General features: G+C 46.3%; 3 protein-coding genes and 1 pseudogene across 10 annotated transcripts; all 4 read left to right on the top strand.

Annotated features, from left to right (window-relative positions):
• Positions 1-5,921: 5,921 nt before the first annotated feature.
• SDE2 (SDE2 telomere maintenance homolog) lies at positions 5,922-19,820 on the top strand. The gene is made up of 7 exons (XM_060142057.1): positions 5,922-6,081; positions 11,858-11,975; positions 12,981-13,092; positions 13,429-13,598; positions 14,384-14,501; positions 16,431-16,935; positions 19,485-19,820. Exons 1-7 carry the CDS (start codon positions 5,962-5,964, stop codon positions 19,704-19,706), a joined length of 1,365 nt encoding a protein of 454 aa, XP_059998040.1. The 5' UTR covers positions 5,922-5,961; the 3' UTR covers positions 19,707-19,820.
• Positions 19,821-37,209: 17,389 nt separating this feature from the next.
• Positions 37,210-41,808, top strand: LOC132515371 (deleted in azoospermia-like; annotated as a pseudogene).
• An 8,830-nt stretch (positions 41,809-50,638) lies between these two features.
• Positions 50,639-54,087, top strand: LOC132515701 (left-right determination factor 2-like). 2 transcript variants are annotated; one of them, XM_060142056.1, is made up of 5 exons: positions 50,639-50,888; positions 51,988-52,016; positions 52,119-52,234; positions 52,457-52,699; positions 53,724-54,087. In XM_060142056.1, the coding sequence occupies exons 1-5, from the start codon at positions 50,639-50,641 to the stop codon at positions 54,085-54,087; spliced, it is 1,002 nt and encodes a 333-aa protein (XP_059998039.1). The 2 variants fall into 2 exon arrangements, with proteins under 2 accessions (XP_059998039.1, XP_059998038.1); XM_060142055.1 differs by having other exon boundaries at positions 51,988-52,234.
• Positions 54,088-60,749: 6,662 nt separating this feature from the next.
• PYCR2 (pyrroline-5-carboxylate reductase 2) lies at positions 60,750-69,723 on the top strand. 7 transcript variants are annotated; one of them, XR_009536434.1, is made up of 8 exons: positions 60,750-60,991; positions 61,292-61,362; positions 62,363-62,542; positions 62,637-62,858; positions 63,076-63,168; positions 63,354-63,517; positions 69,376-69,451; positions 69,571-69,713. XR_009536434.1 is itself a non-coding variant. In XM_060128027.1 (7 exons), exons 1-7 carry the CDS (start codon positions 60,925-60,927, stop codon positions 69,572-69,574), a joined length of 801 nt encoding a protein of 266 aa, XP_059984010.1. In that variant the 5' UTR covers positions 60,750-60,924; the 3' UTR covers positions 69,575-69,723. The 7 variants fall into 7 exon arrangements, 6 of the variants coding, with proteins under 6 accessions (XP_059984010.1, XP_059983990.1, XP_059983984.1 ...); XM_060128027.1 differs by lacking the exon at positions 69,376-69,451 and having other exon boundaries at positions 69,571-69,723; XM_060128007.1 differs by lacking the exons at positions 69,376-69,451; positions 69,571-69,713 and adding an exon at positions 65,269-66,017.
• Positions 69,724-69,927: the final 204 nt, after the last annotated feature.

Below are 69,927 nucleotides of genomic sequence, written 5' to 3'. Positions count from 1 at the left end.
TGTGTCACGCTGTTTGACCCATCACAAAATCTTCTCCAAATCTTCCCTGGCATTAGTTTTGTCTTTTATATCACTCTGGCCAGCAACTATTACTTCTCATTCTTGTTCCCACACCAGACTCTTGCAGCCCCCATTTCGCTCTTCATTCTTGCCTCCCCATTTCATAGAATTTACTTCATATTAATTTACTAATTTTCTGTAGCAGACCACCACCCTTCTTAGAATCCTTTTTATTTTTATTTTTTTTAAGTTTTGGTCACGCCACTTGGCTCGCTGGATCTTAATTCCCCGACCAGGGATTGAACCCAGGCCCACGGCAGTGAAAGTGCCGAGCCCTAACCACTGGACCGCCAGGGAATTCCCTTAGAATCCTTTTTAAAACAAAAAGAGTCTAGGGTTCTGTTGTTATAAATCATGCTGAAAATCTCTTCATGTTTATTGACTATTTGGCTTTCTTTTCCTATATCATTTGCTCATTCTTCTATTGGGTTGTCTGTCTTTTTCTTTTTGATTAGGAAGTGGTTCTATATATTCCAGATACTAATCCTTTTTGGTTATGTGCATTGCAAGTATCTTCTCCTAGCATTGTCATTTTGCTGGTGACATCTTTTGTCCTTTAGAAGCATTTCCATTTTCATGTAATTAAATGTATTTTTCTCTGCCTCTATGGTCCCACTAGAATCTAAGTTCTCTGGGATGAAGAATTGTCTATCTTATCCTCTTCTTGTTCTCAGTGCCTAGATCAGTGCCTGGCATCTAGTAGATTCTCAGTAAATATCTGTTAAATGAATGAATAAATTAATTAATGGATAAAAAAAGGAGTCTAGGATTTTATGAGATAAATTCACAGATGTTAGCTGTGTAGAGACTTTTGGGCTTATTTTATTTTTTACTTTTAAAAAATGTGTTCTTAGGTAGATGAGTTAGGCAGACAGCTGAGTTATTAAAATAAATTTAGTTAATTTATTTAACCTAGAATCCTAATTCAGTTGCCCAATGACTCCTGACATTTTAATTAATAAGGTACAACACCTTTCATTCAAAAAATCTCAAAGGATTTCGCCACTTGAAGTTTGACCACACCCTGCGGTACAAAGATAAATTCTAACAACAGCTGTAGTGTAGTTCTTCAGCTATTCAGAAGCAGATACACAGAGCAGTCAGATGAGTTTCCTGAGTTCATACAGTGAAACCTCTGGGGAGTAAGAAATATCTAATTTTTTCTCAGTCTCTCTATTCACCACATAACATTTCCTCTTCAGGTGCAAAGTAAAATTAAATAGTTAAAGTTATTTCTTTACTAAAGATAACTCCTGTTAGTGGACATGATGGTTAATTTTTTTTTTTTTTTTTTTTTTTTTGCGGTATGCGGGCCTCTCACTGTTGTGGCCTCTCCCGTTGTGCAGCACAGGCTTCGGACGCGCAGGCTCAGCGGCCATGGCTCACGGGCCCAGCCGCTCCACGGCATTTGGGATCCTCCCGGACCGGGGCACGAACCCGCGTCCCCCGCATCGGCAGGCGGACTCTCAACCACTGCACCACCAGGGAAGCCCCTTAGTTTTACTTTTTATTTATTTTTTTAACATCTTTTAAAAACTTTTTTATTTATTTTATTTTTTGCTGTGTTGGGTCTTTTTTGCTGCGTGTGGGCTTTTCTCTGGTTGCGGCGAGCAGGGGCTACTCTTCATTGTGGTGTGCAGGCTTCTCATTGCGGTGGCTTCTCTTGTTGCAGAGCATGGGCTCTTAGGCACGTGGGCTTCAGTAGTTGTGGCATGTGGGCTCAGTAGTTGTGGCTCACAGGCTCTAGAGTGCAGGCTTAGTAGTTGTGGCACATGGGCTTAGTTGCTCCTCGGAATGTGGGATCCTCTCAGACCAGGGCTCAAACCTGTGTCCCGTGCATTGGCAGGCGGATTCTTAACCACTGTGCCACCAGGGAAGCCCCATTTTTTAAACATCTTTATTGGAGTATAATTGCTTTACAATGGTGTGTTAGTTTCTGCTGTATAACAAAGTGAATCAGCTATACATAAACATATAGCCCCATATCTCCTCCCTCTTGCGTCTCCCTCCCAGATGGTTAATTTTATATGTCAACTTGACTGGGTCACGAGGTGCCCAAATATTTGGTCTAACGTTATTCTGGGTGTTTCTGGATGAGATTAACATTTGAACCAGTAGACTGAGCAAAGCAGATTGCCCTCCCTAATGTGGGTGGGCTCCGTCCAATCAGTTGAAGGCCTGGATAGAGCAAAAAGCCCAACCCTCCTCCCAGTAAGGGAGAATTCCTTCTACCTGACTGCTTTCAAACTGGAACATCAGCTTTTTCCTGCCTTCAAACTCAAACTGAAACATTGGCTCTTTCTGAGTCTTGAGCCTGCTGACCTTCAGACTAGAACTACGCAATCAGCTTTCCTGGGTCTCCAACTTGCCCACTTGCCCTGCAGATCTTGTGACTTGTCAGCCTTCATAATTGCATGAGGTGTGAGCCGATTCTTTATAATAAGTGTGTGTCTCTCTCTCTCTCTGTATACACACACACACACACACACATCTCCTATTGACTCTGTTTCTCTGGAGAACACTGACTAATGTAGTGGACATACTCTAATGTCAAATAATTAAAGGAAAAAATACTCCCAAAGACTTATCACTTCTCCAGCAGGAAAATCCCCTTTTGAAAGGCTTAGCTATGCAGAATTCATAAAGGATTGTGGATATCTATTGACTAGAGAGAAATTAAATTTCAGTGTTGAAAAAATTCCACTGCTGAGATAGTAAATTTCTGAAAGATAGGTGCTTTGCCAGTTTTGTTTTATAGTTCTAGTACACTGAACAGCATGGCAGAAATTTTTAATGTAATGACATTATTTGATGGTGATGTAAGAATGATGATACCAAATAAGCCTTTGGAAACTACTGTTGGCATGATGATGCAAACAAGGTAATATCTAGGGCAATCAGGAGTGACAGAATGTATTGATGTAAGTCTACCCTAAGTGAAGATGCTTTCTTCTTGCTGATACTACAAAGAGGTGGGCTTCTTCATTCAGCACTGACTGTGGGTCCAGCTTTTTATCTCTGCTCTGTGCTTCTACCCTACTCTCCTCTTCTGCCCTCTCCAGATCCTCTCCAGCATCAGAGCTAAACACAAACCTCTTCTACATCTCAACTCCATCTCACCCTTGACGGGTCCTGTTTTCTTCCATCCAGTAAAGGAAGGAGGGTGGAGCTGTGCCTTCATTGGCAGCCAAACACCTTGGGTGCTTGCTTCAGGCTCCACCTCCTACACCAACCACCACCCAGTGTGGATTACACAGCTCTTACCCAGAAGCTGTTTTTCCATCCTAGGAGCTGACCTCATTGTTCCTGGGTCGGGAGCCATCTACAAGGTGACACTTACCAGTTGGGGAGTCTAGAGCAGTTTTGCGTTTGTGGCACTGGAGGAGTCATCCTGTCCCACTGTCTTTTGTCGTAAAGACGGCATTGACAACCTCCTTTCGTCTTCTTCTGAGCATGAACATGGCTGAAAACGCCGAAGTGCGACTTGCATGTCACACATGGATATAGTCTGTGAATTCAGTAGTTCAGGAGCCTTGCTGTCATTTATGAAAACTGCCAGAGCTGTCCGGCTCTGCTTCCTGTTCTTACAGACCAGCAGGACATTCTGGCTCAGTTGAGCCCCTGTCACAGGCTGCCACACAAACGTTGTCTGGTGCTGTCATTTCCTGGCAGTGAGCAATATTCCCCATTGCCTCGGGATGCTCTCACAGTGTCCTTCTTGTGGCGGTTGAACCAGTTTTCAAAAAGCAACTGTATAGCTAGAGTCAATCTTTTGGAGAAGATGGGCAGAAACAAGGTCAGTGTGGTTTATTGGAAAGAACACCAAATACAGTTCTAAGAGCACAGCTACACTCTTTTGATAGTAGAGGAACTAGGCCCCCACCCCCTCACCACTTAGTGTCACAACCCTACATGTGTCTTCCTGTCCCTTCCCTACCTAACACCGTGAGGTGGGAAACGTGGCAGCAGTTATCTCTGTTTTATCATAACCACTGACCAGTCTGGCCACACAACACCGTCTACTGGACACCACCACACACTCTCAGCCATCCAGCCAGTCAGCTGTGTTTCTAGGTTTTTTTCCACTGATGTGCACTGTTTTCTTGGCCACAGCTCTAACTTTAGGCACATCAATTTCCTCATTATTTAAATGTATTCAGTAATGATAACCCAAGTTGAATCTGCATCCTTAGGAGAGAAAGCGTTCTGTTAGTGCAAGTTATGTCTCTTCAGATGTGTATTGGGAATAATTAGACTTACTACCTTAGTAATTCATCAAATATCCAGCTAATATTGATTTAATGTCTACTTTGTGTGTGTCATAGTGCTAAGTGCTTATTGTGAAGATTTAACAACATTATATACTGCTCAGGAGATTTTTGTCTTTGAAAAGTTAATAATAGCTATTTCATATATTATATGACAAACGCCTTTTCAATACTTGGGATTTTTTTTAACAATAGGAATTTAAATGCAACAAAGGGATAAAGAGTGAACAATTTCATTCAGACTTCAGGTTTTGGAAGGACTAGATATAACGTTAGTTAGTAATAAACAATGTGGACTTCCCTTATTAGAAAGATACATACTTAGTGAGACATTTACTGACTCCAGGGTCACCATGTCACCCTCTTTGCAAAACACTGGTCTCTAGCACCGCACCTTTGTTATTTTGTGTAATTTTTCTTTATTTCCTGGCACCCCCATGGAGGCACTTTCTCATTTTTCCTCCTGTGTAAGTGAAATAAAGGTAACAGAGTCTATAACTTCAGAGGCCTTGAAATTTTATTGTTGTTCATACCGCCACAGTTAAAATGATTTCTGAATTTTTTGTTGCTTTCCCTTCAGCAGAGTTTCATTTGCCAAGTACCTGAGCGTCAGAGAATTCGATTCTGCGGGCGGATATATTTGTGTTTAACAGGCGCAGATATCTCCTAAGAACCCTCCTATCTTCACACTCGTCGCCTTTATATTTTTCAGGATTTTAGAAACACCATAATCTCAGCATATTAAATATGAAGGGACTCCTTCGGATTCCCAGAGCCTTAAAGTTAGGCTATGCAAATGTGTGCGAGTGTGTTTCCATGGTGCGGAATGAAAGTTACGGCAGGGTTTTTCGAAGCAGCATTGCTATAAGCGTCACTCCTGCCACTGCCTTTCACAAGGGCCCACTTGCTGTGAAATATTTTGAAAACAGAGCTGAAGTGAAGCTAACGCAGAGCGCAAACAGGCGGAAGTACGAATAAACTGAGCGTGGCAGGCAGAAACCGAGAGGTTGGCAGTTTCCGCAAAGGAAGAGAATGCTTGGTAAACCGGGAGGAAAAAACCGCCCAGGGGTGTTGTTTAGAAACCTCCTGACCTCCGTTTCCCTTGCCCCTAGGGTTGGGGGAGCTCCCCAGAGCCGAGGAAACAGCCCCCCAAAACCGCTTCCGGGACTGAAGCTTCCCTCCTCACGCCCCCAGCGAGCAGCGCCTTCTCAGGCCACGATTCCCTGCGACCCAAAAATAACTACACAGACGTGAGGAAAAGGGCCAAAGCCTGCGGCACAGGGAGGTGCTTAGTTACCAACTTATCGCTTACAGCCAGAACGCTCGAAACCTAACCCAGTGCTAGCCTTTTATAGAGAGTCCCTGGAGCCCCGCCCTAGCAACTTCTCCTAGCAATGCCTCGCCCGGGTGCTCCGCGGTCTTATCTGCCTCTGCCAGGCTCTTCCTGTTCCCCTCCCCCAGGCAGCAGGCGCCACCGTCCCAAGTCACGTGACTATCCCCAGGGGAGGAACGGGACGAGCAGAAGATGTGAGGGGCGGGGCGCTGGAGGGCGAGCTCAACGTCATCAAGATACGCCGAGCTGGTTGTGGCGCTTAGCGCTTCTGGGAGTCTTGAGATTCGGCGACTGGGTGAAATGGCGGAGCCTGTGGCCGTGGTGTGGCTTCGGGGCCCCAGCTTCGGGTGCAAGGCGGTGTGGTGTACCTCGGCCACGCGCTCAGTACGCGATTTTATCCACCGACACTGCCAAGATCAGGTGAGGTTTGTGGTTCCTGGAAGGAATGGGAAAGCAGGACAGGGGCAGGATTAGGTGCGGTGAGGGTCTGTCGGGGTCACGTCTATTCTTTGGGGTTCTCAGTTTTTGAGGCTGAGGGTTAGGGTTTTAAGGTGCTTCAAACTGATGCTGAGGCCTGCCTTTGCTTTTGTTTTGTGGTGGTTTTGTCTCACAGAAGGGAGAAAAACCCCTCCGCTCACGGGCGTTTAGTCCGGCCCTCAGTCTGGACTAACAGAATACACTTTGGTATTCTCTTCATCCGTAAATGAGGCAGTTGAACCAGATGATTTTTAAGGCTCATTTCCTTACTTTCGCTCTGTGCTTATGTGACGTGGATTTTTTGTCCACTGATAACACAGCCCTCTTAGCTCCAACCTAGAGAAGTATGTCATATCCAAAGCCAGGCCAAAGGATGGTTGGGAAGGAAATGGATTTATCTGGTCACTGGTCGGGGCCAAGCACTTACATAGGTCATGTCGAGGGCATGATTCTTAGGGCCTGTCATGTAGATGTTTTCACTAATCATTGTGATGCTCTGATTTGCCCAGGCATATTTTTGAAAATCTGTCATTGACTTCTAAAGTTACATGTGTGGTTTACTTAATTATCAAGTAAGCAAGCTTTTACCAACTATAAAATATTAAACCTATTCAGTTATTTAAAGAATATGCTGGTCTCAATGAATCTAATTTTAATTTTGACATTTGATCTCCTATTAACACGTTAACACTGCAGTCTAAACCAAATCTTTACTTGGATTGGTTCCATGAAGAAGCAATGTCTGTTTGCAAATAATGTGGTTTTTCAGTTTCCCCATATTTATTCCTAGACTTCAGTCCAGTTTAAAAACTGTCAGAAATGTTTTTACCATCTGAATGGGGAAATATTTTCCAAAATAGTTGGATTTTAGTATCTCTGAAAATAACTTTTATCTGATGACCAGTTTTCAAACTTACTGACAGTTGATCCAAAGTGAGACCAGAAAAAAATAAGATCTTAATTATGAGGAGTCTTGGAAAAAATAATTTAAAATAAGCAAGAAATAGAAACGAATGGATTCATTCATATACTTAAGACACATGGCCATAACAAGTATGAACAAAACTTACAAAAGGGCATTTGATGAGATACTGGAACGAATAAAAATAGCTCAAGTTCATGCTTATGCCTTTTAAAACAGAACTATTCTGACACATGATAAAGTTAGTGTTAGCTCTCCCTGAGAAAGTAAAAATCAGCCTGGCTCTTCATCAGACTGGGATAATACACAAATAAAGCTAGCTGCAAAGTTGATAGGAAACAGTGTTTCTCCCAAGGACATGGTACAGTGATGAAATGTCATAATGACTTCCTTGAAAGTCTGCTTCTTTTTTAGTCTTTGTGAAACCTTACCTCAAAAATCATAGACTATAAGAATAAACTGCTGTTGGAAGTTATATCCGTAAGAAGCATCCCACTCTTACCTTGAGAATCTAAGTCACTTTGACGTAGAGAAGCACTCCTGATTTCCCAGGTGCAGAGCTTCAGATTAGGGGTTTCTGGACACAACATTCCACATTTATCTTAACTTTGTAGTTTCCGAGGAAAGAGGAGCCTGGATCTCCTTCACAGTCTAGACCTGATGTTGACCCTTATACACACAGCCCTGCTTTATTGTGAGCCTCTCAAAACATTGTTTCATTTAAATTTTACCTAAATTCCATCCACCCCAAATCCTATAATAACTATATCTTTTTATTTGTTGGTGAGACACCTCATGATTCCTCTTGTGTGCAGTCCCTCTCTTGTTGTAGTGAGTCAAGAAATTTGAGTTGTTGAACTATATGTTGTCTCTGGTGGCCTTCGGCTGATTGGCCTAAGACACACGTGATACTTTCTGCTTGAAATGCTCTGAAATGGTTAAAAACAGTTAAATTGATTGTAAATTTTCTTTGTTATTTTTTTCTACTAGTGATTATTAACTGACAAGAATCTTAGCAAGTAGAAAATGCCATTTTGTTAATCAGTTGTCTCGTTAAATAAGCAATTCTGTTTGGAAATGAAGTATGATGCATGATGTATAATCTTTCAGCCTTCATGTTAAAGTCTTTTAAAGTTATTTAGGATTTTAGAAATACCATACCCATTGGATATATAAGATATTAAAAGAAACTAAAGTAGCTTTTAATTTATAAACATTAAACATATAGGAGGTATATTATATGTCTCATTTAATTTTTACAACTCTTTAAAGTGGACAGTATTTTATAGGCAAGAATAGTCCTTCATGTTAATCACATCATTGCATATAGCCTGAGCTCCCTTGCTCCTCTCTCCTGGTATCATATTTGCCTGGGAAAACTCCAGTCAGTTTAAATCCAACTCTCCACCTGTTTTACCTGGCATCTGGGCAGTGACTGTGGTAGGGGAACTAATCACGCAAACAAGTCTCACTACAAATTCATAAACACCAAACTTAGTGGTGCTTGGCATTTCTACTGTATTTCTCTAACCCAGAGCATGCTTCCACTGGGTTGCAGGACTGCTGAGAATATTGATCTAAGTAGTCCTTGGGCAGCTGGACAGAACCCAGGATCTCAACACATCTTTAATAGCTTTGCTCATTTTCCCTAGAGTGTCATCCAAATATTATTTGTGTATACCATGGTGTGAAAAGGGTTCAGAGGCACTGCTCAGTTCATCACTCTTTCACTCTCCTAGATTACTTTTTCACATCTCTCTTTAAATCTCCAAGACTTCTTCCATCCCAAGGACCATACTTTGTACTCAAGCAGTAAGGAGAGAATTTCTGCATCGTCACACCAGTGCCTCTAGTAGGTACCTGCTGTATATTCAGCCTTCTTGTCTGTTACTGTGGATGCACTGTCATTATTTTACAAATAATTTGCAATTATCTTCTACTTTGTACAGTAACCCCTCCCCCTCACCTACTGAAAGACTTATTTGGGCATTAGTTCTTTCTCCCCTGTATTTTCCAGTGTTTTCCCTTTTTACAGCATCATTCCTACCAGTGCGCAAACGTGAGCCCACATCCATTCTAGCTATCACCTTATTTTCTCTGATTTTCTTTATAAAAAAATGTTCTTGAACATAAAACTTTTCTCCTTTAGAACCCACTCTAGTTAGCCTTTTTTGTTCCCATCACTCCAACAGAACAGCTCTTTGTCATACTGGTCAGTATCTTCTATGTTGCCATGTCCAGTGATCAGTTTGCAGTTTTCATCTTGCTTTGTCTGTCAGTGCCAGTTTGCACAATTGACCATTCCCCGCCAGAGTACACTTTTCTCACTTGTCCAGATATCACTCTCAGTTCTCGTCCACCTCACTGGCCTCTCCTTTCCAGTCTTTTACAGTTTCCTCCTCATCACCCTGAACTCTAATCTTGGAGGGACCCCTCCCTCATCCCAGTGATTTCATCCATACTCATGGCTTTAACTACCATCAGTATGCCAACAACTTTCAAATGTAAATCCCCAGTGCAGACCTCTTCCCCACACTCCAGACTTGTATAGCCACCAGTCTACTTGGCATCTGCATCTGGCTGTGCAATAAACATCTCAAAGTAAAATATCTGAGATGAGACTAATTTTCTCCCTCAAACTTCCTTTTCCCTCTTAATGAATGACAACTCCATTTTCCCATTTATCAAACCGGATTTTTGCAATCATCTCTAATTCCTCTATTGATCTCACTCCCTTCACCCAGAGCATTAGCAAATCCTGTTGCCTTTACCTTCAGAGTATCCTCAGAATCTCACATTTCTCATCATCTCTGCCACTACTGCCCTGGTACAAATAGCCTTCATTTCTTACCTGGATTATCACAATAGCTTCTCAATGATCTCTCTGCTTCTATAGTCTTACTTTCAGTTTAACAGCTAGAGTGATACTTTAAGGGCATGACTCAGATCTCACTTTGTTCAAAACTCTACAGTAGTTTTATTCAGAGTAACATCCAGAGTCCTTACAATGGTTTTGAAGGCCTTATCACTCCCCTTTTGTGTACTTCATTCTAGCCTCATTGGCTGTGTTGTCATTCCTTGAATAAGTCCATTCCTGTTGCGTTTGCTCTTGTCTCTGTCTGGAATACTGTTCCCCCAGGTAGTCACATGGCTCATTCTCTCACTTTCTTTAATTCTCCGCTCAAATGTCACTTGATCAGAGAGGCTTTCCTTGACTATATATATTAAATAGATTACCACCACACCCATCCACATATCTTATCCCCTTTACCCTGCATATCACCACTTGACATGATATATAATTTGTTCATTATTTGTCTTCCCCCACTAGAATGTTAGCTTCATGAGACAGGATCTGTATTCACTGTAGTATTCATGGTAGTATTCCAACACTTGAAAAGTACCTGGCAAATAGTAGGTACTTAATATTTGCTGAATGAATGAATGGGTCCCATTGAAATAGCTGTGGTTCAGAATGAATGTTCATAGTTTCCACTCCAGGAAGATGATGGCAATGCATTTTTCCTTTCTATTCCTATTTAGATCTCTCTTTTCTTCATGTTGCAGAGTTAATTGTCAGCCTCCTAAGTTCCATATAACTTTGGAGAATACTCCTCTCTTGTCTCATTTTATGGCATTAGAAACTTGTTTAGAAAGACTTACAGTTTTTATATTTTCTTTTCATCATTTAATCTGAGAATTTTTTTTGAAATACATAGAGTGGGTTTGGGGGAGTGTACTTGGGCTTCTGCAGTGATTGGCTGGAACTCAGGGGGATGCTGGCAGAAGAGATGAGGCACCAACTGCCAGCTGGTCCTAAAGCTGTTAAAGCTTATATAGGTAGTATATTAAAAATCAGGGCTTCCCTGGTGGCGCGGTGGTTGAGAGTCCGCCTGCCGATGCAGGGGACGTGGGTTCGTGCCCCGGTCTGGGAAGATCCCACATGCCGCGGAGTGGCTGGGCCCGTGAGCCATGGCCGCTGAGCCTGCGTGTCCAGAGCCTGTGCTCCGCAATGGGAGAGGCCACAACAGTGAGATGCCCGCGTACCACAAAAAAAAAAAACATACTTTTGTCTCCTCCTCTCCTCTCTTCTTATCCCTATCTACACTTTTCAAGACGTCACTTTTAAACTTGGGGCCACTCAGTGTTCAACTTGATACTACCTGTTTTAAAAAGTCAGAGGAAGTGGGACCTTCAGAGTTGCTAGATCTGAGCACTGAATATTCTACCTTGACCCCTATTTCCTATTGGAGAAGGAGAAAGAGCAGGTTTTTTGTTTCTGTTTTTTTTTTTTTTAAACATTTATTTATTTGTTTGGCTGTGCCTGTCTTAGTTGCGGCACGTGGGATCTTCATTGCTGCATGCGGGCTCTTGCAGCATTCGGGATCTTTTTTTAAGTTGCATCATGCAGTATCTTTAGTTGTGGCATGCGAACTCTTAGTTGTGGCGTGTGGGATCTAGTTCCCTAACCAGAGATCGAACTTGGGCCCCCTGCACTGGGAATGTGGAGTCTTAGCCCCTGGGACTTCTCAGGGAAGTTTTAATTTTCACCCAAAAGGCAGAAAGTTCTTCTATATATCATGATTAAGTATTAGGAAGAAATTGTACCTAGAATACATCATACAAAATGAGTTTTTTCTTTTAGTAGTTTCCATTTTTGCAATTCAACAAATATTAATTGAACACATACTGTCTCCTTATAACTGGAGTAATAAAAAGATAAGCTAGGTCCCTTTCTGCAAGAAACTTGTATTGTCTCATAAACAGCATTGAAAGAACCCCCAAACTTGTCTCTAGGATATTCCAGTGGAATGCTACTTTGTGAAATGCAATGGATTACTCGTTAACACCAGTGACACAGTGCAGCATGGAGCTGTTTATAGTTTGGAACCCAGACTTCGTGGTGGAAAAGGAGGTAGGACATGAATGTTGATGGCTTAGTTGTAACACATCTGCGTTCTGTAGCCATATGTATTAAATTAACAAACTCCTTGGTGTCTGTAATGTACCAGCCTCGATTTGCCTTGTGAAATCCTTTGTTTGCTTATCTAATTTTGCATATTTTCTCTTTTATTCTTTTTGAGGTAGATACCGTATGATAAAATTCCCACCTTCTCCAGCTGGATCACTCTTAGGCACCCTAGGCTCTCAAACTCTAGGGAGGATTAGATGAAGAGGGGTGATTGTTATTCTGTCCAGTTTGCAGACGAGTGTCAAAACAATCAAATCTCCTTGTGCTTTTCTCAAGATTTTTGCCTAGTTATTGTAGTTCCAAGGGAGGTCTAAAGTCACTTTATGAAATACAACCATTTACAGATTGAGGTAGATTAAGGTCCTGGTTGTAGTAACTCATCGTAGAAGAGAAAAAAGAAACTAAAAGAGCAAAAACTGAATATGAACAGTTCTTGGTATTTCTCCTGATGCACTAACATGTAATCCTTAGGCTTTCTCAAAATCTGTGGTGATTCGGTTTGGTTTTCAAAGAGCTAACATTTCAGATTATAATCATCCTGCTGTTCGAAATTGTGTCAATAAGAATGAAGCTTGTCATTATCAGCCAGTGACAGCTTAAAATTGCCTCCTTGCAAAATCTCACCATATAATTTTTAAAATTCTTAATCTTGGAATCTTGGGATTTCTGGCACTAGGTAAAGCCCTCTAAAATAGCCCAGTGGTGTGGGTATTGATACAATATTGCAGGAGTATAAGAGGAAGTGTAAAAAGCATGAGATTGAACCAAGTTTATCAGTACTCTTACCTTTGCCACCTGGGTTAGAATCTTGATGTACATTTCCTTTAAAACTGAAAAGAAAGTAGAGATCACCTGTAGTCTTGTGATATAATACTATTTTCACAAATTTGGCTTTTGTCCATCCTTGAACACTTTTTTAACCTGCTTTCTCCAAACATATTTGCTCAGGTTTTGGCTCTATGCTCCGAGCACTTGGTGCTCAGATTGAGAAGACAACCAATCGAGAAGCTTGCCGGGATCTCAGTGGAAGGAGACTGCGAGATGTCAATCACGAAAAAGCGTAAGATGCCCACCTGTTTTTATTTTTTTTTAAGAAACATACTTTTCTAGCATTAGTGATTGTACGCATGCCATGCATATCAGAAATGTAAACTTGAAATACTTATGCTCTAATTTGTTGTTATCAGATTTAACTTTTTCTGTAATTTAATAATTATCTTTGGGTTTTAGTCAAGTCCATAACAGTATGCTAAGTAGTAAGCATGGCACACCTTTCTGAGGGAATATCACAGTATGAACAAGAGTGCATTAATTTGTCTGGGTGGGGTGTTTTATGTATAAAAACACATGTGTATAATATGGCCATTCAGTTACATCTCTTCTCTCCCATCCCCAGAATGGCTGAATGGGTAAAACAACAAGCCGAGCGAGAAGCTGAAAAGGAGCAAAAGCGCCTGGAACGACTGCAGCGGAAGCTTGCAGAACCCAGGCACTGCTTCACCAGCCCCGACTACCAGCAGCAGTGCCATGAGATGGCCGAGCGTCTGGAGGATTCCGTCCTCCGAGGTGAGAATGAGGATTCCTTAGTGCCATCAGCAGGCATCCCTGAAGCCAGCTATTCCACACAGAGGGCAGTTCTTAAGCCTTTTTGGGTTACAGACTTCTGAGAAACTGATGAAGCTGTGGAATTTCTCCCCTCAGTAATGAATACAGTATATCTTATACAACCCAGGGAAAAAACCCATACACTCTCACAACATTTGACATACTTGACCCCTGAACTCTGTGGGCTCATGGGCCCCAGGTAAGAATACTTTTTGTGCTTCATGGGAATAAGCTAAGTCTTCAGGAGGTGCCTAGACCCCAACATTTTGCTTCCAGTTTTAGGTCCCTTTTTTAAAACACGGTTTTTAATGAGAATGATTTTCATTAACTTTTATGTTTTTAGCATCCAAAGCATTATGCTAGGGCTATTGTGCATTCAATTGAATAAGGAGTCTTTTCCATCAAAAGGGTTATGGCATGACAGGGGAAAGACAGTTGTATGCAAATAACAAGGACTAGGGGATGAATCGTTAGGTTTGAGGAGAGATAGGTATGAATCTGTCAGCCTCAAAATTACAAATTGGACATGGTGCTTTAAAAATCCGGTTCAAGAGCCAGAATGCTTATCTTAAATCTGTATAAATTTGAGATTAGTCTCCTTTTAACTGAATTAAATTTTGGTATGTTAAGAAATTTAAATCTAGAGCTTTAGATTGCAGCTGTTTTTGCAATTCAGATTATTTATAAATTCTTTAATTGAACTTAGTCCTGATAGTAGAAACTGAGTTGTTAAAATGTCTGGTTAGGTATGCAGGCTGCCTCCAGCAAGACGGTATCGGCAGAAGTCGTCGGTGAGAGTCGGAAACGGCCTAACAAATCAAAAACAGACAGAGCAGCCAGTGCAGAGAAAAGGAAATGCTTTTGGTAAGTGTGTTCATTTTCATTTCAAATAGATCTTTGAGAACTGAAGAAAAAAAAATTTTTTTTTCCTTCTGTTTATCCCTCTGGAATATCTTGTTCTGAAACTTACCTACTATATTTTTTTCTTATCTACCTGGAATAAACATACTTTTAAGTAAAGTCTGACGGAAGCTCAGAAATTTTCCAGAGTGCTTCAGTTCAGGTTTCAGTGATTCTCACATTGTATACATTAGTAATGGTTTCTGCCATAAGTGCCATTCATAGAATCTAAAGGATAATTCTTTTCCTTACAGTGGAAAATCACATAAAAATAGCTTTATACTTGAATTACTGTTAGGTGTTGAAAGAGTTAACTTTCAGAAATTCCAGGTGGAAGCCATGGCTTTACTTTCCAGGTGGTTCTGTTTTCTCTGTGGTTTTTCATCGTCATCACTGAGGTCTTTGGTCACTTTGCCAGACCTCTCTTCACCACTTTTGTACCTGCAGGTGAAAAGCACAACAGTACTTTTTCTTATCCATTCTTCTTACAGTTCTCCCACCCTTCCCAGTTGGTCCTCTGGTTACCAGCTCAGTTCCCTTGGGCCGAGTTCTAGAATATGATAAGTGCAAATGGATCTTGGTTTCCTTGTTGGCCTCCCCTTTGGGGATAGAAAGATAATTATTAACTAAACACCATGTAACTCTGTGAGTCCAGCATAGAATTTTTTGTGTTCTTTCTGAAATGTGAATTAAATGTTCCTGAGAGAAAAGATAGTAGTATTTCCTGTGGGTTTCTTTTTTTTAAGCCAGGTTTATTGTGGTATAATCTATATATGGTAAAATTCACCCTTTTTTTTTTTTTTTTTTTTTTTTTTGTGGTACGCGGGCCTCTCACTGTTGTGGCCTCTCCCGTTGCGGAGCACAGGCTCCGGACGCGCAGGCTCAGCGGCCATGGCTCACGGGCCCAGCCGCTCCGCGGCATGTGGGATCTTCCTGGACCGGGGCACGAACCCGTGTCCCCTGCGTCAGCAGGCAGACTCTCAACCACTGCGCCACCAGGGAAGCCCAAAATTCACCCTTTTTGAACAGTTCTACAAGTTTTGAAAATTTTGTAATATACAGTCATGTAACCATCACCAAAATCAAGCTATGGAATATTTTTATCACCCTAAGAAGTTCCCACGTGTCCCTTTGCAGTTAATTTTCTTCCCCCACCTCCATTCCTGGCAACCGCTGATCACTGGTGTGATGTTTGTTCATATGGTTTTGTCTTTTCCAGAATGTTATTATGTCTGCTGCTTTCACTTACAATAATGCTTTCGAGATCCACAGATGGTATTATATTGTATCAGTAGTTCGTTCCTTTCTATTGCCAAGTATTGTTGCCTGGTATGTCTGTACCACAATTTGTTTATCAACCATTCTCTAGCTGTTAGAGGTTTGAGTAGTTTCCAGTCTTGGGCAATTATGAATAAAACAGGATTTTCTTTCTTTTATTTTGGCTGTGCCATGTGGCATGCGGGATCTTAGTTCCTTGACCAAGGATTGAACCTGTGCCCCCTGCAGTGGAAACTCGGAGTCCTAACCACTGGACTGCCAGGGAATTCCCAGGATTTTCTTTTAATTGTTTATTATTTTATCTAATTTCCAACAGTTAAAATTCATACAGTATTGGGGAAAAAAGTTTTAAGCAAAACCAGTTTGTTTTAAGAGAGTCACAGCTTTTAAAAAGAGATCCTGTTGGATCTTTGGCATGTTGCTTCCAGTCTCACTGAAGTTTTTTTTCCTTTTATACCTCTGGAGTATCTTGTTCTGAAACTCACCTACTCTCCATCTCAAGCTAGCCGATACCTTTATTCAGAGTCTGTTTCCTGGACAAACTGCAAATCTTTTTTTTTTTTTTTTTAAGTAGAAGCTGTAAATGGTGTTAAACCTTTTTGTTGCTTCTAATAGGTTGGGCATGGAAGGACTAGAGTCTGCAGAAGGGTCTGGCTCTGAGAGCTCCGATGATGACAGTGCAGAAGCACCTAGTACTTCAGGAATGAGCTTTCACGTTCCCCAAAATGGCAGTGATGTTGTTGAGATGGCAGCCGAATTTCCTAGTAGCTCTCAGCAGGCGAGAGTATTGAGTGCAGACTCTAGATCACGAGAAAAACTACAGACCCCTGTGACGGACTCTGGGAATGGTATTTCAGAAGACTTGTATGCTGAGCTGGGAGAGGCATCTACCCAGGAGTACATGGAAAGGAAGATGGCTTTAGAAACAGAGAAAACCCAGGAGAAAAATGAGGCAGAGAGTAAAGAACCCTTAGAAAAGGAAGCAGCTGGAGTTGGACTGAATAAGGAGCAGGAGACCAAAGAAATGACTGATGGGGAAAGAGGTGCCAAGGGAGCCCCTGGAGGAGACAGGGAAAACATACCTGTTGCCAAGCTGGAGGAAAGCCAGTCAGGAAACACAGTAAGTAAATTTGGGGGGGGTGATGTCTGAAGCCAAATCAGTTTAATCTCTGTAGTAAGTCGTTAAAATGAAAAGATGTGCTTTTTCCCATCAGCTGCTTAGTGGAAAAGCTTGTTTAATAATCAGAAGTACAGATGATGGTGAAGCTTGCCATGTCCCCCCCAAAAATCCTTAGTTTTTTGTTTGTTTTGTGGTACGTGGGCCTCTCACCGTTGTGGCCTCTCCCGTTGCGGAGCACAGGCTCCGGACGCGCAGGCTCAGCAGCCATGGCTCACGGGCCCAGCCACTCCACGGCATGTGGGATCTTCCCGGACCGGGGCACGGACCCGTGTCCCCTGCATCGGCAGGTGGACTCTCAACCACTGCACCACCAGGGAAGCCCAGTTTTTGTTTTTTTTATAGCTCTGGAACTGGTATTATTTTGCCACTAGGTGGTGTCCTTGGTTCCATATTTCATCAATTCTAAGATGCACGTTTTTCACGTTTTAATACCTCTGAATTTGAATATATATCACGTTATAGTTTAATTGGTATTGTTATTCTTTCTTAGTAACACATGAACTAATAAGGCATATTATGATAGATGGCATTTTTAGCTTTGATAAAATGTGCTTATTTTCCTATCACTAAGTTTCTAGTTACTTAGTTTTTCTTTCTCATGTGAGTTACTGTTTGAACACAGTTGTCAGTTGGATGTGAAGATCTTTCCTGTAGAAGACGAGCAGCTCCTTTTTAATTTATCATTAAATCTTAAGCCCCACACTCAACCTTTTTAAAATTTATTTTCAATTTGCATGCTTTTCCTTAAATAGTTATTTGCCGCCTTTAGTGGACTTACTTCCAGCAAAAATCTTTAACGTTTACTCTTCAGTCTAATGATTTGCTTTTTAGGATAGATGAAACCTGAACTACTTGGCTTCTTTGGTAAACACAGAGCGTATCATTATTTATTTAACCAGCACCTTCCCTACTGGTGCTGGTTAAATAAGCAAAAATGCACATATTGCCCTTTCTAGGGAAGATAGTGAAATTTTTTATGCTAAGGGCTTTAAATTGACCCTTATACCATCTCTGGAGTTACAAGCATGTAGCTTTTATGTTACTCATATATGCTAGGAGTTTATCCTAACCAAAGTCTTGGAAAAATGAAGAAAGGAAAATAGAATAAAACCTGATTTGACTTTCAATCTTTGAGCTTTTAACTGTGGAAATTTTGTTCTTGATGTAGTTGTAGCTGTTGTATTCATAATAATCATGTACAACCATGTGTGATTCTCCAGAGACACATAAGTGGTGGTTTAGGATTTGGCCATATATAAAGAAGCCAAGATTCACTCCAGAAATCTTAACAAAATGGACTTTTTTAAAAAAAAAAATAAAGATCACCTAGAAAGATAGTTTGTCCCTAGAGCTCTTCAATATTTTTAAAAAACAACTTACTGTGAGAGAAAATTACTGACCTTTGAATATGTTTTTTTAAAAAAAACCCTAGGGCTTCCCTGGTGGCGCAGTGGTTGAGAGTCCACCTGCCGATGCAGGGGACACGGGTTCGTGCCCCGGTACGGGAAGATACCGCGTGCCGCGGAGCGGCTGGGCCCGTGAGCCATGGCCGCTGGGCCTGCGCATCCGGAGCCTGTGCTCCGCAACGGGAGAGGCTACAACAGTGAGAGGCCCGCGTACCGCAAAAAAAAAAAAAAAAACCTAGGTGGTGAACGTTTTCATTCTTTGAAGAGCACCCGTCATTAGAAGTATTTAATTAAAAAAAAAAAGTATTTAATTTTGTCTTAAAGTCTATAAAGGTACTTGGTGGATAGAACAGTTGCAAGTCTTTTTTTTTTTTTTTTTTTTTTGTGGTAAACGGGCCTCTCACTGTTGTGGCCTCTCCCGTTGCGGAGCAACAGGCTCCGGACGTGCAGGCTCAGCGGCCATGGGTCGCGGGCACAGCCGCTCCGCGGCATGTGGGATCTTCCCGGATCGGGGCACGAACCCGTGTCCCCTGCATCGGCAGGCGGACTCTCAACCACTGCGCCACCAGGGAAGCCCAGTTGCAAGTCTTTTGAACAGCATTTAAATTTGTCAAGTTATATAAGTGAGAACTTTGATAATCACAGCTATTTGATTAAAATAGAAAGCTTAGGATTATGGGGTTAGTAGATTCACAGGCATAGGAATCTCATTAAAATGAGGCTTTATAGGGTGCTGCTCTTTTCTCTGGTCATAGTATGGGGGTAGGTGAGGTACATTTTGCTGTTTGAATTTTTACTGGAAAAATCAAAAAAGAAAAGTAATATTAAGAATCTGTTCAAGAATTCTATAACTTGTTACTCTTCTGAATATTTGTTTCTAAGTATATAGATAAAAAATTAATATTTATTAATTATATGTATTGACAATGTGTAGAGAATAGCTTGATTATTAAAATTCAGTAGTAAGATATGGCATATTAAATGAAGATTTCTTGTAAAACAGAAGGTCGATGACAATTGAAGGAAGTTTTATTCAGAGGAATGGACCTATTTAAAATTTTTCTTTCTTTTTTTTCTTCTCAGGATATTGGTCAGGAAACTGTAGATTTACTGGCGTTCAGCTCTGTTGCGGAAGTGGAGTTGCTGGGTTTGGAGAAGCTCAAGTGTGAACTCACGGCCCGGGGACTGAAGTGTGGGGGCACTCTCCAGGAGCGGGCGGCGAGGCTCTTCTCTGTCAGAGGACTGGCAAAGGAGCGGATAGATCCAGCTTTATTTGCCAAGCCTTCGAAAGGGAAGAAGAAGTGAATTTCATCGGAGCTGATTTCCTGTTTCTTTATAGGCTAGCGCTTACAACCTGTATAATGTTGACTCTTGGACATTATTCTTGTTGCTATTAAAGGTGACTTTTTAATAACCAAATGCTAACTATCCTCTTTTTCTTTATTAGATTTATAGAATTAATTTGTGAAACCCTCTGGGCCTGAAGTTTTTTTTGTGGGAAGGTTTCTTATAACTTATTTCTTTAATAAATATAGGGCTATTCAGAGTTTGGGTTTCATCTTCTGTTGTTTAGGTAAATTATAATTTCAAAGAATTTATCCATTTGACCCCAGTTGTCAGATTTGTGGACATAAAGTTATTCATAATAGTCTTTTCTATCCTTTTAACACCTTGTAGGAGCTGTAGTGGTAACTTCTTTTTCATTCTGATACTGATAATTTCTGTTTTCTCCTTGATCAGTCTAGCTAGGAGTTTATTGTTTTGTTCTGTTTTCAGAGCCAACTTGTGCCTTCGTTGATTTTAATTGTTTTTAATTTCATTGATTTTTGCTCTTTATCATTTCCTTTCTTCTACTTAGTTTGGGTTTACTTTGCTCTTTTTTCTTTATCTTCTTAAGGTAAGTCCTAAGTCATTGATTTTAGACTTTATTTTCTAGTATAAATATTTAAAGCTGTAAGTTTTTCTTTAAGCACTGTTTTAGCTGCATCTCAAAAATTTTAATATGTTGTATTTTCATTTTCACTCAGTTCCAAGTATTTTCTAGCTTCCTTGGGAATTCTTTTTTTTTTTTTTGCGGTACATGGGCCTCTCACTATTGTGGCCGCTCCCGTTGCGGAGCACAGGCTCCAGTTCTCTGTATCTATCAGCTTGAGGGGTTTTTTTAATTAAAAAAAAATTTTTTTTAATTCCACGTTTAAGAGAGGTCATACAGTATTTGTCTTTATCTGACTTATTTCACTGAGCATAGTGCCCTCAAGTTCCATTCATGTTGTTGCAAATGGCAAGATTTACTTCTTTGTTACAGCTGAATAATATTCCATTGTATATATTTACCACATCTTCATTCATCTGTCATCCATCGATGGACACTTAGGTTGTTTTCATATCTTAGCTATTATAAATAATGCTGCAGTGAATATGGGGGTGCGTATAGCCTTTCAAGTTAATGTTTTCATTTTCCTCAGATAAATACCTAGAAGTGGAATTGCTATATTGTATAGTAGTTCTAGTTTTATTTATTTATTTTTGCGGTATGTGGGCCTCTCACTGTTGTGGCCTCTCCCGTTGCGGAGCACAGGCTCCGGATGCGCAGGCTCACTGACCATGGCTCACGGGCCCAGCCGCTCCGCGGCATGTGGGATCTTCCCGGATCGGGGCACTAACCCGCGTCCCCTGCATCGGCAGGCGGACTCTCAACCACTGCACCACCAGGGAAGCCCAAGCCGCAGGAGGGTTCCCTTCTCTCCACGTCCCTGCCAACACTTGTTACTTCTAGTCTTTTTGAAAACAGCCATTCTAATAGGTATGAGGTGATATCTCACTCTGGTTTTGATTTGTATTTCCCTGATCATTAATGATGTAGAGCAGCTTTTCATGTACCTGTTTGCCATCTGTATGTCTTCTTTGGAAAAAAGTATTCAGATCTTCTGCCCATTTTTATTATCAGATTGTTTTTTTGCTGTTGAGTTATATGAGTTCTTTATATATTTTGGATATTATCGCCTTATCAGATACATGATTAGCAAATATTTTCTCCCATTTAGTAGACTGACTGCCTTTTCATTTTGTTGATGGTTTCCTTTGCTATGCAGAAGCTTTTTAGTTTGATATATTTCCATTTGTTTATTTTTGCTTTTGTTGCTTATACTTTTGGTGTCAGACTGAAAAAAAATCATTGCCAAGACCTATGTCAAGGAGCTTACCGCTATGTTTTCTTCCAGGAGTTTTATGGTTTCAGGTCTTAAGTTCAAGTCTTTAATCCATTTGAGTTAATTTTTATGGATGGTGTAACATAGAACAAATGTTTGTTTTTTCTCCTAAATATTTTATTGTTACTGGTTTCTGCTTTTAATTCCACTGTGGTCAGAAAATAGCCTGTTTATGATTTCAGTCCTTTTAATTTTGTGTGTGTGTGTGTGTGTGTGTGTGTGTGTTTGTGGTATACGGGCCCCTCACTGTTGTGGCCTCTCCCGCTGCAGAGCACAGGCTCCAGACGCGCAGGCTCAGCGGCCATGGCTCACGGGCCCAGCCGCTCCGCGGCATGTGGGATCTTCCCGGACCAGGGCACGAACCCGTGTCTCCTGCATCGGCAGGCGGACTCTCAACCACTGCGCCACCAGGGAAGTCCTCAATCCTTTTAATTTTATTGAGACTTGTATTATGACACAGTGTATGGTCTGTCTAGATGAATGTTCCACGTAAACTTGAAAAAGCAGCCGTAGAATCCTTCTCTGCTTGTTCTGACACTTGGATCATCTCAGGCTCAGTCTTTGTTGATTTTCTTGAAAATGGATCTCATTTTCCTGATTGTTCACATGTCAAGTAGTTTTAGGTTGTATCTTGGATATGGTGAATGATTTTACAGAGATTCTGGATTCTGTTATATGCCTTCAAGAGTATAGCTCTTTGTTTCCTATTAGGCATTTAACTTGGCTGGACTCAAACCCTAAACTCTTTTTCTAGGTGGGCAGCACCTCATATCTCAGTTGCTGCTTAGAGTCTGCCCTGTGCCTGTGTGGTTCAGCGGGCAGAGTTAAAGTAGACAGAATTTTTGGCTTACCTTTTCTGGCTCTGCCTTGCAGGACCTCCTCCCTCACTTTCCTGCAGCTGTGATTTCCCTGAATTCTTATCAACAATACTCTGCAATTTTTCCATCAGAGTTCTAGCTGCCTGGCAAGGTATAGAGTAGGGACTAAAAACTGTAAAAGTGGGAGACTTCTGCAGTGCTATTCTTTTCTTTGAAGTGTGAACTCTGCCTGCTTCTGGTCATTCTCCAGTGTATTCAGTTAGTTGTGTTTTGTATTTTGTCCAGAGTTTATACCTATTAACAACAGGAGGGTTGGTCCAAAAGAAGCTGCTCAGCCATATTAGGAGCAGAACCTCTAGTACTGCATTACAGATGTGTGTGTATCTATATCTTTCTAAACTGAATTGCAAGAGTCCATATATTTTGAGTTATGAAGGGATGATTTTACGTGGTGAAATTGTTCATACACACGTATTAATGGTTCCTAACAACTCAGTCGGGTTGTCTGTAAAACTACAAGTAAAATTATAGGCACAATTTTGTGTGTAAGTGCTTTTATTCTGGAGAAAATGAAGCATTTTAGTGTAGTGATGGAGAACTTGGATTTGGAGATATTTCCAGTCCTAGCTCATACACTTGACACCCATGGAGGGAGAGGGAAGAAAGGAGGTAGGAAGAATCTCGGACTACAGTTCCAAGAAAGATTCGGCCAGGCGGATGGAGACTCAAGCCAAAGTCGTCTGTTGGGATCCAGCATCTCGGTGAATGGGCCTGCCTTAGTACCCCACATGCTCATTGGCTAGAAAGAGTCCCCAGGAAGTGTAGGCTGGGGTGAAGTTGGTAGATCCAGGGGGCAGCCGATGGGACCATCAGTCAATGATGCTCTCCACCAGGGCATCTGAAGGGTATTTATTCATGGTTGCCACAGTATGTTCTTCTGTTGCTTAGGATTATTTTTCTAGTTCAGGTAGTTGAAATCCATTTTCTTCAAATTATGTGGGTACCTGTGCAAATCTTAAAAAGCACACTCAAAGGGGGAAGGGGAGAGTTTAGATTTAGTGGAGGTTTACTTCGTCAGATTAGAGGTTCTTTCACGTGTGAGAGATTTGGGCAGCCGTGTCCAAAGAATTTTTCTTTTGTGGCAGCATGAAGTTGGCTGGGCCAGTGCCCCTTTCCCAAGTGGCATGGTTATGCCCTTCAGTTGCCAGCTTGAGCTGTGCGCTGCTTCACTGAGTGTGGAAGTGTGAGCAGCCCTCACCCTGCTCCCCAAAGAAAAATGACCTTGACTGGCAAAGTAAGAAGATCATAATTCTGAAATTGCCCCTTGTAGCATTAAAGGCCGGAAGTAAGGAGGTTCACGGTGAACAGCGACTGACCATCTTGACCTCATTATATGTGGCTGTAGTTTGTCCAGCTCTCACTGGTCCACGGGTGGGGATGTTAATGAGCTTCTGCTGGGGTCCATTCCAATGGCTCACGCTTTTTTTTGTGTGTGTGGTACGCGGGCCTCTCACTGTTGTGGCCTCTCCCGTTGCGGAGCACAGGCTCCGGACGCACAGGCTCAGCAGCCGTGGCTCACGGGCCCAGCCGCTCCGCAGCATGTGGGATCCTCCCGGACCGGGGCACGAACCCGTGTCCCCCGCATCGGCAGGCGGACTCCCAACCACTGCGCCACCAGGGAAGCCCTGGCTCACACTTTTATTTTTCCCGCTTTATTGAGAAATAGTTGACATACATCACTGTATAAGTTGTAGACATACATCATGATGATTTGATTTACATATATTGTGAAATGACTACCAAAATAGGTTCAACTAACATCCATCTTCCCAAATATATACAATAAAAGGAAAAGAAAAAAGGAAAAAAAAATTCTTGTGATGGGAACTCTTAGGATTTACTTGTAACAACTTTCCTACATGCCAGGCAGCAGTGTTGGCTATAGTCCTGTCATACGTTACATCCCTAGTACTTAAAAGAAAATTTTTTTAAATTTTATTGGAATATAGTTGATTTACAATGTTGTATTACTTTCGGGTGTACAGCAAAGTGATTCAGTTATACGTATACATTTATGCATTCTTTTTTAGATTCTTATATAGGTTATCACAGCCTAGTACTTTTTAATCTTATAAATTTGTACCTTTTAACTATCTTCCTCCAGTTCCCCCTCTCCCACCCTCCACCTCTGGTAACCACAAGTCTGATCTCTCTCTCTCTCTCTCTCTCTCTCTCTCTTTTTATGAGCTTGATTTTTTTTCCTTATATATAAGTCAGATTGTGAATTTGTCTTCCTCTGTCTGACTCATTTCACTTACTTGCTCATACTTTGATTTGAAGGTAGCAGCCTTTCTCCTCAGTTTCTAGTACTAATACAGAGTTTTCTTGTTATATTCCTTTGGTCACTTAAGTGGGAGTTTGCAAGAAGGAGTTAAATGTATGTTCTCAGATTACCAACCTGAACCAGCCCCTGTTAGTGGGTTTTCTAAATTAAAAGTGCCTCCCAGAAAGTCCAATATTTTAATAGCAGGTATTAACAAGTCTAGGCTGGCTCTGATCAAAATCGGGAAGGTACCAACTGTTAAACTTCATGACACTCCTTGTGCGTCTGATCTAGAACACGGGGAATCCAGGTGTCACTGTGTCACACAGGCCCTCTAAGCCATCTGTCTGTCGACTTGTTTCTGGGGAGAAGTCTGATTCAGGTAAGGAAACAGGACTAGTAAGGAAGAGAGTGAGGAATTAGGAGTGTAGACAAATACTCAATGAAAATGGGCATTCAGTACGGAGAAGGCCCCCAGTGCTGGATACCTCAGCTTACCAACTAGATCACTTGCTGCACTTCGAGGTTTAGCAAAGGAATGACGATTAGGAAGGCCTGTCATGTCTGCTTGTTGAAGTTCTTATCTTTCAAGACAGCTCACATTGCCTCCTCCAATGTGGGTCTCAGTGAAAGGAAACAGTGGGCTGATTTTAGAGTTAATTCTGCAGACCTCTAGTTTCCAAACATTAATTGTTCATGTCTATCAGTAAAACGCTTGGGGGTGTGTACCCCAGATCATGTCACTTATCTATTTAGAGCCCCATCTGCCTCTGAATAAAAAGCCCAAGTGCTTGGGCTTCCCTGGTGGCGCAGTGATTGAGAATCTGCCTGCTAATGCAGGGGACATGGGTTCGAGCCCTGGTCTGGGAAGATCCCACATGCCGCGGAGCAACTAGGCCCGTGAGCCACAACTACTGAGCCTGTGCTTCTGGAACCTGTGCTCCGCAACAAGAGAGGCCGCGGTAGTGAGAGGCCCGTGCACCGCAATGAAGAGTGACCCCAGCTTGCCACAACTAGAGAAAGCCCTCGCGCAGAAATGAAGACCCAACACAGCCAAAAATTTAAAAAAAAAAAAAAAAAAAAAAGCCAAGCATTTGAAGCCCTTAAAAAAAAAAAAAAAAGCCCAAGTGCTTGCTTACAATCCCCGGCAACCCCTTCACAGTCTATGCCCTCACCCCTCTCTGACCTCATCTCCTCCCTGCCTCACTCCACCTCAGCTGAGGCGGCCTCCTTGCTGCTTCTTGGACAAACCCAACACACCAAAGACACTCTGCTTCCAGAACTTTGCACCAACTTCCCTCTGCCCAGAACATTCTATCTCCAGATATCCCCACTTCTCTAATTTAAAAAGGCAGCTACCCCTCCCCCCCACACATCTGTACCTTTCCTGCGTATTTTTTTTTGTACCACCAATTTCATACTATTTATTTTACTTGTTTATTAAATGTCCCTCTCCCCCGTCCCCGCATAGGGATAAGCTCCATCAGGGCAGAAATATTTGTCTGTTTTCTAGTACCTGGTACATAGAAGCTGCTCAAAAAATATGAACGAATGAATGTACTACTGCCCTAATATGATGTATTTTATAAAAACAATAAGCACAGAATTCTGAATATAGTCATCATCCATCACATGGCATATCCCACGGAGTGCCTTTGAAACCTTTGCTTGTAAACGTAGGTGCCTTTGAAGGTCGTTGTGGAAAATGACTGGAACTTAATATTTTATCAAAATAAAATCTGACAGCAATCTCAAGTTGGGCAGGAAGGGCAACCCTACAGAATGGGATTCTGTTGCTCACCACCTGCCAAGTGACAAAACTGCCAATTTCTGGAGGAAGAAAGACTTTTCTTGTTGCCAGTAGAGGGTGCTGGGCACCAACAAATGTGAACCGGAGCAGGGCGGGTGGGAGCCTGCTCCGAGGTGAGGTGACAGACAGAGGGTCAGGGGCAGCTGGCCTGGATTTGAGCAGGCTCTATCCATTCTGATTCTTAGATTCCCGTATTGCATTTCAGCTTCCACTCTACCAGGTGTTAATAACTCATTTACAGGCTTGCGGAATATCCCAGAGCTACTTCTCAACAAACAACTCTTTCCTGATCATTTGCTGTTGTTTTCTGCCAGAGGAATTGGAGTATCCTTGTGTATATTTTTGTGTTATAAAACAAATTAGGGGAGGCGGGTACAGCTGTATTTTGTACACCTCTGACATATTTATTTCTGCTCGGTGTCCTCAGGTCACTTTAGTGGGAACTGTGTGCACTGATGCTCCAGCTTGTACTGCTGCCCCTCACTGCCCTCACTCCAGCCGGCAGAAGGAGCCTCTGACCAGAGCTAGCTTCCTGTCCCGAAACGCAGAGACACAAGAAAATATACCGTCTTCTCTTCCTTCTCTCTCATCTCTGCAGAAAGGCTGTTGGAAGGTTCAACCACAGATTTTTTTCTTTAAATTATTTTTGTTGTTGTTGCATTGGGTCTTCCTTGCTGCACACGGGCTTTCTGTAGTTGCAGCGAGCGGGGGCTACTCTTTGTTGCGATGCGCAGGCTTCTCATTGCAGTGGCTTCTCTTATTGTGGAGCATGGGCTCCAGGCACTTGGGCTTCAGTAGTTGTGGCACGTGGGCTCAGTAGTTGTGGTGCATGGGCTTAGTTGCTCCGCGGCACATGGGATCTTCCCGGACCAGGGCTCGAACCTGTGTCCCCTGCATTGGCAGGCAGATTCCTAACCACTGCACCACCAGGGAAGCCCTTGACCACAGATTCAGTGAGAGGGGACTGCAGGAGAGGGGCAGAAGGGAGAAATCAGGCTGGGGGTGGGGAGGACAAAAATCCCAGCTTCTGCCCTGGAAAATCAGAGATAAGTGGCTGCTTTGTTTAAAGGCAATCCCCCAAGTCACCCTATGTGAGTGTCGAGGTCGATGGGGTTCCTCAGAGATGCTTCTTCCTCTTCCGTTCACTTGGCGGAATTAGGGAGGCTCCTGGAACTGCCTGGAAGTCTTGACTGGTCACAGCCTGGCATGGGGAGGGAAACCCATCTGCCAGGCTCCTGGGGAGCTGGCAGGTCTGTCCCCTTCTCTATGGAGCTGCCACAGAATCCCAGGGTGTTCAGGGTGCTGTGATTCTGTGGGTGTGGCTCCTCAGAGGCTGTAATATAGCCCCAGGCTCCAATTTTGTCTTCATCTAAATAGCCTTAGTGTGCGAATTGACTGATGTTACCACAAGCAAATACCAGGCTTTTGACTTAGAAAATGATTTTATTTGAATAAAGTATTATCTCTTTGTATATTGGAGTTCTATATAAGATTCAATTTATAAAAACAGGGTTTATTGATAAAGCAATTTTGAAAGCTTCGAGACATTAATTCTTTATATTGTTATTTTGGAAACATGATTTTTGGAAAAATGGATAATCCGGAACAAAGAGGGAAAAAAGAATGAAAACTGACCTTGAGATTTAAGAATGAAATATTGTAACAGTTATAATGTTAAAAGAGGCCAGATTTAAAAATTGCATGTATAAATTACAAAATCATTATGTAAAAACAAAGCACATCTAGGAAAAAATGACTGGAAAGAAATACAGGTTGGGACTTCCCCGGTGGTCCAGCAGTTAAGACTCCGCCCTCTCAATGCAGGGGGCCTGGGTTCGATCACTGGTCAGGGAACTAGAACCCACATGCCACAACTAGAGATCCCGCATGCTGCAACTAAAGATCTCGCATGCCAAAACTAAAGATCCTCCACACCACAACAAAGATCCTGCATGCCGCAGCTAAGACCCAGTGCAGCCAAATAAATAAAAATAAAATAAATAAATATATATAAAAAAAAGAAATACGGGTTAATGTTTACCAAAATTATCACTGGGGGATGTGAAAATGGATTACTCCCCCTTCTTTCTAATATTCCCTAAATATTCTATGACCTATGATCAGGTTACTTTTTTTTTTTTTTTGGCAACTACTAATCTGTTCTTTGTATCTACAAGTCATTGTTTTATTTTGTTTTCGATTCCATATATGTGGAGATCATACAGTATTTGTCTTTCTCTGTCTGACTTATTTCACTTAGCATAATGCCCTCATTGTCCATCCATGTTGTCAAAAATGGCAGGATTTCCTTCTTTTTATGGCTGTATAATATTCCATTATGTGTATATGTGTTTATGTATATAATTTTTATTTATCTATTTTTGGCTGTGTTGGGTCTTCGTTGCTGTGCACAGCCTTCTAATTGCGGTGGCTTGTCCTGTTGCGGAGCACAGGCTGTAGGCATGAGGGCTTCAGTAGTTGCGGCACGTGGGCTCAGTAGTTGCGGCTCCCGTGCTCTAGAGCGCGGGTTCAGTGGTTGTGGCACATGGGCTTAGTTGCTCTGCAGCATGTGGGATCTTCCCGGACCAGGGCTCGAACCCATGTCCCCTGCATTGGCAGGAGGATTCTTTTTTTTTTTTTTTTTCGCGGTATGCGGGCCTCTCACTGTTGTGGCCTCTCCCGCTGTGGGGCACAGGCTCCGGACGCGCAGATTCAGCGGCCATGGCTCACGGGCCCAGCCGCTCCGCGGCATGTGGGATCTTCCTGGACCAGGGCACGAACCCGTGTCCCCTGCATCGGCAGGCGGACTCTCAACCACTGCGCCACCAGGGAAGCCCTGGCAGGAGGATTCTTAACCACTGCGCCACCAGGGAAGTCCCATGTATATAATTTTTATAACAATGAAACATGTTATGGCTCCTTTGCTGGAACGTCACTTTGGTTTATTTCAATTTTATTTTAACAAATACTCGTTGAGCACCTGCCCTGTTCTCTACTCTCCCCCGCCCTGGGGATGCCTTTCTCACAGAGCTCAAATCCAGCAGCCAAAGTAGGTGTCTAGAACGTGGTTATAGTCGTTTTTTATCAATACATAGAAGGTGCAATAATGAAGTGTATTCACAGGCGACACAGCACGAAGAAGGAGGACTCATTCCATCTGGTGGAGTGAGGTCAGGTCACTGGGGAGGCGACTGGGGGCCTGGGTTTTAAAAGATCTTCCACCCCAGACAAAAAATGGGTATATAATGACGGCGTTCTTACCAAGAAGTAGCACGTGCATGCCACACAATGACTCATAAAATCCTTCCCTGTCCAGCTGTAGTGACAAAGGCTGGCTGAGGTGGGGAAGCTTAGCTGCTGTTCTTTGCCCCCATAACCTCCAGCAGACCCTCCCAGGCCTTGCCAAAGAAAGAGACAATCTGAGTTGAAAACACTGTTCAAATACTTTCATTTGCTCCTCACCTCAACCCTTCAAAGGATATTGTTATCCTTGTTTTACAGACGGGAAACTAACACTTACAAATAGGAAATGCCCAGCCCCAGGGCACACAGCTTTGAGGATGCCGAGCTGTCTCCAGGATTCAACGAGATCATTTCCCTAAAGCAGCCGTCTCGGTGCCTCGTGTTTTCTAGTGTTGGGACTGCACTTGCTCCCCTCTGCTGTGAGACAAAAGCCGGGAGTCAGGAGGATGCTGAGCTCCTGAAGCAGACCCCACTGGAACACGACCCTATGGACGGGGGTCTGATGCAGTGTCCTGCGTGCTGAGACAGGCCGGGTTTGGAGACTGTAAATGGCCTTATGTGTGGGTTTTAAAATCTTGTTGGAAAAAAGATACATCGTTTTTTTTTTTGTTTTTCTTTTTTGCGGTACGCGGGCTTCTCACTGTTGTGGCCTCTCCCGTTGCGGAGCACAGGCTCCGGACGCGCAGGCTCAGCGGCCATGGCTCATGGGCCCAGCTGGTCCACAGCATGTGGATCTTCCCAGACCGGGGCACGAACCCGTCTCCCCTGCATCGGCAGGCGGACTCCCAACCACTGCGCCACCAGGGAAGCCCAGATACATCGTTTTTTAATACAACAATGTTAAAGACAATTCGGAAAATGAAAACATGAAATCCTACGCTAGCACAACTTGTTTGGGAATGCTTTCTTGTTACTGCATTTCGTATTCTGTTATTGTCATTTGTTGTTAGGTCACAGACATACTGACCTCTCCCTCCCCTTCTCCCCAGTCCAGTCCGTGGCCAAGTCCGGAATGACCTGGACGGCACATCTGCCCGCTCCTCTCACCCCCATGGCCACTGCCTAGTCAGGCCTCCACCCCTCCGACAGGCTGCCCTCAGCACTTTAGTCTTCGAAGGTCTCTCAGCTTCATCTCTGAAGCCTCAACCCTGCTGTTCATCCTCTACACAGCACGTAGAATTACCTTTAAAATGTTTTTCTTTTATTGTGGTAAAATATACATAACATACAATTTACTATTTTAAGTATTTTTAAGTGTACACTTCACTGGCATTAATTACATGCACATTGTTGTGCAACTGTCACCACGGTCCGCCTCCAGAACTTTTCATCTTCCCAAACTGAAACTCTGAACGCTTTGAACGGTAACTCCCCATCCCCCCTGCTTCCAGCCTCTGGCAACCACCATCCTACTTTCTGTCTTTATTAACTTGATGACTCTAGGTACGTCGCGTAAGTGGAATCACACAGTGTTGGTCCTTTTGTGACCAGCTTAGTTTACTTGGCGTAATATCCTCAAGGTTGTAGCATGTGTCAGAATGTCTACCTTTTTCAAGGCTGAATAATATCCCATTGTATGTGTGTACCACACTTTGTTTATCCATGAGAATTATCTTTTAAAATGCAAATCAGATCACGTCCGTTTTTTGCTTAAGTCTCCTCAGTGGCTTCCCATGGCTCTCAGTCAGAGGCTTCCCATGGCTGGGATGCCCTCCTCCAGCTTCCGCCCCTCGGCCTCTGTGCTCTGGCCACGCGGGCCGCTTCCTAATCCCGGAACAAGCCAAGCCCTTTCCCAGCCCCACACTCACGTTGCCCTCTGCCTGGAACCATCTTCCCTGCTCCCTTGGCGCTGGTTCATTCTACTCCAGATGTTGCCTCCTTGGTGAGGCCTCCCCAGTCACTCTCTCTTTCAGCACCCTGTTTACTTCCTTCACATTATCTGGCTTCTTTGGTGGCTTGTGTATGGTCTGTCTCCTCTCCTTGGAATGGGAGCTTCACAAGATGCAGACCTGGCCGTCTGGGTCACTGCCGCGGGCTCGGTAAAGATGCTCTGATGAGCGCCTGGCCGAATGGGCGCTGTCGGGCTGTCTGCGGGGGGCGTGACCTGCCGTGATTTAGTGTCACTTGCTCACTTGTCCTAAATGCGCTTTTATAAAAGTACTGATATTAGAAGGTGGTTGTGACCTTGCAAGGGGCTGCACTTGACTGTTAGGATCCCAGGTTTTCTCCCTCTCTTCCTTGTATCCACAGCCTCCTGATCAGGCAGCTGGACTGAAGGTCTCAGTTTCTCCTTCCGTCCAATCAAGGTGGGGCGTGCTGACAGCGTGTGTCTCCTCCTGACCGCCTAGCGCTTTGTGATGCTGTAGGGAGGGAGAGAAACTGAGAAGATCGGGTAAAGAGCTTTAAAAAGAAATAGATCAAATCTTTTAACTAGAGGAAGAAAGAAACCAAGAACAACATAACAAAATTATTTGAAAAATTTCCCCAGAGAAAGAGCAGAATTTCCACTCATCTGCATTTAAAAGTTTGTCATGAGGGAAAATCTGTTCAATAAACACAAAGAATAATTTATTTTCAAATCACACATATCTATAGAAACACATAAAAATGCATAGTTAGAGAAGGATGAAGAGATCTTAGAAGGAAAAGCCCTTAATTTAACATGCTGGCAAAGAGCTAAGTGATATATGTACCGGCATACTTTTTCTGTGTTGCAAATATCTCCTCCTACTTTCGGCTTGCCTTTTCATTAATGGGGTCTTAAAATAAACATATTATTGAATATAACATACATACATACATACAGAACAGTGAATACATCATGCAGTACAATGTGAATTTTTTACAAATGAACTGTGTGCCCACCATCCAGATTGAGAATCAATATCACCAGCGTCCCCTAAGCCCCTTTTATGCCTCCTCTGGTCACCACCCCTCCAAGGTAACCACTATCCTGACTTACGTACATGGGAGATGAGGAAAGTTCTCTTTGGTGCGTGCTTGCGTGTGGGATTCAGTGCATTGATTTGGGCAGTTGTTTTTTTCGTTTGTTTTTTTGCGGTACACGGGCCTCTCACTGTTGTGGCCTCTCCCGTTGCGGAGCACAGGCTCCGGACGCACAGGCTCAGCAGCCGTGGCTCACGGGCCCAGCCGCTCCATGGCATGTGGGATCCTCCCAGACCGGGGCACGAACCCGCGTCCGCCGCAACGGCAGGCGGACTCTCAACCACTGCGCCACCAGGAAAGCCCCAACTTGATGTTTTGATGTACTTATATATTGTGAAATGATCACCACAATCCAGCTAATTAATGTATCTATCACGTCTCTGTACTTACCATTTGTATGTGTGTGTGTTGAGAAGATTTAAGCTACATCCTCTTAGCAGATATCAGTTATACAATACAGTATTATTAGCTATAGTCACCATGCAGTACATTAGGTCTCTAGAACCTATTCATCTTGCATAACTGAAACGCTGTACTTTTGACCAACATCACCCCACTTCCCCCTTCCCCCATCCCGGCAACCACCATCCTTCTCTCTGATTCTAGGAGTTTGACTGTTCTTTAAATTCCACATAAAGTGAGATCATGTGGTATTTCTCTTTCTGTGTCTTGCTTATTTTGCTTAGCATAATGTCCTTCAGCTCCATCCCACTTATTCAAATGGTAGAATTTTCTTTTTTGTGGCTGAAAAATATTCCAATGTGTCATACAATTCTTACCAACAACAATCCGCAACCCTTGAACAGCTCTTGACAACTTTTGTCTGCAAGACCGTTTTACGAACGCTCTTTCAATTGAATGCTTAGAAGGAAATTTCTTTGTGTGGGTTAATGGATACAGCTTATGCAGCCAAGAAGCACTTCCTTCTGAATGTTTTTCAAAATTGTAAGGGCAGCAAAGCCAGTCTGTAAACTCTCAGAAGGTCTCTTCTGACATCCCAAGGGAGGATGGGACTCTTCCCCAACGGCATCTTCCCTGGCCTAAGGTGTGGTGGACGGAACCGTCAGGTGCTGGCTTTACTTCATTTTCTCATCCTCCAGTCTTCATGAAGTAGGTATTCTTTCCCCCATTTTGTGGTGGATCAAACCGAGTTATCAAGAGTGCTTAAATAACTTGCCCAAGCTCCTAAGCAGGCAGGTTATTGTCAGAATTTATCTGTTTTAACTACAGAGATTGTGCATTAAAAACAAAGCAAAGCAAAACAAAAATCTCATTTTTCTGATTACTGAAAAAGGCCTTCAGAAATTCTGGAAAATACAGAAGAAATATAAAGATGATACTAAAAATCACCCAGATTTCTTCAACTCAGTAGTAATCATTATTAACACATTGGTAAATTTCTTTTTTTTTTTTCTTCTGTGTGTGTTGACTGAAATCATACATTTTATTTTTTTCATATTCTTTTCCATTATAGTTTATTACAGGATATTGAATATAGTTCCCTGTGCTATAGAGTAGGACCTTATTGTTTATCCATTCTATAAATAATAGTTTGCATCTGCTAGTCCCAAACTCCTAACCCAACCCTCTCCTGTACCCCCTCCCCCTTGGCAACCACAAGTCTGTTCTCTAAGTCTGTTAGTATGTTTCTGTTTCTGTTTCGTAGATAAGTTCATTTGTGTTATCTTTTAGATTCTACATATAAGTGATATCATATGGTATTTGTCTTTCTCTGTCTGACTTACTTCACTTAGTATGATAATGGCATTATTTCATTCTTTTTTATGGTTGAGTAATATTCCACTGTATATATGTACCACATCTCCTTTATCCATTCATCTGTTGTTGGACATTTAGGTTGTTTCCACATCTTGGCTATTGTAAATAGTGCTACTATCCACATCGGGGCATATGCGTCTTTTCAAATTATAGTTTTGTCTGGATATATGCCCAGAAGGGGGATTGCTGGATCATAGGGCAACTCTATTTTTAGTTTTTTAAGGACCCTCCATACTGTTTTCTATAGTGGCTCCACCAATTTACATTCCCATCAACAGTGTAGGAGGGTTCCCTTTTCTCCACACCCTTTCCAGCATGAAATCATACATTTTAATGATGATACATATTCCTTTTTAACTGACATTGCATAGTGTGAGCTTTCTTTATGCCATTTAAAATTCTTCTGAATATGGTTTTTAATGACTATTTAACAATTTATTTTGTGTATTTATCTTTCTTTTGTTGGGCATTTTCTTAATTTTTTTGGTAATTGTATGAAATGCTGTAGAAAATCTTTGTGTTTCAACTGTTGTCTAAATCTCAAATTATCTCTGTGGGACAGATTCATTTAAAAGGAGACTTACTGGGGCAAGTTTATGAATATTTTTAAGGCCCTTGATACATGTGACCAAATTACTGCTGCAAAGGTGGCACCTGTAAATGCACCTGGCACCTTCTCACTGCTCTCTCTGCAACATTGACTATTAACTTCTCAAAAGAATTCTTTACTAATTTGGTGCCCGAATAATGCTACCTTCCTCTTTTTTGGTTTTGTTTTTGTTTATTGAAGTTAGTTGATTTACAATGCTGTGTTAGTTTCAGGTATACAGCAAAGTGATTCAGATATATATTCTTTTTCAGATTCTTCTCCATTATAGTTTATTACAAGATATTGAATATAGTTCCCTGTGCTATTCAGTAGGTCCTTGTTGTTTATCTATTTTGTATATAGTAGTTTGTATCTGCTAATTACAAACTCCTAATTTATCCTCCCATCTTTCCCCTTTGGTAACCATAAGTTTATTTTCTATGTCTGTGAGTCTGTTTCTGTTTTGTAAATAAGTTCATTTGTATCATTTTTTAGATTCCACATGTAAGTGATACCATATGGTATTTATCTTTCTCTGACTTCCTTCACTTAGTATGATAATCTCTAGGTCTTTCCATGTTGCTGCAAATGGCATTATTTCATTCTTTTTTATGGCTGAGTAATATTCCATTGTGTGTATATATATACACAATGGAATATTATATATACATATACACAGTATATATATATATATATATATATATATATATATATATATACCACATCTTCTTTATCCATTCATCTGTTGATGGACAGTTAGGTTGCTTCCATTGGGGTGCATGTATCTTTTCGAATTATAGTTTTCTCTGGATATATACCCAGGAGTGGGATTCCAGGACCATATGGTAGCTCTATTTTTGTTTTTTGAGGAAACTCTATACTGTTTTCTACAGTGGCTGCACCAATGTACATTCCACCAACAGTGCTACCTTCCTGTTGAGTAAGCCTGTCCTCTTTTGACTTCTCCATGATCCATGGAGGGGATCCTGGGTGAAGGTAACGGGGCCACTGCCTCTTGGATCCCTTCTTTTATTTTTTTTAAAAAGCCCTTCCATAGTGTTTTCCATGTCCTGGGAACTGTTTAAGTGCTTAACAAATACTAATTCAAATAACCCTACAATGGAGGCTCTATTGTCATCCTCCTTATTCAGTAGATGTGGAAACTAAGGCACAGAGCGCAGCTCCAGGCCACCTGACTGTGACAAGGTAGAGCTGGGCTCAGTCTGGGAGCAGGCGCTGGGGCCACTCAGAAGGGAAGGGTTTCTGCTGCGCGAAGAAGCCAGCACCTCTGATTTGGGCCTCAGCCACGCATTCCCTGACTCATCACCCTTCTTTCTTTTAGGCCCTGTCTTATTTCTTCAGGTGCCTTGAGCACCAGTTCATGGACACTGTTGCCAAGCCTGGTCACATTAACGGGCCTACAGGCAGCCTGGCCAGTGTCCTTGGGGTGTCAAGAATGACACTTGCTTTGTAGTCAAGGCTGTGGCACAGACAGGTCATAAGGAATCACAGCCGTGAGTCACTGTGCCAGGGCCTTTTCCAACCCCAAAGCTCAGTGGGTGGCAGGGCTACCTCTGCCAGTCAGCGTGGAAGTGTCCCAAACCCCAGAGGAAGGGAAATCTGACATCGACAGCTCACTGGGAAGCTAGGGAGAATCCACATTTGCCTCACGTCAGCCCAGCCACACTTATCACCCCGTGCAGCTGTCTGTTTACTAAGGGTGGACTTCCTACTGCTGGGACCCTGTCTTTGTCTCCCCAGCCCTGAGGTGTCTGGTGATTGATAGGTGCTCAGTGAATGCTGATTGAATGAACGAACTGCAGATGGGATGAGCTGGCTGACCAGAAGCGGCCCACCTACTGAGATTAAGAGACTGTTTACCCACAAGATTAAGGTGCTGTGGGCACGGCCTACCCTGGTCAGGGGGCCTGCGTTCAAATCCCAGTGGTGTCCCTGACATTCAGGCTCATGGCCTTGGGTGATATTAGTTTGTGTGTTTTGGCCTCAGTTTTCCTTCCCAAAGGCCCCCATGGTTGTGAGGGTAGAAATGGAGTGTATGTGATGGCAAGGAGACCCAGGTAGATGTAAGCGATGGGCGCTGAGCCTTTGGACGGGGACCTCGGGGCCACAGGGTCTGCTCTGTCTCGCTCCTTCGGAGCAAAGGTGGCGCCATTAGGGGTTCCAGGGTTGACCTTCCTGCCCTGCTCATAAATGCTTTTCCCAAAGGGGGCTCTGTCCTCTTGACGGCTTCAGCCTCTGGGAGGCAGGAAGCTGATTTGCCAAGACCTCTGGGGTCTGGCTGGACACGTTTCACATCGGCTGAGGCTGGATTCCAGGAAGTTCTAAACTTCCCTCCCACTGTTAACAAATTAAGAAGCGGCCACAGTGATGTGGTGAAGGCAAAGAAAGGAATAGGGTACCACAGAAGCAAGGGCCCATCTCTGCTGCATCCTTTGTGAAACTCCTCCCTCCACCCTTCCCCATTTTCTCCTTCCTGGCATTCTCCTAGATAGGCCCAAAGGGGTGGCGAGGGCTCAGCCTCCCTCAGCCTCCCTCCTCTGGCCTCCCTCAGAGGGAGATGGCTTCTCATTCCTGGACAAGGCAAACAAGTCCTCAGGACTGAGAGGCCCGCCTTCGGGCTTTGGCCTCAGGGTCCTGTAGCCAGACCGCCTGGCAGAGGTCATCCCATCCACTCCAGCTGGAGCCTTCCTTCTTGCAAGGACTCTGAAGCCTTTTTTTTAAAAAAAAAGTATTATTCTGTTTATAGACACCCAGTAACAGGCCGTGTTAACATAGGGCGATAGCAACATCTTCCTCTGAGAGGCTGCCCGCTGTAAGTGGTCGCGAGCAGGTTAAGGGGCAAGGGCTGTGCTGTGCTCTTTTGCAAATAGCATGTCAGCTTCAGCCCCGAGTCTCATTTGCAATCTCACTGCCTCTTCAGGCTTCTGTGGGGCACACCGGTTGCTTTCCTTCTGCAGGATTTTGGGCAAAGTGTTGGGCTCCTACATCCCAGTCCTTCAGTTTGTCCATCTCAGAGGCTTCTCCAGGCTCTGGGGAAAGTTGGGGAGGGGAACCCTTTTCTTAGAGAAATCTTCCTCAGGAAAGAGTCAAGGGGCTGCACAGTTCTGTGGTTAGTGCCCCTGGGGGAGCCTAGAAGCTGCCCTTGGACAAGGGACTTGGGTGATGTCCAGGGATGTCTCTTTTGCTCACAGAGCGCTGGTCAGCCTCTCACTGAAGATGAGGCTGAAATGCATGCATCCTCATACAAGAAGCTCGCTGACCTAAATTCACAATGAGGAGACATGGCCTCAGGTCTTTGCCAAAGAACAAATTTTGATAGTGAAGACCCACAGCCCTACTTTCTCCAAAGTACTAGGTGATTCCTTAGGTTGGTCCCCTTTGAAGGACTGACTCTAGAGCAAACAAATATTATTTGGGAACATAAAATGCTCAAAAATTATAATTAGTATTCTCAGAATGATTTTTAATTGAATATATAGTTGATTTCCAATATTGCGGTAGTTTCAGGTGTACAGCAAAGTGATTCAGTTATAATATACATATATATATTCTTTTCATATTCTTTTCTATTATGGTTTATCACAGGATATTGAATATAGTTTCCTGTGCTATACAGTAGGACCTTGTTGTTTATCCATTCTATATATAATAGTTTGCATCTGCTAATCTTAAACTCCCAGTCCAACCCTCTCCCACACCCCCTCCCCCTTGGCAACCACAAGTCTGTTCTCTATGTCTGTAAGTCTGTTTCATAGATAAGTTCATTTGTGTCATATTTTAGATTCCACATATAAGTGATATCATATGGTATTTGTCCTTCTCTTTCTAACTTACTTTGCTTAGAATGAGTGGCCCAGGGTTTATTTTGGACCCATAGCTTTTTTTTTTTTTTGGCTCTACCATAAAGAATATTTACATAATAATGGTAACATAAATGTCACTTACTTGTTTTCAGCATTTAAAATCAACTTATAAACAAAGGACTGAACAGAATGTTAAGGTTACCAATCTTGACATCGCAAATGCCAAGGTGTAGCTAGTACAGGGTTGGGAGACCAGGCTGGGTGAGGAGGTGCAAGACACAGTCGCTTCATAGTCTAGTTTTACATGATGCAAAAATAAGACACTGTCTGCAGCTCAGGGAGCAAGAAATAGAGGTTTTCGTATATTGTTTAAATTTGCAAAAGTGATGAAAATAACTAAAATTACCAATGCGTTTATTAAAAATTTGAGAGGAGGATGGAATCCAGAATGAGGGGGGAAAAGAGCTAAACCCTTGTTTTTCGTAGCAGGGAGTCAACAGATACGTCTAAGGTAAGAAATCAAGCATCCTGTTTATGGTTTGGGAGGTAAACTGTCAGAAGTGACGTTTGAAGAGTGGGGAAGGATGGAGTGGGAGACTATTACTTTTCATTATAAATCTTTCTTTGCTATTTGATTTAGTACCATAGATACGTCCTTGAACACACACACACACACACACACACACACACACGCACGCACACACACACACACACATGGCTCTTCAGAAAACTCATCAGCTCCCACCAGGAAACTCTCAGAGCTCCAAGAGCAAGCGACAGGCCAAATGCTCAAAGGACAGCTTAGAGCTGCATTGCAGAGGAAGCAAAAAGTGTTTCCAGGAGGTGTCGGGGCTGCTTGGTGGCTGGAGTGTCACATTCCCTAATGAACATGCAGGAAGCGGGTAAAACACGCCAGTAGCTTCTCACCAGAGTGGATGGCAAAAGCTCGTTTCCTTTCCATGATAGTTGCAGTGCTGAGCTATTAACAAAATGCTGAAGTATCTGGGAAAAGGATCCGGCTCAGCAGGACAGAGCTAATCCTAGGGATTCCCAAATGACTCCACACTCGTTATTATGTATTTTGTTTACTCAGGCCACCTTTCCAATTACCCGTCAGAATGTGCAAATGCTTCCTCCCTGCTTTATCAGGTATGAGAGGTAGAGAATCAGGTAGAGAATAGGATAATGAGATCAGTACCATAATAATGATTATCCTAGCAAATATCAATTAATGATGTCAAATATCAATACCACCACCCTCCATTAACACTCTCCCCTGGACTGGTTAGAACTCTGGCTCCACTAGGATGAACTTAGTACTGACAGTCTAGAAAAGATGATCTGATGCAGGCCTTAAAGAAGTTTCCATCTAGAACAGGTGATCCTAAGGAAAAGGCCAGGGGAGTCCGCCTGTGCCCCTCGGCCTTGCCACCCGTCTCTGACTGTCCCTGCTCGTCCGCCTGCGCCCTGTCAAGCCGGGCGGCGGGCACGAGCAGGCCTAACAGCAGCCCCTGCTCCTCCTAAAGGCCCTCTGCGGGAACCCTTGCTGCCACCATCCTGAGGCTGCACATCCTGAGACTCCAAACTCAACCGCCTCCAGAGAGGCCAGCACCCAGCCTTCACCAACTACAACCAGCCAAGGCTATGTTTTACCAGAAGGCAAAATCATGCCAAATACCTTTTTTTTTGGTGGTGGTGGAATTGGTGTTAGGATGGATGAAACCGAAATTACAAGTTTCTTTGCTACGTATGGTTCAGTAAAAGAAGTGAAGATAATCACGGACTGAACTGGTGTGTCCAAAGGCTATGGACTTGTTTCATTTTATAATGACATGGATGTGCAGAAGACAGTAGAATCACAGATGAATTTCCATGGTAAAAAGCTGAAACTGGGCCCTGCAATCAGGAAACAAAATTTAAGTGCTTATCATGTACAGCCACGGCCTTTGGGGTTTTTTTTGCGGAGCACAGGCTCCGGAGGCACAGGCCCAGTGGCCATGGCTCATGGGCCCAGCCGCTCTGCGGCACATGGGATCCCCCCGGAGCGGGGAATGAACCCGCATCCCCTGCATCGGCAGGCGGACTCCCAACCACTGCGCCACCAGGGAAGCCCCGTCCTTTGGTTTTTAATCCTCCTCCTCTACCACAGTTTCAGTGTAATCCAGACACTGGAGTAATCCCAACACTGAAACTTACATGCAGCCTCCAACCACGATGAATCAGTATGTTCAGGCTTATCCTCCTTATCCAAATTCACCAGTTCAGGTTATGACCGGATATCAGCTGTGGGTTTATAGTTATCAGATGCCACCTCAGTGGCCTACTGGGGAACAAAGGACTTACATTATTCCTCTGGATTATACAGCTGTTAACTACCACTGTAATGAAGTTGATCCAGGAGCTGAAGTTTTGCCAAGTGAATGCTCAATTCATGAAGCTACTCCATCCTCTGGAAATGGCCCACAAAAGAAATCTGTGGGCTGAAGCATACAGACGGTGGAATCGTGTCTATTTAATCCAGAGAACAGACTGAAAAACTCCCTTGTTACTCAAGATGACTACTTCAAGGTTAAGAGTTCATCACTTTATTTATTTATTTATTTACTTACTTATTTATTTATTTTTTGCAGGTACGCGGGCCTCTCACTGTCGTGGCCTCTCCCGTTGCGGAGCACAGGCTCCGGACGCGCAGGCTCAGCGGCCATGGCTCACGGGCCCAGCCGCTCCGCGGCATGCGGGATCCTCCCGGACCAGGGCACAAACCCATGTCCCCTGCATCGGCAGGCGGACTCCCAACCACTGCACCACCAGGGAAGCCCGAGTTCATCACTTTAGAAGAAGTTGGGCAGTGCTTAAGTCTGTTTGATCTTCTCTGCTGACTTTCTAGTCTCATAGGAAGTTGCAGATTTTGAATAGTAAGAAGAGACTGAAAGTGTTTCAACTATTATAGAAATTTAATTCTGAATTTTAAATCACACTCAGACTTTTCTATACCAGTTATAATAGATTGCCTAGTTTTATTTTACAGTGAAACTGTTTTTCATTAGACATGTACTTAGAAACTGATTCTGTGTTCAATATATAGTTAAAAGTAAAAAACTAATTGAGACTGAAAGGAATAACTTTAAGATTTATCTGTAAGGATTTTTTTAAATTGACATTTTAAGAGTTTAAAAGCAAATGCTGATTTGCAAAAAAAATTGTTTTAGAAAACCTGTTGTGAAAGGTCAGAATTTTGATAGTTTAAATACAAGCACTTCATTTCTGCAACAAGTAACCGTGAAGAGTACAATATCTCTGATGTTGTGCTTTGATGATTTGTCCAGAAATTTACCACAAAAGCAGAGTTGTTTTGTTTTTTTTTTTAAAGAAGATGTTGGGGGTAGGAGTTTATTAATTAATTAATTAATTTTTGGCTGTGTTGGGTCTTCGTTTCTGCGCGAGGGCTTTCTCTAGTTGCGGCAAGCGGGGGCCACACTTGTGCTCCGTGGCAAGTGGGATCCTCCCAGACCAGGGCTCGAACCCGTGTCCCCTGCATTAGCAGGCAGATTCTCAACCACTGCACCACCAGGGAAGTCCAAAAGCAGAGTTTTTAAAACTGCATTTTTAATCAGTGGAACTCAGTATATAGTTAGCTTTATTGAAGTTTTCCTTATCTAAACCCAGTAAAACAGATTCCAAACAAACAGTCCAATCAGTGGGTCTTACATTTATTAGTTCAAAATATTTTATCTTATCTAGAATCCACACATAGAGATATCCGATTGGGATGGTAATTAGGATGATTAAATTCTGGGCCTAATTTTTTGTAAAGACTCCAAAACAAACTAAACTTTATTAAGTACATAAGCTTCTCGATAAGTTACCATTCTCCTTTTTCTCTTTACTTTTTTTCCCTTGAAATGTTAAACTCAATGGCTATATCTTAAATTGTGAAAAATATTGGTATTAAAGAAGGCTGAAACTTTTTTTTGTCATTTTAAATTTATTTACTTTTAGCTGTGTTGGGTCTTCGTTGCTGTGCACGGGCTTTCTCTAGTTGAGGTTAGTAGAGGCAACTCTTTGTTGCAGTGCATGGGTTTCTCATTGTGGTGGCTTCTTGTTGCAGAACACGGGCTCTAGGCACACAGACTTCAGTAGCTGTGGCTCACAGCCTCAGTAGTTGTGGCGCACGGGCTTAGCTGCTCCGCGGCAGGTGGGATCTTCCCGGACCAGGGCTCGAAACCGTTTCTCCTACATTGGTAAGTGGATTCTTAACCACTGTGTCACCAGGCAAGCCCTGAAACTTTTTTTAATGTCACTTAAAAGTTACTCAGAGCACCTGAAAGGAATTGTTTCTATAAAAACATTAAAATATTAGTTATTTGTTAAAGAACAGATAGATTTTTGTTTTTTAGCCTATTATATTTCCTTTTTTAAAGTAAAATATGTCCAGGAGAGTCAAGGAAGTTTTGGCATTTCTAAACCAAAAAAGTTGTTTAGCAATAAGCATATCCCCAAAATATACTAGATTTAGAGTTAACAGTCCATTTTTAGATCAGCTAGATTCCTCGTTAGACAGTGTAAACCGTGACAAATAACTAGAGATCCAGAGCCCCTTTGCTATACCCACAGTCTTGCTTTTCCTGTCTGTAGCACCATTCTTCCAGGAGGTTTGCTCCTAGAACAGGTGATGTGAAGAAGAGAAGTATCAGTATAAACAATTTGAGGACTAAGCCTTGGAAAGGTAGCAATGGGATAATACCTTTCTAAGGGAAACACTTGTATCAGCATCATTTGACCTGCCATGGACATGAGTTTAAAGTGGCTTCCTGGGTTTTCTTTCATTGGCCAGCCCCTTCACTAAAACATGGAAACTCCATTTTTCCCTAGCCTAATGAATCTTCCATCGGCCATATCATCAGTGCCCATTGTCTTACAATTCCTAACAATCTTCATTCTGAATCTGAAGGGAAGAGTCTTTTAACTTAAGGATGCCCAAGAGTGCTTTCTTATGCCTCAGAATTTGAAAGTGCCCTGAAATTTGTTCTTTTTAAAATTCTCTGTACTTTTGTGTGTGTGTGCTATAACATTTTACGTGTATTATTCTATGATTAAATTTCAAGTTTACTATAAATGATACCTAAATTCTAAAGAGCCAATTCTAATTATCCCAATATGACCTTAAGAAAAGTAAGGGAATAAACTTTTTATTTGTGTGCTACTTTGTTGGACCGAAGTATTTAAAAAGGTAGAAAGAAGAGACAAAATTCTGAACCTTTCAAAATGGAAAATTAAACTTAAAAGTGTGTTCCTATTACCTATGTCGATACTGTCTTTGCATAAATGAATAAATAGAAATAAAGAAAAAAAATTTTTTTTCAAAAGCGTTTTGACCTACTTATTCATGTCATATTATCTAAAAAGATGGTGGGGGGGCTTCCCTGGTGGCGCAGTGGTTGAGAGTCCGCCTGCCGATGCAGGGGACATGGGTTCGTGCCCCGGTCCGGGAAGATCCCACATGCTGCGGAGCGGCTGGGCCCGTGGGCCATGGCCGCTGAGCCGGCGCGTCCGGAGCCTGTGCTCCGCAACGGGAGACGCCACAACAGTGAGAGGCCCGCGTACCGCAAAAAAAAAAAAAAAAAAAAAAAAAAAAAAAAAAGTGTGTGCCTACTACCTATGTTGATACTGTCTTTGCATAAATGAATATATAGAAATTAAGAAAAAAAATTTTTTTCAAAAGCATTTTGACCTACTTATTCATGTCATATTATCTTAAAAGATGGTGGGGATTTGGGTGGGGAGTATGTGACAAGATTTAGATCCTTGAAGTTCAGAAGTGTAAGTATTGTTCAGTCTCTTAATCTGGCCAAGTTAGTTTATAAAAGCAAATCTTGCCACACTGAAAAAAAAATAAAGAAAAGGCCAAGGGAATCACGTGAGAGCAGGAGAAACAGGACCCAGCTCCGGCCCTGATGACTCCTGGCTGTGTCTCCAAGGGCAGGGAGGCGGCGGAGGATGTGTTGTCAGGTGAAAACAGGAGAACATGTTACCACACGGATGTTGTCACACACCTGGGCTTGTGCAGGTCCAGCCGTTCTGGGAGCTCATACAAGATTTAGTGTTGCTTTGGGGAAGCAGAGCTGAGGTTAGAGGTGAGCACAGGAGACGCTTCTCATTGTCTGTCCATCTGCCAAGTTTGTCAACTTTAACGTTGTATGTGTTGGCTATTAGTTTCCTGAATCAATAGTGGCCTTAATCTGGAGTAAGATCTCATGTGTCTAATTTCCATTCATCTACTCTTCTCTTTTTCCCCTGCTGTCCACCCCCTGCCTCTCTCTTTTTTCAGCAAGTGCAGTTCGAGCACAAACTATCTGCCGGGCACCATGTTAGACATGATTACACCTAGAGGGGTGTCCGTCCCTCGCTGAGCACGTGCTCTGTCGGGAGAGCTGCACCCCAGCATCTCTTTCCAGAATGTCACAGGGAGTGTCATCCCCCTGTTTTCACGAGAGACCAAGGGCATCCAGAGAACATAGTGATGAACTGGGCAGGGAGAGATGGGGGTGCTCAGAACATTAGGAAGCGTTTTCATAAAGGAAGTGAAATTTATGCTGAGACTTGCCAGATGAGAACATTTCAAAGATAAAAGAGAGATGAAGAATGAGCCACTAGATGACCCTCCAGGGGGTGTTCTGTGAGAGGCCTGAATGCTGAGTGGAGGGTGATGTGAGGGGCAGGACGCGGGGGTGGGAAACTGGGCTGGGCCTCGGGGGAGGAACCTCTGTGCTCCGTGTGGCCACGAGAGTGACAAGTTAGGCGTCACCTGGGCAAAGAGGCACGGTTCAGAATCAGCACCCTGGGCTCCTGTGTCCTATGTAACGGTCCTTGAATGTGAAAATATTCAGAAGTACTGAAGCTGTGGGGAAAGACACAAAAAGGCTTTTTACCAGAGGGAGAAAAAAAAAAACCTTTCTGATTGCCTGCTCTGACTCTCAAATGTTCAGGGAAAGCCCAGAAAAGACCTCAGGGAAAAAATTCTTTTCCCTTTTTTTTCTGGTCACTTTATTCCCTCTCATCACAGGCAATCAGGAAGCTGAGGAACCCTCTGGAAAGGGCTGGGTTACGGTTCTCCTTAATGGTAGGATGGGATGCTTTTCTCCCACAGGACTGCTATCGCACTGCCACCCAACCCTGCTCTGCTGCACCCTCATGTGCACGCGCAGAAGCTCTAACATTCAGATTCCTGGACCCGGACCTCCATCCAAGCCCTTAAGGAGGTCTGGGCTGGGGTCCAGGCATCCAGAGTTAACACCAGCTCCTCAGATGATTTGCCCCCAAGAGTCTTCTGTGGAAAAACACCCAGACCTGACGGAAGGTGGGAGGTGCCCGAACAGGGGTTGTAGAGAAGCTGTCTGGGGCTGTGGGGAGGGGAGGCATGGGGACGCCACTCCTGACACTCAGGGGCTGCGGGCTTTGTGGCTCCACGATGGCCAAGCTGTGCTGGGTGGCCGGGCCGGGTGACGCCAGGTCAGGGGAAGCGGCTGCAGGAGCCGTGGACCCTGGTCTGGGGAAGACAGAGGAAGGCTGCCAGTCTAGGTTATCTAAAGGCCACCGGGGGCGGGGAGGAGACTGGTCGTAAATGTCCCCAGTCCTAACGCACGTGCATGCCAACAACATGCCAACAAAACAGACGGGAGGCGGAGTAATTGCATGCTTGTACAGAATTCACACGATTACACCTAGAGCATTCACAACATACTATCTCTGGGAAAAAAAGTCTTCACAAACTTTTCAAACCCCTAACGACACAGGTTCGTAAACAGTATGCACTCCTTCTACCTTAGAAATCAGACAGCTTTGTAAGTAGTCTCCCCTCCCACAAGGTCAGTAGAAGCTATTTTACAATTTTTCCACTTTTCAAGCCCAACCTGACCCCACAGACTGCCTGACCAGACTCTCCCCCCAGATCCACAGTCGGAGGGGAGGCCTGGTTCCCAGCTCTGCATGACAAAGGGCAGCTGCCCTTCCTCCCTGCAACTAATAGGTCCCTTGAAAAACGTCTCCCAATCCACATTCACCACTAGCTAATTGCTCAATTATTTTATTTCCCCAACAAAACTCTTCAGTCCGCCTGGAATCCACATTGCAGGACTAGGAGGCTGTGTCCAGAAAGCCTCAGGAGTCTGGGGGACTTGCCCTCTGTCTGTCTGCCTCCCCTGCATCCCCTGCCCAGCCCAGACTCGACCCTGGCTTGACTGAGTCCCCAGCTTGCCTGGGGCTTATGGATGCTCCCAGCCAGCTTCAGGGGGTCCTGCAGGACCATGTGCTGGAAATAGTTTGAAGGTGTGGAAAGATTTGGGGCTGGGAATCGGAACACCTGGTTTTATGCAGGCATCCGTCATTACCTGTGTGAGCTTGGAGATGCTGTCACCTCTCTGGGCCTCAGTTTTCTTAGCTCTAAAAACCAGGGGGCAAGAGAATGGATGGGGTGGTCCACTTCAGCCTTAAGCCCTCTGATTCTACAAAGTAGCCAGGAAAAGGCCGGGGATGGGGCACCTTGCTGGACAAATCCTCTGAGGGTGACAGATGCTCCCAGGCTCTCGCGCCTTAAGGGAGATTGGGAAGGATTCTCAGTTTCCAAACCGTGGACCATCTACCCAGGCACCAGTGGCCCTAGGAGCTCCCTGAGCACCGGACCCCAGAAGCCCATCCACGAAGGCAGGATTGGTCCTGCTCAGTTCCAGTTCCCATGAAGGACTCAGTCTAGAGTCGGCTCCGTGCTGGGAGGCCAGCCCAGGAGCCCAGTGAGACATCTGGGAAAGGCAGAGAATCCGGCAGAGGAGGGTGCTTCCACTTTACTTTCTTATCTGAAAAACTAAGTTTCAGTTTAACTGGTCAGTTACCCCAGGTGCAGAAGCAGCTTCTGACCAGCGGGACTCCCAGAGGTCCTCAGCCCTGAGGCATCTCCTCGGCGCACTGGCTCTCAGGGAGCTGCAGCACAGGGGCCCCGCAAGGCCTCATCGTGAGCTTCCAGCCCCGGGGAGCTCCGGGGGGTCTAGATGTTGGGGGCCTGGAGAGGGGGCCTCGGCTTGCAAGGGCAGTCTGGGTGTTATATCCTTGGCACCACCCTGGCCAGTGATAAGCCACATCTCTTCCTCTCACCCAGCAGCAAGGGTGGTGGACTACTGCATATTTATGGAACAACTTCCAGGGACTGAGGGCCACAAGTCCTGGGTCTCCTGTAAATGTGACACTTCTGCACCTTTTGGCCTGACTTAAGGCCCAAATGTTTGCATCAAGTAAGTCCTTTCCTTGCTAATCACTTGCAAAGAAAGGCAACAGCTCTCCTTTTGAAGAAGGCTACATTTTTCACAGGGAGAGCAGGAGGGCCCCCTCAGGCCGGACCCAGAGGTGGCGCCTTATATTTCAGGGGGTGTCAGAACAACGTGATATATGAACTCCAAGATGGGATTTGAATTCTGCCTTGTGAATTACACAAATGCTGAGGAAACAGAGGTGCAAGAGAAGGAAAGGGGAGCAGAGAAGCAGTAAAGGTCATGATTGTGTTGCCCCCTGAGAGGCTCCCAGCCCTCCCCCATCCATTACCCTTCTCACCCCGTTCAACTATCAGGATTTCTGTATTTCCTCTTACCTTGCCCTGTGAGCATGTTTGACAGAATCCTTGTTTCCTTCCCTTCAAATAACCCGCGCTCTGCCACTTACTAGCTGTATGACCTTGGGCAAGTCAGGTACCCAGTTTTATGCCTCAGTTTCTTCATCTATAAAATGGGAACAATCATGGCAAATTGTGAGGATAAAGAGTTAATGTATATAAAGCACTCAGAACAGTGTGCAGCCCATAAACAATATTAGCCATTATGATTATTATCAGCATTATTATTATTTCTCCCCTTCCTCGAATTCAAAGCCCCCCCCCACCTTACTACTAAAACCCAAGCAAATGCACACGCACAGGTATACGCATACGTCTATCTATCTATCTATCTATATGTACGCACATAGGCGTATGGTGCAATTTGTGCTCTCATCCATGGGGAATTCCGCCCTCGAGCAGCAGAAGGTTCTCTCTTCCTCTGCCTGGGACATGTGAGGAGCACAGAGGCAGGGGGATGGCATGAGAGACCTGTCAGTGACACAGCATACCCACAGAGGAGGCCAGAGTGCCCCCTGCTGGGAAAGGGCTCAGGGATGCTCCCTGCGCACTGGGCCCCTCGGCCCCCAACCACCGTCCTCTTCCACCGTCATTGCTCACCTCCCACGTGACAGGACAGGGGGAGGTGAGGCTGTCTCCTTTCGGGAAAGGCTTCCTCCTGTGCATACTCAAATCCCCTGTGCCAGGAGGGGCGTCGGGGACTTGCTGAGCGAGCGCAGGCAGGTTCCTTCGCCGCGCAGTGTTCTGACTTCGTATCTGGAAGATCTGCAGATGCTGACACCTGCCTCCTAGGGCTGTTATGAATACACGTCCAGGACCCAGAACACTGCCTGGCACAGAGCGACACTCAGGAAATGACTGCTCTTCTTGTCATCGTCATTTTTAGAGAGGTGCCCCCGAGACTGCAAGAGCAGGCAGATGGAACCAGAGCAAACCCTCTAGGGTGCTCACTACACCAGGCGCTGCACCCAGCGTCTTACGCGTGTAATCCACTCAATCTTCACACTGGCCCGTGAAGTAGACCTGTCATCGCCCCCTCCTTCAGAGGAGAAACTGAGACGCTGAGAAGTTAGGGGACTTGTTAGCAGGCCAAATAGCCAGCGAGCAGCAGGCCCCCTACTTGAGCCCAGCCAGCCGCAGATGTGTGTTCGAGGAGGCACTGGGGGCTCCCACCCACGTGACTCTGGGCAGCTCCGTTGTTCTGAATCCGGGCATGACCTGGGCTCAGACTGTGCTGCTGCTGTGAGCCCGCGGCCGGCTCACCGTGCAGAGGGCTGGCTCTCCAGGAGGATGCTGCACCTGAGGGCTCCCTCACTGCAGTCCTGTGGTTGCAAAGACATGTGCAGAAATCGCTTCTCCTGGGACTGGCAGAGAGCCGAGCTGCCAGCTTCCCTGTCCTGATAGTGTCTAGCTTCCTTCTGTCACGGGGAGGACGGGGTCACCTGAGGGACTGTGGAGATGAGCGGGAGGGGGCTTGCAGGGACTGGAGAATGGAGGGAGGCGACTCAAGGGGCTTCTGTGAAAGTGCCCTGAACGGGGCCTGGACCAGAACAGGCAGGAGTGCAGAACACTTTCCCTCCTTCCTCTCAGTGAGCAAACCTAGACCCAGACTGGCCTGCAGGAAAGAGATTTAAGCAGCCGGCTAATGGGACACTCGTTTCCACAGAATAGGCTCACTTTTTCATAGACTAGGACTGAGGTGGGGTCAGGCAAATTCAATAGGCACTAAAATTATTATTGAGCTGCCAGACAGCAGCGGTCAGAGGCCCCAGGCCCGTGTGGCATCCAGACAGCCCTTTGTGCCCTTTCTAGACAGCCCCCTCCTCGGGGCTCAGGGACCTGTCTGGCCGCTGAACTCCCAGGAGGTCCGAGGGGTGTGACCTCCCTCCCTCGCGGGCTCCCTCCCTCCCACCACCCAGGCCCAGCCCAGGCCTGGCTATAAAGCTGGCCCAGCCTGGCCCTCAGCACACCCAGCTGGGACCCTCCCGGAGCCTCGTCCGGGGACACGTCCGCTCTGCCCCTGCGTCTCCCGAGCAGCACCATGCGGCCCCTCTGGCTCTGCTGGGCGCTCTGGGCGCTGCCCCTGGCCGGCCCCGGGGCGGCCCTGACTGAGGAGCGGGTCCTGGGCAGCTTGCTGCGGCAGCTGCGCCTCAGCGAGGCTCCCGTCCTGGACGGGGCCGATGTGGAGAGGCTGATCATCCCTGCCCACGTGAGGGCCCAGTACGTGGCCCTGCTGCAGCGCAGCCACGGGGCCCGCTCCCGGGGGAAGAGGTTCAGCCAGCACTTCCGAGGTGAGGCCCTCCCTCCCTGCTGCAGCCTGGTCCTCGCGGGGTGGGGGTGGGGGGCTGCTCTGGGGAGGCTGTCTGGGGGCGCAGGCTCCACAGGGCGATGAGGAGGGACCATGGACTGTGAGGGAGGCTGGGCCCGGGCCCCTGGTCTCTGTCTGCACTGAGGGCCCCCCCCCTCGGGGCCAGCAGGAGCTGGGCCAAAGCTAAGGCATCAGAGAAGGTGAGGATGGAGAAGAGAAAGCAGAGCCAATGGGAGCGTGTGGGTGTGGCGAGAACCCTGGCACAGTCTCAGGGAGAGGCGTAGAGTCAGGGCTTCCGGGTACCGTTTTCACATTGCCACCAGTAGCCTGACCTTGAGCAAATGGTTTTTCTTGTTTGTTTGTTTGTTTGTTTTTGCGGTACGCGGGCCTCTCACTGTTGTGGCCTCTCCCGTTGCGGAGCACAGGCTCCGGACGCGCAGGCTCAGCGGCCGTGGCTCACGGGCCCAGCCGCTCCGCGGCATGTGGGATCTTCCCAGACCGGGGCACGAACCCGCGTCCCCTGCATCGGCAGGCGGACTCTCAACCACTGCGCCACCAGGGAAGCCCGAGCAAATGGTTTTAGAATCATCTTTTTGCTTCTCTGTTTGTTCCTCCGGAGCACTGGTGTGACTAGCTGACCCAACTCCCAGCGCTGTGAATATTAAAGTGCGTTATTGTGGATGAAAAGGTGTCAGGACAACACTGTAGCGTAATGCCGAGCTATTCAGCTGTCAGGGATGCAGCCATCCTGAGTCCTGTTCAGCCCCTTACCTCCCTGGGCCTGGACTCACCTCCTCAGTGCCCAGCGCTAGACCCAAGGCCAGGTGCCCCCAGGGGAGGATTCTCATCTTCAGCATCTCAGCTGAGGTAGCCCTGTCAGCCCTGCCAGCCTTCCTGCTGGGCGGAGATTGTTACAAACAAGGCCCAGACACATAGGGGGATTTTCAGGTGACTGAGCTTGGCCCAGGGAGACAGAACAGGGGCTGGTCTCTCCCTGCCTGGCCACCGCCTCAGTGGCCCTGCCACCCTCAGAGCTCCCCTGGTGCCCGGAGGGGCCCCGCTGACCCTGCTCGTGTCCCCAGAGGTGGCCGGCAGGTTCCTGGTGTCCGAGGTCTCCTCGCACCTGCTGGTGTTCGACATGGAGCAGCGGCTGCCGCCCCACAGCGAGCTGGTGCAGGCCGTGCTGCGCCTCTTCCAGGAGCCGGTTCCCAAGGCCGCGCTCCGCAGCCACGAGCGGCTCTTCCCGCGCAGCGACCGCGCCCGAGTCACCGTCCAGTGGCTGCACGTCCGCGACGACGGTTCCAACCGCACCTCCCTCATCGACTCCAGGTGGGGAGGTGGCATCTGGGGTGTGGGGCGGGGGATGAGGAGGGGGACTGCGCCCGGCGCGGGAGGAGGGGTGCCCTGGGGGAGGAGGGGCGGCGCGGGGGGCCCCTGGGGGGGAGGGGAGGGGGAGGAGAAGGATGGGAGAGGGCCCCCCCCCCGGGGCCACCCCAGCCGTCCCAGTCCCCACCCCTCAGCGCGGGCCCGTGTCTCCGTGTGGTGTCGCAGGCTGGTGTCCATCCACGAGAGCGGCTGGAAGGCCTTGGACGTGACGGATGCCGTGAACTTCTGGCAGCAGCTGCGCCGGCCCCGGCAGTCGCTGCTGCTGCAGGTGTCGGTGCAGCGGGAGCACCTGGGCCCGCTGGCCTCCAGCGCCCACACGCTGGTCCGCTTCGCCTCGCAGGGGCCGTCGGGTGCCGGGCAGCGGGAGCCCCAGCTGGAGCTGCACACCCTGGACCTCAGGGATTACGGGTAGGTGCAGGGCCAGGACTCTAGTAGACTGGGTGGTCCAGGCCCACTGTGGCGGGGACAAGCTGGGGGGCAGATGCAGATAGCCCCAGGATGCAACTGATTCCCCACTACATGTTAAGAGTTTCTAATGGTGGGAATTTTTATTATTCAAATATTTTATTGAAAATATCTTCAGGGAATTCCCTGGAACCCCAGTGGTTAGAACTCATTGCTTTCACTGTGGGCGGGGGGTGAGGGGGGTGCAGGTTTAGTCCCTGGTCGGGGAGCTAAGATCCCGTAAGCCAACCAACTGGCAAAAAGAAAACAAACAAAACCAAAAACTGAAAACCAAAAACCAAAAAACTTCAGGTATTTTCAACGAGCTTTATGTTGTCATTGATACGTATACATTATTGTAATCATCTGTCTTCACTCCACCCTCTTCCCTGATTAATTCTTTGAAAAATATTAGCATTAGTGGTTACTAGGGTTAAACAGCTTTCCTCTGGCATTGGTGAATTCTTTCTTCTTGGGACAAGTTAGCTATTTGGAGTGGATGGAGCTGTGTAGTAGGGTGATTAATAACAGGGCTTTGGAATCGTACAGCCTGGGTCCATGTAGCTTTGCCTTCTACTGCTGCAGGAACTCTGCCATGTCAGTTAACACCTTTGGGTCTCTGTGTCCTCATGTGTAATGGGAATGATACTGGAACCTCTTCAAGGTTCATCTGAGGATGAAATGCAAGTATCATCTGAGATAATATATGTAAAGTACTTAGTTCAGTGCATAGCATAATAGGAAACCTTTAGTGAACAGTAACTGATTTATAATTTATGTTTTGGATGTGTTTATTCATTCACCACTTATCACAAATAGCCAGCATTTTGAACATAACAAGAGATGGACCATAAATCTCCCTCCAGATGCCCCGCGAAGCCCCGCCCTGGGCTCCCTGACCTCTGCCCTCCCAGCTGACCTCTGCCCTCCCAGCTGACCTCTGCCCTCTCAGCTGACCTCTGACTCTGCCTCTCCTTGCCCCCCACAGAGCTCAGGGAAACTGTGATCCTAAGGCACCAGCGACCGAGGGCACCCGCTGCTGCCGCCGGGAGGTGTACATTGACCTGCAGGGGATGAAGTGGGCTGAGAACTGGGTCCTGGAGCCCCCAGGCTTCCTGGCCTATGAGTGTGTGGGCACCTGCCAGCAGCCCCCAGAGCCCCTGACCTTCAAGTGGCCATTTCTGGGGCCGAGACAGTGCATCGCCTCAGAGACGACCTCGCTGCCCATGATTGTCAGCATCCCGGAGGGAGGCAAGCCCAGGCCCCAGGTGGTCAGCTTGCCCAACATGAGGGTGCAGAAGTGCAGCTGTGCCTCGGATGGGGCGCCTGTACCAAGGAAGCTGGAGCCGTAGGTGCAGCCATGGAGGCTCTGACTAGACACGTGCACAAAGCAGGTCTTAACATAGGTCTTAATTTTCTACTTAGCAAGTTACCCCTGCCCCAGCTGAGTGCCCCTATTTTACCTGTCTCGTGTGTTCTTCCATTTCTTGCTCTCCTGTCCGTCACCCACCCTAAGCACTTACATGAGTAATTAATGCAACCCAATTGCAGAGCTGTAGAGGGAAATCCCAGTCTACTTGTTAAAGGATATAGCTGAGCAGGGACAGATTGTCAGCTAGGAGCTTCTGTTCTCTAGCAGATTCTCAACCGAGTATGGGACAACAGACCCCACAATGAGAAGTGGGAAAACAGGCTGATTTACTCTATTATACGATGAATTAAAACAAAACAAAAAATCCCTCTGTTTCCCCTAGGTAGGGAGGAGGTCTAAAAAGAAGCCCCATTCACCAAAATGTTGATCCGCTCTGGGCTTTTGTACATATACTTGGGTCCCCAGTCCCCTGAGAGGGTGCTAGAAGGGAGGATGAAGGGCTTTAGGCTAGGGACAGTGGACAGGGTATCAGGACACCTGGTTTCTGGATCTAATAGGGCCATAAACTGTGACCTCGAACAAATGCAGACGCCTTTGGGCCACCATTTCCTTTTAAAAAGGAGGATTTGGGATTCAGCTCTAGGACTTCATTGCCGTGGGGATCAGACAGCCCTAAACTCACCCACTCCTCTGCTCCTCCAGAGACAGAGCATTGCCTGTGCATATGTAGGTTATTTCCCCCACTATTTTAGAGAACTTATCACCAGAACCCACATGTATTTACGTGTTTGTTTCTTTTAACTTAGCAAAAAGAAAACAATCGAATGTAGATAATCTGCTGCAATAAAAGTGATGTTTCACTCTGTGTCTTTGTATTTAATTTGTAGTGTCCTTGACGTAGGAGAGAGGGAGCAATAATGGGGAATGAGAGCGACATAAGGATCTGAAGAATGGGCGTGACCAAGGTCCCCCAACCCCTAGGTGGCGCTGAAGACTGTAATAATGGTTTAGATTCTGCTTTTATTTGTAATATTTATATCCCTCCAACTCTCATTCCAAAAATAGTATTGTAAACAATTATTGTATTAGTGGTTCTGGGGACAGGGAAGGCAAGCGAATGTTTACTGAGCATTCACTCTGAACCTGGGACCTATGCTAGGCAACCTCATATACCTTATACGACTTAATTCTTGCAACTACTCCTTGAGGTAGGTATTCTTATTCCCATTTTTCAGATTAAGAAATCAAGGCTGAGGCAATGCAAATCTATGGGGTAGAGATCAGCATGCCCCATGCTCTGCTGATGACACAGGCATTAGTTAACATGTCATTCGGAAGCTGCCACATCTGGCAACTCCCCTACATTTACCTTTCCTGCTCAACGGGGTTTCCTCATGCCTGACTTATTGAAGTTCATGGATTTTCTATTTTGGTGTACAAAGCTAATTAATAGCAACTGAATAGCAAAGGGGAAAAGGAGCTAGTCTGTGGACAGCCAGGACTTGAGGACTTGGCAAGAATATTGTTGGAGATGGGGAGAGAAGATTTGTTTCTGACTTGTAAATGGCTATCTTACCTCTGTAAGACATCAAAATGAAGAACTGCCACTTGGCATGTTGTGAGTACCAGGGCATACAGTCGCTTTCTCTACAAGAAGGTTATCAAAATCATCTAAAGAATTCTACCAGCTTCTCAGTGACGTATCTGTGGCTCTAAAAGGGCTGTGGACTCCCAACCAGTCACATGCAATCAGTGGCAAGGATGGGCCTGCTCACATCATCCCATGCGAGCTAAAAATACCTAGGAAATCAACTTCATTTCAAAAAGTAAGGATGTGCTCATCAGCACAGGGAGACAATGTGGTAGACAAAATGTTCTCCCCAAATACGTCCATGCCCCCCAATCCTTAGAAACTGTGAGTATGTTCTGTTACGTGGCAAAGGGACTTCGCAAATGTAATTAAGTTTACAGACCTTAAAATAGGGAGATTGGGGCTTCCCTGGTGGCGCAGTGGTTGAGAGTCCTCCTGCCGATGCAGGGGACACGGGTTCGTGCCCTGGTCCGGGAAGATCCCACATGCCGCGGAGCGGCTGGGCCCGTGAGCCATGGCCGCTGAGCCTGCGCGTCCGGAGCCTGTGCTCCGCAACAGGAGAGGCCACAGCAGTGAGAGACCCGCGTAGCGCAAGAAAAAATAATAATTAAAAAAAAATAATAGGGAGATTGGTTTGGATTATGCAGGTGCACCCGATCTAATCACATGAAAGCAGAGAACTCTCTCCAGCTGGAGGCAGGAGAGATGAGGCAGAAGGGGAGGTCAAAGCGATTCAAAGCTTGAGAAGGTCTCAATCTGCCATGCTGGTTTGAAGATGAAAAGGACCATGAGCCAGGGAACGTGAGTAACTTCTAGAAGGTGAGAATGACTCCCAGCTGACAGCCAGCAAGGAAAAGGGACCTCAGTCCTACAGCCACATGGAACCAAATTCTTCCAACAACCTGAATGAGACTGGACGCCGATTTCCCCCCAGAACCTCCAGATAAGAACCCAGATCAGTTGACACCTTGATTCGGCGCACAGAAGCCAGTTGGGCCCACTCAGATTTCTGACCCACAGAATGTGAGATAACTAATCCGTTTTGTTTTAAGCTGCTAACTTTGTGGTGAATTCTTACGGCAGCAGCAGAAAACTAATACAGACAGTGAACCAAATCCCATTAGAAGTGAGCTGTAATTACAATTTTTTTCCACTGAATAAAGTAACAACATTACAGCTAATTTTGAATGAATTGAAAACTACCCATAATCCCACCATCCTAAAACAAAATAGTTTCGGTTTTTGAATCTCCTGTTCATACACAACCTGACCTGTTTACATATAACAGGAGTATGTACCTGTTTTAAAAAATCAAGGTTAAGGGAATTCCCTGGTGGTCCAGTGGTTAGGACTCAGCGCTCTCACTGCCAAGGGCTCCAGGTTCGATCCCTGGTCGGGGAAATAGCCTGATCCCGCAAGCCGCATGGCATAGCCAAAAAAAAAGAAAAGAAAAATCAAGGTTAAGGTGTGCCTTACCGCATATGAAAAAGAGGTGTACAGTCATATTCCAAAAGAGTCACATTGATTCTCTTTAGGTGGTGGGATTAAAGGCAGTGTTCATTTTTCCATTTGATCTAATTTCTAGTTGTTCTACAGTAAACATGGATTATTGGTATAAGAACAACAACAACAAGGCAAATATGCATGCAAAGTGTGACTCCCTGGAGATTCCTATATCGGGAAGGAGTCAAGGGGACCTGCTATTTGACTGGCTGGGAGTAGCTCAGGATTCGCCCTCATTCCCTGAATCATCTCCATTCTTAGGAAGATGAGCCTGCTATCCAGAGACAGACCAGGAAGGATGTCCTGAAGCCTTGAGAGTGAAGACCCTGGACAAGTGAAAGCAGAAATGAAGCACTGTCCACTTTGTTGGGACAGCTGGAGGTGAAGAGGGGGCAGGACGGTGGGGTTGGGGGTGAGAAGGGAGGAAGGGCAGGAACAGCCCAACCCATCTGACTGGTGGATGCGAGGATCAGAGGAGAGGAGTGAGGTGGGCAGTCCTGGAAGCTTAGTGAACTCCCCGTTTTCTCTCTGGACTTCTCTGTCTGTTCAGATGGAGTAAAGTGATAGAGTAGGCACCCAAGAAGGCAGGTGGCAGAGAAGGAGAGTATATGTCCATGGCAGAATGGCAGCACCAGGCTTCCTGAGGGTATGTCCTAAGTGGCCGGGTGGGGAGGACGGGTCTTTTCTCATCTCATCTCATCTCATCCATCCAACACTTGTACCCAAAGGAACTTCACAGGCATCAAATGTAATGGCCATGGGAGCCACAGCAGGGGCCGCTGTGCAGACGAAATGAGCCTTTAGAATCAGCAAGGTCATTACAAGAAAATGAAATGGGACTGCCTACAATTAAAATGTATATTTAAAACTTTGTACGCATAAACTTTAAACTTTGGGGAAAAAAAAGATCACAAAGTACCACTAAAAATAGCCAGTTTTGGGCTTCCCTGGTGGCGCAGTGGTTGGGGGTCCGCCTGCCGATGCAGGGGACATGGGTTCATGCCCCGGTCCGGGAGGATCCCACATGCCGCGGAGCGGCTGGGCCCGTGAGCCATGGCTGCTGAGTCTGCGCGTCCGGAGCCTGTGCTCTGCAACAGGAGAGGCCACAACAGTGAGAGGCCCGCGTACCGCAAAAAAAAAAAAAAAAAAAAAAAGCCAGTTTCTGGTTAGGAGTTCACATGTTCAAGCTTAGTCAGGAGGACCAAGTGCTCTGGCTGCTTCCTGTCTTACGTGGCCTGCCCTGGCTGGGAATCAAGCCAGCACTGGGGGCCACCAACTCGGCCTCCTTTCCCAGGCTCTCCAGTCCTCCTCATATTTCACCTCCACTCCTGGAAGCTGAGGCAGGAGTTACCAAGGCAATCAGGTAAGGGATGGATTTGTGTAAGGGGACTGACAGGTGTGAGATACTGGTGTCTCCTACACCTCACCCCACTCCAACACACACACATTTACGCGCACACACACACTCGGCGCACAACCTTTTGTACTGCAGGCCAGAACCAGACAGCCAGGGGGCCCTGCAGCCTCCTAGTGGACCGTGGGGAACCCGAGCATCCCTCAGAAGCACAGGCACCGTTAGGAAGTTCTGGTTCCAGTCCCCAAGGTCCTCGTGATGTAGGTGTTCCTTCTGGTTAGTGAGTTCCTCGGCACCTTTCCTAAGGGCTGTGTCATAAGTCCCCCTCTTCCTTCAGCTAGTGTGAGCTGTAGGGTTTCTGGTGTCAGAGCCCACGCTGGTGACAACTAGGCGGGGCTGCAACATGGCCACTACGGGAAGCATTTAAGGCTTCTACACACAGAACCACGAGATCTCACTTTCAGGGATCCAAGCTAAGGAAATAGTCAAAGAGTTAGGCAAAGACTTTCTCACAGTAGTATGAACAATAATTTTAAAAATTGATATAGGTTTTATGAAGATAAGGACTTTTGTCTGTTTTGTTCGTGGCTGGATCCCCAGAAACTGGCTCAATAAATATATATTGAATGAATTAATAAACCTAATGCTGATCTTTGAGAGCATGGCTAAATTAGTACAGTGCATCCATTTAATGGAAGGCTAAGTAGTCACTAAAATCTTGTTTTAAATAACTTTTCAGTGACATTGGAAAATATTGTATATCTAGTATAGAAATTTCAAAACTACATGTATATGATTTATTTCCAACGATGGAAAAGGTATGTATGCATACAAAATAATGTGTAAGGAAACACACAAAAAATGTCTGCAGAAAATGATCCTTAGGAAGTATGGCTATGGGTGATTTTGACTTTTACTTTTTTTGTATTTTCTAAATTTTTTCTCAATATACATGTATTACTTTCCTAATCAGAGAAAGTTATAGAAATGTAATTTTGCTTCACAGTAAATATTTGGTCCTCACTTTTCAAAAATTAATTAATTTTTGGCTGCATTGGGTTTTCTTTGCTGCCAAAGGAAGGGGGGTACTACTCTTCATTGCAGTGCACGAGCTTCTCATTGCTGTGGCTTCAGTAGTTGTGACACGCGGGCTCAGCAGTCGTGGCCCGCGGGCTCTAGGCGCGCGGCTTCAATAGTTGTGGCACACCAGCTTAGTTACTCCGCGGCATGTGGGCATGTGGGATCTTCCAGGACCAGGGATCCAACCGCTGTCCCCTGCATTGTCAGGTGGATTCTTAACCACTGCAACACCAGGTAAGTCCCTGGTCCTCACTTTTAAGGGTCCAGAAACTCAAGAACCAGGGACTTGTCCTCCTGGATGTGATCAACTGGAGGAACATTGCAGAAAGCCTGGGGGTGGGGTGTGGATTATACGGAAAGGCCTGTAGAAAAACTGAGAGAGGCGGTGGTGAACCAACTGTCTCTCCTGCTGTTCTGAGACGCCTCCCTCTTGAGATGCCATCTCCTTCCTCTGTCACCTGTCCCCCGTAGTACTTAAATTTACTACTGATGAAAACGTAAACATCACATTTGTGGAGCGTTTTAAAGCAAGTGGCGGTGGTCGGGGTTACTTTAGTCAGGCTCTAAGGAGCCCATCATTTCCTAAACAGAGGAACTGACCCTATTCGCAATCTAGTTAATAAGACCAATCGCGTGAACCACGCAAGTTCAAGTGAGTAACCGCGGCTCCCCCGCTGCCTCCCCGCGCGGGCCGGGAGGGAGCGGGCGGCAGCCGGGGGCCTCCCAGCTCCAACGCGGGCGCACCGAGGCGCCTGGCTCGGAGCCCACAGGTCCCCAAGCTCCTGTCTGAAGCCCCGCCAAGAGCGTCACATTCGTCCCCTCAAATCAGCAACCTGGAGAGCTCCTCTTGCCCTCGAGGTGCGGCTCATGGCCAGCACCAAGGATAACATTAGCCAGACCTCTGACCGGCCTCAGCGCTGACCCCACGCGGCTTCCAATAGCTGGGCTCTCCGGCCCCCAGGGCTGGGGCCCACACGAGGCGGAAATCCCGGCTTCACGCGCCGCGTCCGAGATTCCACCCGCCAATCCCGTGCTCAGGAGGCGGGCACACGGCCTCGTCCCGGCCAAGGATTGGTCGCCCTGGAGGGGCGGGGACACTTGGGCTTCTGCGGCGCAGTCGGTGAGTGTGAATGAGGAGGGGTGGCGGGATCCGGCCCGGAAGCTGCGGGCCGCTCCCGGCATTCGGCTCCGGGGCTCTGCGCCCGCTGGGCCCTCCGTTCTCCACTCTTCTTTTAGGGCACCTTTGAGCCGACTTCTGCGGCGGCCCGGCAGACGCAGAGCCTGGAACCATGAGCGTGGGCTTCATCGGCGCTGGCCAGCTGGCCTGTGCCCTGGCGCGGGGCTTCACGGCCGCAGGTAAGCGCCTGGAGGCGGGAGGCGGATGTGCGGACGGTTCCTAGCCTACCCTGTGAACCGCCCTCCACCCCACGAACGTGAATGAATGAAGAAAGGGGAATTTGTGTCTGCTGGGGGAGAGGAAACTCCTCTTAAGCAGCGAGAGAGTCATGCCCGCATAAGGGATTGAGCGGGGAGAAGGACACTAGCAGCCGTCTCCACAACGGTCAGAACGTCGTGGGTTTTGACTCTGCTTTCCCAGGGAAAGCATGGGAACCGGGTGGGCCATGATCCCCAGTTGAAAAGCCCTGTCTTCTCCAGGCATCCTGTCGGCTCACAAGATAATAGCCAGCTCCCCGGACATGGACCTGCCCACAGTGTCCGCGCTCAGGGTAGGTGGGGCAGGGGGGTAACTTGGGAAGAGGGTGAAGGCCCAGAAGAAGGATGGCCTGATGAGCTGAGCCCCTGTGCTGGTCCATGGTCGGCGCTGACCTACCCACCAGGAGCATAATCCTCCACCTTCCATGGGGCAGCTCAGGGTGGTGGGAGCACCCAGGCAGACAGACTTGGGTTCTAATCCAGATACTGGGGTGGTTAGAAGGTTAGTTGAGGTTTTATGTATGGAAAGCACCTGGCGCATAGTAGGTATCCAATAAAATACTCACTTTTCTTCATCCACTGGCTAAGTGGCCTTACGGTCCTCGGCTACTCTGAGACTCAGTTTCCTCATTTATAAAATGGAGACCACAATAGCCACTTAGCTGAATTATTCTGAGGCATAAAAGAGCGTGTTGGGAAAGAACCTGGCAGGTTAGTTGTTCCTCTGTCTAAAAAAAGAATATCCCAAGTCTTCACCCCAAACTTGAGCAGTGTGGGAGAGGATGTCTAATGAGGCGGGCGACAGGCAGTGTCTGTGCCTGGGATGGCTGACGTTACCAGCACTGGAGGGCCCTGTTTCTCCGTATGGAGTCTTAGAGAGATGGGTATCCTCCAGCCCACCCCTGGACCACACAGAGACTGCACTCTGATGAACAAGTGTCTGGAGTTGGAATACGGCCTCGCTTCCGACCATTGGGCACTACTAGCATTTCACCTTTCCCTTTGCCACTTTCCAGCCATGGAGACTTCTTACCTGGCAGAGGGGTGCCTTGGGTGCCAGAGAGGTGGGGATGGGGTTTTTCCTGGTTGCCATGGGGAAGCTTGTCCGCATCCAGCACCTATGCTCACTTGCCCGGTAGCAACATTGGAAAACTTTGTGCCGGTGGCGGTAGGGGCAGACCCTGAGGGGCTGGGGCAGGGAATTCCAGGCTTGTTGCGGGGTTCGGCTGCTCCTTGGGAGTTCCTGGGCCTAGTGAGGCTGCACACTGTGAGCCCAGTGGTCTCCTCCCGCAGAAGATGGGTGTGAACCTGACCCGGAGTAATAAGGAGACAGTGAGGCACAGTGACGTCCTGTTCCTAGCCGTGAAGCCACACATCATCCCCTTCATCCTGGACGAGATCGGGGCCGACGTTCAGGCCAGGCACATTGTGGTCTCCTGCGCGGCAGGTGTCACCATCAGCTCTGTCGAGAAGGTGCCCATCTCAGCCCTGGCAGTCCTGTGTGAGGGGAGGAGGGGTGGGTGCTAGTGGGACTGGCCACTCACTCGGCCCTCTGCCTTAACCCCAGAAGCTGATGGCATTCCAACCGGCCCCCAAGGTGATCCGCTGCATGACCAACACGCCCGTGTTGGTGCGAGAGGGCGCGACAGTGTACGCCACGGGCACCCATGCCTTGGTGGAGGATGGGCAGCTCCTGGAGCAGCTCATGAGCAGCGTGGGCTTCTGCACTGAGGTGGAGGAGGACCTGATTGACGCCGTCACAGGGCTCAGCGGCAGCGGGCCTGCCTATGTGAGGCCCTCATATACTTACGCAGCCTTCCGGGGACCCAGGGACGCAAGATGGGCTGGCAGGCAGGCCTGGGCTGGGGGTGTCACCCACCTCTTGGGCAAGGCAGGCTGGTGGAGGAGGTCAACCCTTGGAGCTAGTTCCAGTCATCAGGAAAAGTAGACCCTAGGGGGTGCCCCTGAGTGCCTGCTGCCCCAGGGCTCAGTGAGTGTCTCCACAGGCGTTCATGGCCCTGGACGCGTTGGCCGACGGTGGGGTGAAGATGGGCCTGCCGAGGCGCCTGGCTGTCCGACTGGGGGCCCAGGCCTTGCTGGTCAGTATCTTCCACCTGCGTGTTCTGGACCACAGTGTGGGGATGGGGTTCTTAGGGGTCACTGGGCCGGGGCACGGCTTGGTTGGGAAGCTGGGATAAGGATTGGGGAGGAGCAGTGGGTGTGGAGAAGCTCATCTCAAGGGGCACCAGCAGTTTTCTGCTCTAATGCTTCCCTCCTGCCCTAGGGGGCTGCCAAGATGCTGCTGGACTCAGAGCAGCACCCGGGCCAGCTCAAGGACAATGTCTGCTCCCCTGGGGGGGCCACCATCCACGCCCTGCACGTCCTAGAGAGCGGGGGCTTCCGCTCCCTGCTCATCAACGCAGTTGAGGCCTCCTGCATCCAAACACGGTGGGTCTCTCTCCTCCTCTGCCCAGGCCCTCTACTCCCAGCCAGCCCCAGTATGGGCTGCACACCGTCTTGCAGAATCTGCCCTCTTTGGTCCCATTACCAATGCTGGAGTCTGTGCTCTGTTTTGTTTTGGTTTTAATTTATTATTATTTTTTAATTTATTATTATTTTTTTAATTTAAAATTTTTTTAAATTTATTTATTTTTATGTGCTCTGTTAATAACCACGATTTATTAGACTTTGTTAGGTAAGGGTTTGTAGGCCTTCATTTAATTCTCACACAGTTCTGATAGCTGGCGTTAGCTTGATTTACAGATGAGGAAGTCGAGGCTTAGAGATACAACTCTCCCAAGGTCAAACAGCTAGTAAGTGATGGAGGCAGGATTCGACCTCAAGTCTTTGACCTCCAGTCCTGTGATTTTTCCACACACTCTCTCCCCATCTGATCACAGATAACACTTAAAGCTCTACATCTATGTAGTAACCCCTACTTAGTTAAATAGCACTTCTAGGAAGCTTAGGGGAGTTTTTGGTTTGGGGTTCTAAGTTTGGCTGGTACCAAGTCAACAAGGGTTGGGGGTTAAGTGAATGGGGAAGCCTCATGCAGCTCTGGCTCCTCCTTCAACCTCTCGGGGCTTTGTCTGCAGAGAGCTGCAGTCCATGGCCGACCAAGAAAAGATCTCCCCAGCTGCCCTCAAGAAGACCCTCCTGGACAGAGTGAAGCTGGACTCCCGCACAGTGACCTCACTGACCCCCTCCAGCTCAGGGAAGCTCCTCACGAGAAGCCCAGTCCCAGGAGGCAAAAGAGACTAAGGCAGCCTCGTTCTGCCCTTCTCTCTGTGACCGGAGCCCTCGGATGAGGGACGCTGTGCAGTGCAGGGGTAGGCTCAGTCAGTCTTCAGGTCCTTGTGATAAAACCTCCTCAAGTCTGTTCAGACCAAGCAGCACTAGTTTCCCCTCCTGTCTCTGGTTAGAAGGTGCTCTGAAGGGGTGGTGGATGCTGGAAACCAGATGCGGCCCTGCACACCTCACACGGTTACAGGAGAGAGAGGCTGGGACTCCAGTCAGAGCCCCAGCTCCATAGGGAGGTCTGGAGACCTTCAGCTGATGACCCCTTCAACTGGGGTCCTCTGGCTGGAGCCCAATGCAGGGTCAGTTTGTTGCCAAGTCAAGGAGGTAAGAGGTACAAAACATGACAAGAGCTTTTCTCTTTGAATCGGTAAATGGAAAAGAAGAGAGTGACTTAGAATGATCACAGTTAATCAGAAATGCACCTATTAGACTGTTCTATTTAACTCTTGCTTCCGAGGTATACCATTGAAAGTGTGTTATTCAGTGCTGCTAAGCTTAGCTGCTTTAATAAAGCTTTATTTTTTATTACTCTGCTTTTCTTGTGCTTTATCTTAAGTCATCATTCTAGAGAACTCGAGGCCCTCTCTAGGTGCTCCAGCTTCGGGAGAGTACTGCCTAAAGGCAAGAAGTAGGGATGAGAGGAAATAAGGGGCCAGGCCCTGAGAGCTGTAATGACACCTTGCTCCAGCCCGGCCCCTAGGGTCAGGGTCAGGGTCAGGAGATTGTGTTCTAGGATGGGCCAAAGCTCAGGGCAAAGAAGAGCCAAGTGGCCTTGGTGGGGGGCTGGCCGCAGCCCAGCCACAAAGGAGGAAGCTGCCTGCTTGTAGTGGGCCGGGCGCTACATCGGATCCAGACAGGTGCCCTCCGAGGGAGGAACTATTCTTTTTCTGACTTTATAGAGGATGCCGAGGCCTGAAGGGGATAAGCAGCTTACTCCAGTTGAGTTGTTCATCAGTCGTGGGGCCGTCTACATAGCTGGACTGAGCCCGGAGGTTCCCCCTGCAGGCCGTGTCCCTGGTGCTTGCCCCCACCAGCTCCTGCCTGTGGCACTGGCTTCAACATCAGCTCTGAGTTCACATCTTAGTTCCCACCGCTTTCAACTAGGCGACCTTGGAGAAGGTACTGAATATCTTGGACCTCAAGGTTTCATCCCTAGAAATATGGAGGTCACGCTTCATCAAAAGGTTCTGGTGGGTATGAAATGAGATCGTGTGGAGCTGCTCAGCAGAACATCTAGAACATGTGGACCCTTGTGCCAGTGGAGCTCATCCTTCACCTTCCCCTGAGGAGGGAGGGCAGCTGGGCCCCAACTCTAGCGTATTCCTAGGGGGCCAAAGTGACAACGAGTACGACAATACTAAAAGCTGTCATCTTTAAGCCCTCATTATATGGCAGCCCCTTTGCAAACCCTCTACATAAAGTCTCATGGCCTTAGGAGCTGGGTATAATTAAGAGTAAGAGGTGAAGTAAGTGGCCCAAAAAGATGATAGACATTTCACCAAAGAAGATTTACAAATGGCAAATGAGATGCTCGACATCATTAGTTATGAGGGAAATGCAAACCAAAACCCGGTGAGATACCACTTCACACCCACTAGTGTGACTTCTAGTTAAAAATAAAAAGGATAATAACGAATGTTGCAAGGATGTGGAGAAGTTAGAACCCTTGTGTATTGCTGGTAGGGGTGTAAAATGGTGCAGCAACTCTGGAAAACAGGCTGGTAGTTCTTCAAAAGGTTAAACAGAGTTGCCGTATGACCAGGCAATTCTACTTGTAGATACCTACCCGAGAGAGATAAGAACAGATGTCCACACAAAAACTTGCTCATGGTTCTTTGTGGCAGCATTACTCAAAATAGCCAAGAAGTGAAAACAACCCAAATGCTGAAAAACTGGTGAAGGGATAAAATGTGTTATACCCACACAATGGATATTATTTCAGTGATAAAAAGGAAGTAGTGACACATGGTACAACGTACGAACCCCAAAAACATCATGTTAAGTTAAGGAGGTTGCTTGCAGAAGGCCACAAATTATATGATTTCATTTACATGAAATGTCCAGAAAATGCAACTCTACGGAGATAGACTGGTTGCCTAGGGCTGGGGTGGGAATGGGACAAGGACAGGGTTTCTTCTGGAGTGATGCAGTGATTTAAAATCAGATTATGGCAATGGTTGCACAACTCTGGACATAGTTATTGAATCATAAAGTGCATGAATTTTAGGATATGTAAGTTACACTTCATAAGACTTTAAAAAAAGGGGCTTCCCTGATGGTGCAGTGGTTGAGAATCTGCCTGCCAATGCGGGGGACATGGGTTCGAACCCTGGTCTGGGAAGATCCCACATGCCGCGGAGTAACTGGGCCCATGAGCCACAACTACTGAGCCTGCGCGTCTGGAGCCTGTGCTCCGCAACAAGAGGCCGCGATAGTGAGGCCCACGCACCGCGATGAAGAGTGGCATCCGCTTGCCGCAACTAGAGAAAGCCCTCGCACAGAAACAAAGACCCAACACAGCCAAAAATAAATAAATAAATTTATTTAAAAAAAAAAACTTAAAAAAAAAAGGAAATAGGCAGTTCCCTTGTGGCATAGTGGTTAGGATTCTGGGCTTTCACTGCTGTGGCCCGAGTTCAGTCCCTGGTTTAATTAGCTAGGAAGTGGTACCAGGACTCAAATCCAAGTCTGATACCAAATTCTGTCCTTTCTGCACCTAGCCTGCTGGCAAGCTGTCTTAGGTGACAGGAGACTGCCCTTCATCTCCTCTCCTCCGCCCCCCTGCAAGGCCACCTCCTTCCCAGGCCTAAATCCACCAACATACATTTACTGAGGACCTACTAACTGCTAGGCCCTGGCTCATGCTTTGGTGTGTAGGGTCCACCTGGCTCAGGTGAGTCCACCTGCTCAGGACCCCCTGCCCTTTGCTTCTGAGCTTTGACCAGGTGTGGTCAGGACTAGATTTCACCCAAGGTGGCTGCGGCCCCAGGCCTCCAGGGCGTAGGTGAAGAGGGCCCCCCTTGGAAACCAGTTCCGGTCGCCTTTCTGCGGGGCCTCAGGCCGGCCCCTCTCAGCTGCCCGCCTCCTCACAGGGCTGATGGGTGCGGGGGCTGGAGCTGCAGAGGACACCCTGGACAGAGGGTCTAGAGGCTGGGGCCCGAGCCACCAGGAAAGCCCGTGAATGCCTCCTGACGCCTTGTAGGAGTAAAAGCTGGTGTGAGCGGCTAGGGCAGCCTTTCCAAGAAACACGTGCGCAGCACTCCCTCTGCGCCAAGCGCCCTGTGAGGCCTGGGTGTGCCGCAGTCAGGAAGACTTGGTCCTTGTTCTGAGTTGCACAAGGGCCGAGGAAAGATGTGGACACAGGGAGGAGAAGTGGAAAACACGGGAAGGCAGAGGAAAAGGAAGCACGGAGATGGGTAAGAGTGAGGAAGGGCGCCAGCTAACCCCCTGCCCACCCTCCCCCACTCTCTGCTTCTCCACCTGGACTCTGGGGGCAGCCGGGCCTAGAGCAGGCACAGCCCTCGTTTCATAACTGACTTCTCTCAGGACCCCCCAAACACTCCCTCATCTATTGCCTCAGTTTTGCTCTCCTGTGAAATGGGGGCACAGACCTCCGGCCCAAAAGTTAGCAGTAGTTACTTTGGGCAAGTGGGATTGAGGTTGACTTCTCAGTTGATTTCTTTCTCTGTTTATTTTGCTTTAGATTGTTGCTTGCAATAAGCAGGCATGGTCTCCATAGTTAAAAGATTTTAAAATGTTTCCCCTGATCCCCACCGGCAGGCCGCGTGGGGCACAAACGCACCCTTCTTCATCCTTGTCCGCACGTGACCATTACTAAGCAACGCTCTGGGGAGGGACACCAGAGAGCCTGACTGTGCTGCTTCCCTCACCGTTCGAGATGGTATAGACAGGCCTTTCTTCATATCTAGTCAAATACTTAAAGCCTTGACCTGTGCTCCGCTTTTACCAATAAACCAGAACGTAGGCAGAATGGATATCGTGTCTACTTGAGATCAGTAGTGTTTTGAAAATGAAATGCACCTCTTTTCAAGGTCCAAGCCAGTGTGGATAGCTTGCTACCTTTATGTAAGAAAAGGAGGAAATACGAAATTGGATGAAGAAACTCTAGAAGGATACACAAGACACCAAGAAGGGGTACTTGTGGGGGGACAGAGGGAAGGAGGCTGACAGGAACAGGGACAGGAGTAACATCTCATTATAAACCTTTTTGCAGTGTACTGATTTAGGAATCATACGAGGGTGTTACCTAGTCACCAGATACATTCTGTAGACCTTCAGGGGGCTGCCGGGCTGCCCTGGCTGTGCAGTGCTCTAGCAGGACGCATTGCCCCAAGGCGGTCAGTCAGGGCTGGAGCGACCCGAGTGCCCTACTCTGGTCTTGCGCTGCATCCAGGAACACTCTGGGCATGAGTGTGTCCTCCTTGGAAAAGGTGGACAAATGGGTGCTCTGGGCCCAGCCTCTTCCTTCCACCTGGGCCCACCTTCTGTGTCACTGTGGGCAGGAGCCCAGCTCTGGGCTCCTGTGGAACCTGGGACTCCTCCCCAGTGACAGTGACCACGTCGTGTGGTAATCATCTGTTTTCCTGTCTGTTTCCACCACCAACTTGGGTGCTTCCAGGTATGGGGAACAGGCTGGGTTGTAGGCCATCCCTCCTGGTCCTAATGCTTGACACCCAGTAAACACAGCTGCATACAGTCATGAATGAATGAATGACATCTCTTCTGCTTAAATGTCAGTTTGGGCTCTTACTTGCTGTGCCTCGAGAAGCTTCCGGTTTACTGGGGTGAAAGCCCTGTGCAGCTCCCAGCCTGACCCTCAACTGTTGAGTTCTGACTCTTTTATTCAATCAGCCAGTGTTTGCTGAGCACTTCTGAGATGCTGTGCTCGTGCTAGATTGGCTGGGTTGTGGGGAACTCAGTGAATTTCTATCCTGGCCACTCTGTCTCGGGGGCATCTCTAATAGTTCACCCTGTTCCTCCCTCAGGGCTGCCTGAGAGCTTTTTCAGCATGTGGACACCTCAAAGCCATCTGTAATTTCATACAGCTCTGGGGTTCCTTAGGTAAGAGGGAAGCACCTCAGGAATGTTTAGGTAAAATGGGATTGGGATGGAAATCAATTTCATAACAGCTTTCAATTTTAGAAAGGGTTACATGGATAAGTGTTCTCTCTTCCTTGAAGATAAAAACAACCAGGAATGCACTCGGTGGGCTGGAGCAGCAATATATTTGGTTAGACATCAGAGACTTCTGTCAATCAAGATACGTCGATAGTGGTGACCTGGAGAAGCTGAGAAACCCCAGCACCTCTTGGGTACTGGTCACCCTGAATTGTAAGACCTGAATATTGAACTGGAATTTCATTTGTAGTATGTTTTCAATTACATCACAGTAAAGATTGTTTTCCTTCTGCCAGCTTGGTTAATGCATTTCTGGTAACAGAAAGAACAAAGGTCTGGGTTCTAATCTTCACTGGCCAGGTGACCTCGTGCAAGTCATTCGTCTGCTTTGGTTTCAATTTATTATTATTACATTAAAA

Source organism: Lagenorhynchus albirostris, chromosome 2, assembly GCF_949774975.1.
Source record: "Lagenorhynchus albirostris chromosome 2, mLagAlb1.1, whole genome shotgun sequence".
Lineage (NCBI taxonomy): Eukaryota > Metazoa > Chordata > Mammalia > Artiodactyla > Delphinidae > Lagenorhynchus > Lagenorhynchus albirostris.
This window is presented reverse-complemented; position numbering and strand designations above follow the sequence as displayed.

Coding starts and splice junctions, on each gene's coding strand:
- SDE2 (XM_060142057.1), top strand. CDS start 5,962: ATGGCGGAGCCTGTGGCCGTGGTGTGGCTTCGGGGCCCCAGCTTCGGG. Junction 13,093..13,428: donor GATGTCAATCACGAAAAAGC/GTAAGATGCCCA, acceptor TCCCATCCCCAG/AATGGCTGAATGGGTAAAAC. Junction 14,502..16,430: donor GAGAAAAGGAAATGCTTTTG/GTAAGTGTGTTC, acceptor TGCTTCTAATAG/GTTGGGCATGGAAGGACTAG.
- PYCR2 (XM_060127994.1), top strand. CDS start 60,925: ATGAGCGTGGGCTTCATCGGCGCTGGCCAGCTGGCCTGTGCCCTGGCG. Junction 62,543..62,636: donor CCATCAGCTCTGTCGAGAAG/GTGCCCATCTCA, acceptor CCTTAACCCCAG/AAGCTGATGGCATTCCAACC. Junction 63,518..64,164: donor GCCTCCTGCATCCAAACACG/GTGGGTCTCTCT, acceptor CTTTGTCTGCAG/AGAGCTGCAGTCCATGGCCG.
- LOC132515701 (XM_060142055.1), top strand. CDS start 50,639: ATGCGGCCCCTCTGGCTCTGCTGGGCGCTCTGGGCGCTGCCCCTGGCC. Junction 50,889..51,987: donor GTTCAGCCAGCACTTCCGAG/GTGAGGCCCTCC, acceptor TCGTGTCCCCAG/AGGTGGCCGGCAGGTTCCTG. Junction 52,235..52,456: donor ACCTCCCTCATCGACTCCAG/GTGGGGAGGTGG, acceptor GTGGTGTCGCAG/GCTGGTGTCCATCCACGAGA.